Source organism: Trichomycterus rosablanca, chromosome 12 (assembly GCF_030014385.1).
Source record: "Trichomycterus rosablanca isolate fTriRos1 chromosome 12, fTriRos1.hap1, whole genome shotgun sequence".
Classification (NCBI taxonomy): domain Eukaryota; kingdom Metazoa; phylum Chordata; class Actinopteri; order Siluriformes; family Trichomycteridae; genus Trichomycterus; species Trichomycterus rosablanca.
The window spans coordinates 2,166,200-2,238,288 of record NC_085999.1 but is presented as its reverse complement, the minus strand read 5'-3'; the positions used below and the strand labels follow the sequence as shown (position 1 = coordinate 2,238,288).

Genomic DNA, 72,089 nt, shown 5'->3' with positions numbered 1-72,089 from the left:
TCAGGTGTATTTAAACAAGCTGGTACTACTCAAGGTCAGATGAGGAACAACATGCTGGAAAACAAAAACACTCTTTCCTGAAATATCTGGGAAGCAGATCACCAGAATCCAAAACGAGGACAGACTGATCAAGTACGGCGTTATCATTGCAGACATGTTGATGGATGACCAGCTGCTCTGGAGAACCATGTATGTAGCAGGCAGACTGCACAAACCTGTGTGGATTCTGGTGCAGAAGGAGAACGGGAAGCTAAGGGCCGCCCTGGTGTCAAATCTGAAGAGCGCCGTGACTGATACAGCAGGGTCAAGCACTGTTACCCCTTTTCCACCGACGTGGATCCGGCTCCGTTCCGGTTCCCGAACTTAATTTTGAACCAGTTCCGCGTGTTTACACTGAAAAAAAAGAGGTTCCAGGTTTTTCAGCGCGAACCGTGACGTAATCGGTGGGCGTGTCACTGTGTCGAGGTTTGGAGTGGACGTTTTCACATGAGACATTATAACATTTTATAGAATTTAAACTACTTTCATCTTTTAAAGTTCAACTAATTACATTTTGATCCAGTTTGCCCCTGATATTCGCTTATATTTTAAAAGCGATGAACTGTGTGATATGACGTGGTAAAAGTGACCCGGACAGAATAAACAATTAAAGCGTAACGTGGCTTTTTGTACTAAAACAATGAGCGATGAATTTGGGCAGCACAGAGCACTTATAACCAGTACAGAGCTCTTATAACCAGTACAGAGACACTTATAACCAGTAATAACAGAGAGAAATTTAGTTCCTGTGTGGTACTGTTAGTACATTCAGCCACGTTACTCTTTATTTAGTTGAAGCTTTTTGTGGGCAGTGATAGCTCAGTGGTTAAGGTACTGGACTAGTAAACAGAAGGTTGCCGGTTCAAGCCCTGCCACCACCAAGTTGCCACTGTTGGGTCCCTGAGCAAGGCCCTTAACCCTCAATTGCTCATCGTGTTCAGCTCATTGTGTAAGTCGCTTTGGATAAAAGCGTCTGCTAAATGCTGAAAATGTAAATGTAAATGTGGATTCAGAACCTGGAGCTACAGAACCAGCACACATGAAGTAAATCCAGTTAAACACAGATACATGTGGAGCTGTTAGACTGGGTTTGATGGTTATTTTACACTAATGTTTGTTCGTGTCATGGAACTTTAATGATGTTTTATCTCTCGAGTCAAGCGCTGAGCAAATCGGTTATTTGTGCCGAGAGTCGCGGTGAGAGTGAAGCACAAAACGCTTCTCACGTGATGAACTAAAGAAAACAACAACTGAGACAAACACGTCACGTCTTCTTATCACCAACAGCAGATCCATGTTTTTTACATAAAAACCAACATCTGTAACAGCAGCACAAATCCCCACAGATAATCTACACGCTCCGCCATCATGTTACTCTGTACATTCGTATTTAATGCCCACCGTTGATGACGCAGGCTTGGTTCGCAAAAACTGGTGGAAGCGCCGGTCGGTTCTCTACAAAACACCCGAACAGACCCGGTTCAAGAACCATGGTTCTTTTGGTGGAAAAGCGCTATGTATGGCACCCCGGAGTCGAGAGGGTTAAGGACCTTGCTGCATGGCACAAACTTCCGTTTGATAGCCCTAAGCTCTACCCACTAGGCTACCTCTGTCCACTGTATCTGTCCATCCATCCATCAATGACCCAAAGCATATAGCCAAAATAACACTAGAGCCAAGTACGCGGCAAGTAATGCCAGTAATTTATAGAACTGAGCTGTATTTACTTGGTGGTTAATTGGTGGCATACAGCGGACGTGTTTATTCAAAGCCACTTACAATTATAACTGAATACAATATGAGTACTTGAGTGTTAAAGGCTTTGCTCAGGAGCCCAACAGGGTAAACTTTGTGGCGGTGGGGCTTGAACCGGCAGCCTTCTGATTGCTAGACCAGTACCTAAACCACTGAGCTACCACTTCTTTGTATTTAGAAAAGCATTGTTTATAATATTTGATTTATTTACATTATTTTAACAGCTATGTTTTGCTTTATAAAATACCAATGCCAGTTGCATGACCGTCTTTCTGGAGAAGGTTTGGTGAACTGAGAAGGACACAGGAGACCCAAATCCAGCGTGTCGGTTCAGACACACATCCATGATGGAGGGTTCTGAACCAGAGAAGTGAACACATGAAAACAACGATGCATACAACCAAACCTACCTGATAGAACCCGATACTCCCTGAGCGGTCAGGACTGAATCAGACGTGCTCGTTCTGAGCTCCACTTCTCAGCCAAGCTTGTTTAGCAGCCCCTGATTTCCAAAAACTTCTGACGGCCCTCCGCCCTCCTTAAGCTTCCTGGAAAGATCACAAATTTCCTGTCTGGTTCTCTGTTTTTACACGGACATTAAGAGTGACAGGCAGGTACGAGTGTGATACTCCCAGCACTGCACTTTGCAGCCTGATGTTATTGTCAATATCAAAGAATTTAATTTCATATTATTATATTATTTTATTTGATTCAACATTAGAGCACAATAAAGTGAAACGAATTGAATCTCACTCTTACTAAAGGGTGCCTGAGGTCTGGGGTTTAAATCCTGATCTAGGCTCACAAATAAAAAATATAGTGCAGGTGGATTCGTGTGCGAGGCCGGTGTCGTGCACGGAGAGTCACGTGCTGATCTCGACGTTCCTTCACTTCTGTACAGGCGCCTTCCTGTTCCAGCATGACTGCGCAGCAGTGCACAAAGCAAGGTCCATAAAGACGTGGATGAGCAAGTTGACTGGCCTGCACAGAGTCCTGACCTCAACCCGATAGAACACCTTTGGGATGAATTAGAGCGAACCTCACGAATGCGCTTCTGGAAGAATGGTCAAAAATTCCCATAAACACACTCCTAAACTTTGTGGAAAGCCTTCCCAGAAGAGTTGAAGCTGTTATGGCTGCAAAGCGTGGGCCAACATCATATTAAACCCTATGGATTAAGAATGGGAGTCACTCAAGTTCATATGCGTGTGAAGGCAGACGAGCAAATACTTTTGGCAATATAGTGTATAAGAGACAGACAGATGGACACAAAACAAGAACAGGGAGAAAACTGGACAAGTTTTTGAATTCTACAGTAAGCTAAAGGTAGAGGAGCAGACAGATATAACATAACGTTATATAGATATAGCATAGATAGCATAACGTTCAAAGAGATAGAAAAGACGGAACAGAAGAAGGACAGATTATTTCTGAGCTTTTTGAGGTTTAACAAGACAAACAGAGCAGTAGGACTGATACAGTACAAACACAGAGACTCTGTAATAATACATTGTATTGATATCCTGTAATAATGACATTCAGAGCGCTGGACGCAGTAGGAGTGCAGGAATGCTTCGAGAGGATCTTTGGATCTCAGCAGCGTTGCGTGACAGTGGAGTGAGGATCCTCGTCCTCGGTGAATTCCATGCTGGAGTATATTGCTCTTGTGGTTTTCCTTTGTTTTTGAAGTTCTCAGAACAAGCTGTTGATTTATAATCTCTGATGGCAATTATTCACACTCGCTCCTCTGAGATAAACAGAGATCCCAGTCTTTTAAAATAGCATGCGGTACTTTAGTGGTTGAAGTTGTGGACTAGCGATTGAAAGACCTCACATATTAATTATTTTCTCCCAGTTTTAGCAGAGCCAATTAGTCTCCCACTGCTGGGGACCCCGAGGAAAGGAGGACACACTACCTGTGCCTGATAAATGGTCCACTGACCCCTTCTTATTTGCCCCGTACTTCGATGGATTGGCGCGTGTGGCCGGTCTCACGTGTGGATAGTCCTCCACTTTCTGTACAGGCTCCTCGGGTCTCTAGCCAGGGTCCCCCACTACGCTAGGGGGCGCCCAGCCAACCGGTAGCAGAGCTGAGATTCGAATTTGTTTACAGGGATAATGGCCTTCCTTGCTCAAGGGCCCAACCATGGCAACCTGGCAGTGGTGAGACTGGAACCCGTAACCTTCTGATTACTAGTCCAGTACCTTAACTTCTGAGTTACCACTGTCCACATATACTGTATGTAGTCTAGTGGTTAAGGTACTGGGCTAGTAATCAGAAGGTCAATGGTTTAAGCCCCACCACTGCCGGGTTGTTGCTGTACCTATCTGTCTGTCTGTATATCTATCTGTCTGTCTGTCTGTATATCTATCTGTCTGTCTGTCTTTTTACCTGTCTGTCTATAATCTATCTATCTGTCTGTCTGTCTGTCTTTTTACCTGTCTGTCTTTCTGTCTGTCTGTCTGTCTGTCTATCCGTCTATCTATCTATCTATCTGTCTGTCTGTCTGTCTGTGTCTGTCTGTCTGTCTACCTGTCTAAATATGAATATTACAGTTGGATCTCTGTAGAAAACCCACGCCATTTTAGTCTGTGCCTGCTAGGGGGCGCCCAGCCAACCGGTAGCAGAGCTGAGATTCGAACTCAAAAACTTAGTGTTTACAAGGATAAAGGCCTTTCTTGCTTAAAGGCTTGAACAGGTAACCTTCTGATTATTAGTCCAGTACCTTAACTTTTGAGCCACCACTACACACTACTGTGTACTGTATGTAGCCTAGTGGTTAAGCTACTGGGCTGGTGATCAGAAGGTCACTGGTTCAAGCCCCACCACTGCCAGGCTGAGCAACTGCTCAATTGCTCAGACTGTATATTGTAACTGTACTGTAAGTCACTTTGGATAAAAGTGTCTGCTGAATATTTGAGGATTTTAAAGCTCATAAGTTTTATAGTGTTTCCATTGACTAGAGAGTCGATCACGCCTGGCTGTCACTGCTGCGTTTGTTTTGCTGAACTTTTAGAGACCATTTTACCGTGACGACTTTACGACCAGGCCGCCGCTGCAAACCTCCACTATTTCATCCCTGATTTGTTCCCTCCCGCAGTTAGAAGTGCATCCACCCATTATCAGATCCGCTCCCTTTAATTTAGCCATCATGAAGGCAGGTTCTGCAGTTTACTGAGGTCGTCTCGCTTCTCATTTTCCTGCCCGCACACCGACAACACTGCGCCACATCCCTGCGCTTTAATTTAAATGATAATCACATAAAAAATAACCCACCGAGAGTTACTGAATGCCTGCGTACATAAAGAAACTGTTTATTAGAAAGTCCAAGTAAAACAAATACTTATAATGTTGCGATTTTCTATTCTCTATTTCCCATCAGGCGTAATTTTTATTTATAATTCTTATCCTTAAACTGTGTTTTGGTAAAACATCCTTTAAGTGGATGCATCGTTTTTAAAACTATGTTTATAAATGATCCTTTTTCATTTCTACAACGTCTCCATTCATATAAGCGTTCGTATGATTCGCTCAGCACTACCTGCTGTGTGCAGGACCTCAGTCGTATCTGGTCCAGTCACTGGTTGGCGGCATGAAGCGCCGTCTTAATAAACACCGTCTGCAGCCGTCAGAGGACGATTGTAGAGCTTTCAAAGAAAAGATCAAAGTTTTCCACGACCCAAATCATCCAAAGTTTGGTGATACTTAAAACTGGCACAAAACTAAAAGCTGGTTTGTTCACTGTGTAAAGCTTTGATGGTACCACAGCAGCACCAGCGCCATGTTGCACGTCTATATTGTTTCATTACGCTTCTTAATCGCGGAGATCTTGGAATAGCGTATTTCTTAGCGAGTTCAGTTAAACTGTGGAGGTTAGAATCTGGGCTCATTCTGTCGTTACTGTACGCTGGACTTAATGAGACGTGGCTACATCTAACTATTTTATTTCTGCTATAAGTTGAAGCACGTTGCTTTGTGTATGGAACGCCATAAGCACGTGCTGCACTCTGTTTAATACGGAGCACTCGGACATAAACCCTGTTTACATTTAGTTCTGTGTTATATTATTATACTGTACAGTTTTATTGTTAAAGTAAAAGAAGCTTAAATGAGATTCTGAATTACATTTTTTGGAGGAAAATTTATCGTAAAACAGTCTATAGATTAATCAATAGAAAAATAGTTGTTAGTGGCAGCTCTAATTGTATGCAAATTGTAGGATGGGTCTTTCTTGGAAGGTTGCATGTCTACCATCATTTCCACTTTAATAGAAAACAATGGGAAACTGATCTGCAGGCCAGTTTTTTGGGGGGGATTTGGATTTTTTGGGTTATATTGATGAGAACTGCATGGATCCCACAGTTATTTCACAATCATGAAGGAACTTGGCTGGAGGGCTTAACCTGGACCTTGTATTCTTACTCTAACTTGGCTTGGCCAACATTCGGATCAGCATGGTTATTTATTTCTACTCACACTACTTATTTATTCTTTTATTTATCTGAGCAGATACGTGTTTACTGGATATGTTAATTTAAACCAGGCACCGGTGTCGGCATGTTAACTTTTACTTCTTATTAAATAAATTATCAGCCATAACATTAAAACCACCTCCTTGTTTCTACACTCACTGTCCATTTTATCAGCTCCACTTACCATATAGAAGCACTTTGTAGTTCTACAATTACTGACTGTAGTCTATTTGTTTCTCTACATGCTTTGTTACCCCCCCTTTCACCCTGTTCTTCAATGGTCAGGACCACCAGAGAGCAGGTATTATTTAGGTGGTGGATGATTCTCAGCACTGCAGTGACACTGATGAGTGGATCAGACACAGCAGCGCTGCTGGAGTTTTTAAATACCGTGTCCACTCACTGTCCACTCTATTAGACACTCCTACCTAGTTGGTCCACCTTGTAGATGTAAAGTCGGAGACGATCGCTCATCTATTGCTGCTGTTTGAGTCGGTCATCTTCTAGACCTTCATAAGTGGTCACAGGACGCTGCCCACGGGGCGCTGTTGGCTGGATATTTTTGGTAGGTGGACTATTCTCAGTCCAGCAGTGACAGTGAGGTGTTTAAAAACTCCAGCAGCGCTGCTGTCTGATCCACTCATACCAGCACAACACACACTAACACACCACCACCATGTCAGTGTCACTGCAGTGCTGAGAATCATCCACCACCTAAATAATACCTGCTCTGTGGGGGTCCTGTGGGGGTCCTGACCATTGAAGAACAGGGTGAAAGGGGGTAACAAACCATGCAGAGAAACAGATGGACTACAGTCAGTAACTGTAGAACTACAAAGTGCTTCTATATGGTAAGTGGAGCTGATAAAATGGACAGTATAAGTTCACCCTATTAGTCCCAGTTTCTCATGTGGCCGGTTGTAAAATAGAATGATCCACCCCTGATCTAGTGTGTGTAGTAGAGGAAACGTATTACTCCTGACGAGCACGCTGATACTGCCGGTGCTGAATGAGGTATCGTGTACAATCATCCTCTCCATCATAAACACTCCATAGTTTAGTTTGGTTCGGACTCGCTCTGATAAACAGGAGGTCGAACCCTGCAGCATGCGTGTATGAGGGTGTTTATACGTGCCTGCGTATGGGTGACAGCACCAGTCCAGGCTTGGTAATTTCTTTTGTGTATTTTCTTCTGTCTGGCTGTGAGGAAGGGAATGAAGCGGGGCCCGGCCCAATTACGCTTCCCTAACGTGCTGCATAAACATTTCAACTTCTGGTGAGTTTGTATTTATCGCTGAGTACTTCCTACAGTAATGGTGGGCATATTTCTCAGATTAAACGGGGCTGGGCGGGGGAAGAGGAGGACGAGGACGCAGGGCGCGCTTTGCATGCGATGCGGCTCTACGCGCTGTTATTCTTCGCTCTGTGTTTGATGGGTGGGAGCTTTGCCAAAGGAGGTTGTGTGTGTTTATGGATTCAAATGCGTACCACATGTGGGCTCAGGTCTGCTCCTCGGCCCGCTTCCTCTTTCTCCTTCTTTTCCTCCTACACTCTCTCGTCGCCGGTCCTTCCATCCTAAACACTTCGTCCCGGCGTGCAGAAGTAATTAGGCCGTGCCCCCGTCACCCACGCCGGTGTTGTGCACCTGCTCTGAAGTGAAACGCTTTAACGTGGGATTGAATACGGTCCGAAATTTTGAGCAAACTCCAACATGAGATAAGATTCCTTTATTGATCCCTATGGAGGAAATTCAAGTGTTACAGCAGCTCCAAAATAGCCTCTCCTAACTGATTTGATATACCTGCTAGCAAAGGGTGTGGCTAAAGCACCCGGACTCAATATTTAGGAGCCACATGTGAGTAAAAATGACGTTCTTGAAGGTTCTCTGTACTTGGATCTGTATAGAAAACTCAGAACACACATACACTGGGTTTAGAAAGTATTTAAACCTCTTGACGTTTGAACTCTTCGACTGTAAAACTGAAGAATCTCGACACAACCCGAACCCTCCTGAAGGTATCCACGCAAGATAGATAGACAGATAGACAGACAGAGAAATAGATAGATAGACAGACAGACAGACAGATAGATAGACATACAGACAGAGAAATAGATAGATAGATAGATAGATAGATAGATAGATAGATAGATAGATAGATAGATAGATAGATAGATAGATAGATAGACAGACAGACAGACAGACAGACAGACAGACAGACAGACAGACAGACAGACAGATAATAGACAGGCAGACAGACAGACAGATAATAGACAGGCAGGCAGACAGACAGACAGACAGACAGACAGACAGACAGACAGACAGACAGACCAATAGATAGATAGATAGATAGATAGATAGATAGATAGATAGATAGATAGATAGATAGATAGATAGATAGATAGATAGACAGGCAGACAGACAGATAGATAGATAATAGACAGGCAGACAGACACACAGACAGACAGACAGAGATAGATAGATTGATAGATAGACAGATAGACAGACAGACAGACAGACAGATAGATAGATTGATAGATAGACAGACAGACAGACAGATAGATACTTTATTAACCCCGAAGGAAATTAAGGATATAAACTGTCATCATTTCTAAAGAGAACAAGCTCTTTCAAACAGAATCATCTCAGAAACCCACGTGCTCTATAATTCCTGAACGCTGCTCTATATCGACCGCTGACCCTGTTCCACCCTGAAGTTTGTGCCGTCACGTAAACAGCTTTGATTTATCCGCACGCTCGCAGACTTCATTACCTCATGTAGAAAGAGTTCTTATTTTTAAAATGTGAAGCTTCTCGTTGCAACTGCTAGATGAGACGGTACGTTGCCTCTTAGAGCTTGACAGAGTCGTAAAGTAAAGTAAAGTACAGTAATGAAAGCCGGCGAATGCAGCACGCTCTGATAAATACAAGCGCCAGCGTCTGAGAGATCCGACCGGCTGCTCTGCTGCCCCTCATTCACTCATTCATTCAAGGAGCTCTATCTGATATCTCAGATTTAATGGAAACAAAAGGAGAAACGAGGCCCGGTTTGATTTATCCCTCATAGGCGAGTAAATGTGCTCTCGGTATGATGGTGTCCACCGGCCAGCTGCCTGGATGAAGAGCCGAGCCTGGGACTGAAGGGCAGATGTTACGTCGAGCGTGTTTCCTCAGCGAGGTTTATTTATTCAGCCTATTTATACATACTTTGTTTATTTACTTCATTAGCCCGTGTAGTGTCCGTCAGCAGGTCAGCTCCATTGAGAAATTAGGAGTGTTTACAGTTTCCCTCTTGACTAAAGCCAGGCACGCAATCCCACTTCCTGAGATGAGGCCGAAATGTCACACAGTCTCTCTGAAGATGAGTGGCAGCGTGTAAATACGACTTCGCCTTCTAATCTGCAAACCATTAATAAACTGCTGCACTTCAAGTGTTTTTTACGCTTATTTAGATTCTCATTTAACACTCAAAATTTGCACCACTGAACATTAAAAGGCTTCACATTTCTGTCTGTGAATACATTTCTAATGTGAGCTGGATTCCTTTTTTTCTTTCTTTATGGATTTAAAGCCCCTTTTCAATTGTTGAATACTAGTTTATTAATTATACAAAATAATAATAATAATAATAAAATGACCAGCAGTCTTAGATAGTAGTGTTGCAACAAGCAGTTAGTGAATTAGTTAAAACTCCATTTATTAAAAGTGGGAGTTTTATAACTGTTTTTAAATTAAAGAGTTTTTTAAGTTGTTGAAGCAAAGAAGAACCTTAAATAGGGAACACACACACACACACACACACACATTTAGAAACCGGAGCACCCAGAGGAAACCCCCAGTGACACAGGAAGCCCAGTATTATTATTATTATTATTGTTATTTTTCTTACTATTTTTATTATTATTTTTACTATTATTATTATTATTATTTTATTATTATTACTGTTATTATTATTACTATTATTATTATTACTATTATTATTATTACTATTATTATTATAATTTTTGTTGTTATTATTATTATTGTTATTTTTCTTACTATTTTTATTATTTTTACTATTATTTTTATTATTACTATTATTTTTATTTTTATAACTATTAATATTATTATTATTTGTATTACTATTACTATTATTATTATTATCATTATAATACTAATTAATAATTATTTTTTATTATTATTATTAATTATTATTATTATTATTGTAAACATTATTTAACTATTTTTTAATTATTAATCTATTTGTTTTTTTTTATTCATTATTATTATTGTTATGATTATTACTATTATCGTTTGCTATTATTTATTATAATTTTAAAGTGTATTAATAATTTATCATTTCAATTAATTTATTAATTTATAATTTTATTAATTTGCATCATTATTACTATCACTGCTATTTTCCTTTTAATTAATATTATTGTTGTTATAAGATTATTATTATTATTGCAAATATTACTTATCATAATTTTGTGTTTAATTATTAATATTAAATTATTAATAATTAATTATTAGACCCATAGTTAATTATTAAAAATTTATTTTTTATATTTTAATTGATTTATGATTGTATTATTATTATTAAATATTAAAACATTTTATTTGAGTTTCATGTCATTATTATTTGTAATTTGAGGTCACATCTGTATGAAATATAGACTCTAAAGAATTAGTGTAGCTGATGTAAAGTCTTTGTAAAATAACCTGTCGTTCAGGTTCGAACTCCATTGCTCATTCAGCACTGATCATAAATCAATCTAAGCTTTAAACTCAGAGTTGTATTAATGTCTGTAACGACGGTGGACCACAGTGTCCACGGCTGATTCCAGCATCTTTGATCAGGTCTGTGGATCGAGTTGCATCTATTTAGATGTGGTTCCTGCAGCCAGATGTGTGTTCAGATGCAGCATCCTGCTGAATATTGAACGACGTTAATTGTTTACAACAGCTGGTCTGTCTGCAGAATTCAGACGGCGTGTCTTAATGGTTTCCTCTCTAGATCGAGACCCAATCACTGCCATCAGACTGAGCGGTTTAGAAACAGAGAAGAGGATTTTATTCCAACGGGAACAGAAATAAATATGCTTTACTAAAAACTACATCTATTTTTGCTGTTGATGGTGAAAAACGTACAGTAGATAATTTACCACCTCAGTGATAAACATCAAACGTTAAAACTCCAGTTTAGTACATTAACACTAATACAGACATATGTGGAATGATTCTAACTGTGGACCAGCATTTATTTTCTAAATAAAAACATTAAAAAATGCTCTTACATTCTTCCTAACACACACAAACACAAACATACATGACTGAATAATTTAATGCCACACTATATTTACACATCAGAAATAATACTGATAGTGTTTTTTTATATTACATGCATTTTAGTCAGGCAACTTTTGTGTGTGGCTTGATCTCAAATGCTATTCTACTGGACATCTAGTGAAGTGGATTAAATCTAGAGACTCATTTATATACACTGTGTGGCCAAAAATATGTGGACGCCCCTCTGAAATGGTGAGTTTGGGTGTTTCAGCCAAAGGTTTCATAAGTTTGGTGTAGAGGATGTTTTAACTGAATGGGTTCCTACAAACATATTCCAAACACACAAACACACACACTCGAGGCAGTTTAGTCCCTTAAATTGTCCTGTCAGAAACCGGAGCACCCAGAGGAAACCCACATTGACACAGGGAGAACATGCAAACTTCATACAGAAAGGACCCTGGCTGCCAGGCCAGAGAATCGAGCCCAGGCCCTTCTGGCTGTAAAGCGACAGCGCTACCTACTGAGTCACCGTGCTGCCTATTAATGAATTTACAATAATTATTATTCATTATTATTTTATAATTATTTATGAAATAATTTATGTATTATTTTATGTACTATTTTTATCATAATTGATTATTATTAGTATTGTTGTTGTTAGTAATAATAATATTAAAAATATTGATATTGTTGTTATTATTATTGTTCTTATGACTATTATTAATATTTGCTATTATTATTAATTATAATTTTTGCTAAGTTTTGTGGAAAGCCTTGCCAGAAGAGTGGAGACTGTTACAGCTGCACTACAAAGCCAACTTTATATTACTTGCCATGTCAGATAAGCTTATGTTCAAGTGTACACACACACACACACACACACACACACATGAACACACACGAACACACACGAACACACACACACACACACACACACACACACACACACACACACACACACACACACACACACACACACACACACAAACCCACAGGCAACAGCGCTACCCATTATTTAATTTATTATTATTAATATTATTATTATTATTATTATTATTATTATTGCTATTGTTTTTTCCTTCTTTTTATTATAATTGTAATAATAATTATTATTATTGCAATTATTATTCATTATATTTTTATAATTAATTATTAATGTATTATTTTATCATTAAGTATTATCATAATTATTATTGTTAATAATAATAAAATTATTGTAGTAAAAAATTATATTTATTATTATTTTTATTACAATTATTTGTATTACGAACAAAATTATTTAAAATATTATTATTAATAAAAATATAATTTAGTAATAAAAATGATTACTGTTATGATTATTATTAATATTTGCTGCTATGATTATTATTTTGCGCTTTTTTGCGGTGTGTGTTGCCAGAGGAGTTTACAGCTGTTACAGCTGCACTATAAAGCCGAGCTTATATTACTTGCCATGGCTATGAAATGCAATGTCGGGTGTCCACATACATTACCTGTAGTGTGAACAAGAACGCTGCCGTGAATAATTATTAACGATGCACGTTAATTAGTGCTGTATTCGTTGTATTTGTTGTATTGCAAAACCTTCTATTTGTATATCAATTAAACGCGACATATCAAAGACATTTAGACCAGAAAAGGAAATTCGAGTCTGCTGACTGTTTCAGCAGTTTGTCAGCGTTAGGCAGTTCTGGGTTGCACTCCGGCCCACCATGTCACCTCCTGAGGCGCGGAGGGAATGCCGTGTGCACCGTTTCTCCAGCCCCTAATTCAAAGCATCTTTGGCTGAGCGTGGCTCTGAAAAGGATGTGGCTAAAACAAATAAAAGAATCATAAAGAAGGGATCAAAGCGGCCCTGCAAATCCGTTCCTTCTGGGCCGAGAGACGTTCAAATAAAGGGAAAAAAAGAGGGTGAAATCCCACATCCCGAGCGTACGTCTCGGGCAGCAGGTCGATGGCGAGTGCGTGCCTACGATGACTTTGTGGAATGGATTGATTTCCAGCTTCTCCTTCTCAACACGTCGTTCTCTCAATCTCCCAGAGTGCGCATGAAGGTTTTGTCATGGTCTCTATGGTGCCCTATTGATCAAGCCTTCGGGATGGGTTTTTTTTTTTTGCTGTAGAGCTGTAGAGCTCTCGGATACAGATGTTGGCATGAAGATGTGATGATTATGAAGCCCAGGCCACTAGGAAGACTCATAGAGCCCGAGCAAAAACATTTGGTTTGCAGAGTCACAGTTGACTTTACTTTAGCTTTCCCAGTTTGCACAGAACCAGTGTAACCAGTTACACTGCATGCATTTTGTCCCTTGTTCTCCCGATTTCAGCGCGTCCAATTTGTACCTGATTGCATTACGCTTCCTCTCTACTGGTGCTGACCCCTGCCCCAATTGTGGAGAGCAAGACTGTCACACGCCCCCTCCGATACGTGTGCAGTAGCCGACTGCATCTTGTCACCTGCACGAGGTGAGTTCATATGCAGATCAGCATTATTCCCCGACTCCGTGCAGACGGCATCATCCAGCCAGCAGAGGTCGTAATTCGTTCAGTTATGAGCCTATCCGGCTGCCTCCCTGGATGAACAACAGCCAATCATTGTTGTTGGCGGAGCAGAGATTGGGGCAGGGGTAAATTCTCAACTAAATTGAGACGGCACCCAGGTGGTGCAGCGAGATATTCCGCTAGCACCCCAGCGCCGAGATTCGGAACTCCTCAGTTCGAAACTCTGCGTTGCCACCAGTCGACTGGGCACCATCTAGCGGGCATAATTTTCAGTGCCTGCAGCAGACACGTTTCTGTGACTATGTGGGTGGGGTCTTCAAACGCTGTGTAAGGACCCTGATTAGCAGATAGAGGCGCCTGTGCAGAGTGCATAGATAAAAAAGGAGGTGTGAGCAGCAATATACCCACCTCGACTGCAATCAGGGATCCACCAGCAGCGGAAGACAAACTGACTACACTAGATTGGGAGAAAATGGTAGAAAATGCTTAAATAAAATAAAAAATAAACAATTTACATCTAAAGGTTTAAAATTTTGGATCAATCCAGAACAACGTGGACCCTTTTTTTTTTGCACGTAATTTACACATGTGCTCGTTTCCGTCACATTCTGCCCTTCATACGAGCAAAATGTCCATTTCTGAAAGCCTTATTCAAGTTCAACAAAGTGCACGGGTGTTACTAAGCCGTATTAATTACTGGATTTATTTTCCTAAGGATTAAAGAATTTCCCTTTTCCGTCCGGGCCGCATTATGATCGTCGGCCAAAGTCTTTGTACGGCGGAGAGCAAATTTAGAAGAGGCTAGAAAGACATACTGCAGATTTAGAGCTAAATTCTCAGTTGGATTAAACCTTTGGCCTTTCCAGGAAAACAAGAGACACGCCGTATGAGCATTTCTGCATCAGAACAAGCCTTTGAAATTACCACAAAGAACATAGCAGTGGGGTAAAACAATGTCATCCAGCAAACAATCCCTAATGTTGGTAAACGATCCAAGCGGCTTTTTTTTTTTTTACTCTTCTGGTTTGTGGTCTGACTAAAAGCTGAAGCTGGACTTTTGACCTCCGTTTCATGACTATAAACAGAAACAAATACTGACAATTCAGCTCTACGGTCTCAGCGTAGGTCTCTCCAAGGACCAGTATGGCACTGACATTAATATTTATAGATGGCAGCTTTTAAATCTAACATGTTTCATCCCATCAGATTTAATCGAAGGTATCGTTAAAGGAAAATTCCACCCCGAGAACATTCGCATGTCTGGTGTTCATTTGTAGTTTGTTCCTGTTTTTTATTATTCCTGTGAGAAGTCGGTGGTTTTGTGGCATATAACACAAGAGGACAAAGCTAGCACTGCCGTCATGCTACAGGAGAAATTATTTTGACGTCTTTAACCTAAACGTACGTTACGACTGAAGGTCGGCCATCAAGTGTGAGCAAAGTCATACAGCATCTATCTGTCCAATTAGTTACATGATTTATGATGGGTAAAGCACTCCTAATTTACATAAAAATCAAAGATTTCACAGATTTATAAAGAAAAGAGCCACATTTCACATCAGTCATTAAATTAAACTCATAAATTGAATGATAGAATACATAGAAGCGACGATACACAGCACAGCCACCTTAATAGTTGAATGTAAACCTAGAACATCCAGCGACGGTCTCAAATACGAAAATTCTCCTCCATATTTTGACCCCCTGTCTGTCTGTCTATCTGTCTGTCTGTCTGTCCATCCGTCCGTTTTCCTATATATCTGTCTGTCCGTCCGTCCGCCCGTCCATCCATCCATCTATATGCCTGTCCGTCCATCTGCTTTTCTGTCTATCTATCTGTCTGTCTGTCTGTCTGTCTGTCTGTCTGTCTGTCAGTCCATCCGCATATCTATCTATTTGTCTGTCTATCTATCTATCTATCTATCTATCTATCTATCTATCTATCTATCTATCTATCTATCTATCTATCTAATCTATCCGTCTGTCTGTTTGTCTGTCTATCTATCTAAAAATGATCCTCAGGGGTGCATGTGTGTTTAAGCAGTCGGTTGGGTGTCTACATACAGAAGTGATTGGCTGTGTCTGAGGAGGGTAGATGGTCACGGACCTGCGATGGTTTGCCGTCCTGTTAGTAGCTCCAATTAACCTGACTGCATGGCTTTGGACTGTGGAAAGAAACCGGAGCACCTGGGGGAAAGCTTGTTTGGAAGATGGGGTCAGAGAGCAGGGCCCCTGGAGCAGACAGGGTTAAAAGCCTTGCTCAAGGGCCCAACAGTGGCTGCTAGCAGAGCCTGGATTTGAACCAACAATCTTCTGATTGATGGCCCACTAGGCTACCACTGTCCCTACCACTTAACAGTATTACAGGATCACGGCGAAGGCAGGAAACACCGCGGAGAGGAAACCCACACGGACACACGGGGAGAACATGAAGAAAAGACATGCAGGGAATCGAACCCAGGCCCTTCTTGCAGGATGCAACCATTCCTGAATAAGCCGTGTGGGTCTCGCTCCCAGCAATTAAAATACCTTAAAAAATATGGGATGCTTATCAAATAATAAGAACCACATCGGTCAGTTTCCTCGCCAGCCTGGCAGAGACTTGCTGGACAATATCTTCACCTTTCAAAGTTCCTTTGAAGTCTGCGATCTTTTTCTGGGATTTGTGTGTCTGGGAACGCAGCACGGCTCTGTAAGCACGAGGGTCAGGACCCCGACAGAGTCTGACCCAACACTTTTCCTCCGGCTTACTATTCTATCAGCACTTCTGAGATCCACCGGGCACTTGATCAGCTGTCAGCACGAGGGGAAAAACACAGATCCAGCCAGCTCCCCGAGGAGGCTCTGAAGATTTTCGGGCAGCAATGAGGAGCGTGTTTTAGTCATTCCCGTCTCCCTCCATTAAATCGAGCAGTTATCTGTTTGCTTTTCTGAGAATGAGGATTAACTACCCAGAGTTCACCTTGAGAAAGGCTGGTATAATGGCGTGGCATTTTTTCCACAGAGTTTTAGCACTACAAGGTCTGGCTCATTTAAATAAACTGAAGCAGATCTAATCCGTCAGAGCACGTTAGCGTCACGAGCGGCTGCAGCTCTGCTGGTAAAATGTTTACTAGGTGATAGAAACTTGTGGTGATCAGGGATGTTGGGTTGCTGTCGTTCTGCCTCTCCTGTCCGATCACTCAGGTTTGATGACGGTGGTGGAGGTGGGCGCTGATGTCCTGTGAAAGCCTTGATGACCTTATTACCTGCTCGCTCTCCATTTTAGTTATGCTGTAATAATTATTGGTGCCGGAGTCTAAAGCTACTCTCTGCAAAACTGACATTTAACTCTTAATGATTTCACATTTTAACTCCATTTTCTATTGTTTTACCCTGAGGTGGTTCTGATGGAAACCTGATATCCACCCGAGGTTGTCAAGACTGACGTGCTAACAATGCTGCTCCTGCTAGATGTGACGGAAACCTGGCGTGTTTGCACCAAAAATAAATAAATGTCAAGAACTCACTGCGCTTAACCGCTTATCCAGTCAGGGTCGTGGGGGGTGCTGGAGCCTATCCCAGCTTTTCAATGGGCGCAAGGCACACAGTAACACCCTGGACGGGGCACCAGTCCATCGCAGGGCAGACACACAAACACACACACTCATTCACCTATAGGGCAATTCAGTGTCTCCAATTAACCTGACTGCATGTTTTTGGACTGTGGGAGGAAACCGGAGCTCCCGGAGGAAACCCACGCAGACATGAGGAGAACATGCAAACTCCACACAGAAAGCACCCGGATCGACCCACCTGGGTATAGAACCCAGGACCTTCTTGCTGTGAGGCGACAGTGCTACTCACCAAGCCGCCCTTGGACAGAATAATTAACTCCAATTATTATTATTATTATTAATATTTATTGAATTGAACTGAATTTAATTTAATTTAATTTAATTTAATTTAATCTAATTGAATTTAATTGTGTGTGTATGATGTGTGGATTCAGCTCATTTTAATTATCCTCCAGGCCACCCAAGAAGGACGGGGGTCCCTGCTGAGACTTCTGAGGTTCCTCTCAAGGTTTCTTCCTGTAATTTTAAGGGGTTTTTTCCTGCCACTGTCGCCCTCGGCTTGCTCAACAGGGATTTTTGGTCTGTTGGTCCTGGTGTATGTAAAGTTGCTTTGAGACAAAGCGCTATATAAATAAAATTGACATGATACAGGGTCGGTCGGGTTAGGAATCAGGTACGGACTGTAAGCGCTGACACAAGTAAGAAGTAAGTGTGGTGAAGGTTTAGCAGCAGGGACAAATCTATTTCGCAGCGTCGGCGAGAAAGAAAAATACCTTCAAATGAAAACTGCAGGTGGATCTGCAGAGCTGTTATGCATGCGACCCTGCACTAGGGTTGGATTTATTCCTTCCTCACCCTTCCACAAATAATCAATCACTTATTTCATTTCATTTAGTTAACTCTTAATTCTAGGAGTTCTGATTTTATACACTTTCTCTTTACACACTTCGTTGCTTTGCTTCTGTTATTTTAGCCGCGTTATTCATTCTCATTGTCCTACAAGCCACAGTATAGTTCTACCTTGGTTAAGCATCCTGCAATTGGGTTCATTTTCACTTCTTACAGGTGTTGGACTCGGAACTGGAACTAGCACTTTTGGTGTCAGAGGCAAGTCTCACCAATCATTCGTCAATGAATATCAAATCTTTCAACCCATCCAGCCAGTACTAGACTAAAAAACTATAATAATATTAGCATTACAAAATGTGCTGGTCAAGAGCTCAGTGTAAAGCTTTCACTACACTGTGAATATACATAATTAGGGGTCAAAATTATCAAATTTATTATGTAAAAGTCATATTTGACTGTTTAAGACAGACAGAACAATAGATAAATAGATAGACAGACAGACAGATATATAGATAGAAATATATAGACAGATAGACAGAAAGATAGACATGTAGATAGATAGATAGACAGACAAAAAGACAGACAGACAGGTAGATAAATAAGTAGACAGACATATAAAGCTATAAAGTTTTAGACAGACAGACAGGTAGATAGATAGACAGACAGACATACAGATAGATAGACAGACAGACAGATAGAGACGGACGGACAGACAGACAGACAGACAGACAGATAGACAGACAGACAGACAGAGAAAGAGATAGAGACAGACACACAGACAGACAGATATTGTACATAGATAGATAGATAGATAGATAGATAGATAGATAGATAGATAGATAGATAGATAGATAGACAGACAGACATACTATAGATAGATAGATAGATAGACAGACAGACATACTATAGATAGATAGATAGATACACAATAATAAATAGTTTAATCATCTATCTAATTTCATTTACTAGATATAAAATAAGCCTATATAAAATGTATAACCCAAATATAGATAGATATAGACTAATAACAATAATTTAAACAAAACAATAATTACAAATAATAAAAAACTAATAAATTAGAAATTAGAAAATAAAAAATCATAATAATAATAATAATAAAAGATCATTTTTGTAATGGCAAAAATTGCTAAACCAGCTAACACGCTATCACATGTTGATTTTACAATGAAAGTTTAGAGTTTTACTCCCTAAACCGAGGAGAAATGATATCTTTATAGTAATGAGGGTCGAGTAAATACTAATGCGGTATGCGGATGTAAGAAGTGCTCGTCTGTCTTTGACATTTAAGTCGTTTATTCACAATTATGTACGCATTCCTGCTGCGTGCCTCATATTCTTTGCGTCCAGTCCAAAAGCGTTCCCTCGTGCAGCTTTTTCAGGAGGAAATTCTTTTTTATCGCCCCCGAATGAGTAGGCCATTGCCAAGCACTGCTGACCTGTTATTTCTCCTGGGTTGCCAAGTCTTCTTCAAATCCGGGTCCCGCAGGAGCAATCCGGCCCGTTTCTGGTCGTGCTCCAGCGTACTGATAGAGAGAAAAGGTACAGGAATAAGATCAGGGTCAGCGAGCTTTACCACACTTCAAAAAGCCTTAAATAAACTGGTTTTCTACCCACGAGCACCATATTTTACAATAAAAGTTACTTCCGTCTGTCTAAAATAGTTTTCACGCCCAGTCCATCCAGAATTCTACTGTCTGTGTAGTCTGTTACGTCTTCTGTACTGTGACTTTAAATAATTACCATTATAAGAGCCACATTATACCACATTTTTATACTCATGGTTGCTCTTTGAAGAGTTTGTTTACTCTCTTTTTATGTAGCCGAATTATTATGGCCTTCGTATAAATGTTGTAATTAAAGTAAATGTTAGGTTACCCACATACATTTCCTGCTGACCAGTCAGAGACTCTCATGCAGGGAAATCCTTAAAGTCCCTCATGTGTGGGGAAATCAATGCTGCTAGTCCTACAATAGGTCACGAATCCAGCCGGCACCTTTTAACGTGGGCATTATAGAATAGAATAGAATAGAATAGAATAGAATAGAATAGAATAGAATAGAATAGAATAGAATAGAATAGAATAGAATAGAATAGAATAGAATAGAATAGAATAGAATCTTTATTGTCACTATACACAAGTACAATGAAATTTCGAGTGGCATCTCTCCAATAGAGTAGCAGCAGTAGAAGAAAGAAAGACAGTAGTAGTATTAATACAAGTAATTAAAATTATTTACACAGAAAAAAAATTATTTACACTCTAAAAGATTAAAAATAAAAAATAAAATCTTTGCTCTCTTGTAACGTGAATTTACATTTTTGCTTTAAATATTAAATATTAACTGTGTGTGTGCAGATGCTGCATAGTTCGTGTGTGACCCGTAGTCCTGTGTTTGTGTGTGGTAGCTATTATGGTAGCTAGGTGGCGCCCTATATGGCCAACGGTCCTAAAAATCACAAGTCATCAAGCAAAAACATTTTAGGGTTGCGGCGGATCCTGTTTTCCCGGAAACACCACGCGTAAGGCAAGAATACCCTAGACGGGGAGCTAATCCATCCCAGGGCTTCGACCACGTCCCTTTCAGACACACAATCATGTCTGTGTTGACGCCTGGTCGGCTGATAGCACAGCTGAGATTCAAACCTGGAGCTGTTTAAACACAACATATAGCCAACCCGGGCACCTGATAGATAGATGGATGGATAGACATACAGACAGACAGACGGACGGACGGACAGACAGACGGATAAGATAGATAGACATACAGACAGATACTGTGGACGGACGGACGGACAGACGGACAGATAGACAGACAGACAGACACTGTAGATAGACAGATAGATAGACAGACTAGACAGATGAATAGATAGACAGACTATAGACAGACTATAGACAGACAGACAGACAGACAGACAAGACAGAGATAGATACATAGATAGACAGACAGACAGACAGACAGACAGACAGATACAACATTGCCTGGGGGTATATATGGAGGTGTTATTTTGGTATACATAGTAAAGCTGTAGCTATAGTAAATGTTTCTGGTTGAGCTCGTAGCCACTGATGCGCCGCTGCATTCACATCATCACCACATGAAAATCTTCTTCCCCCTAAAGCTTCTTTGAGCGTCCACAAAAGGTGGAAATAAGATGTAGCTAAATCCGGACTACGAGCGATTACTCCTCCTCCCACCCTCACCGCATTTTGAAGATCTGTCGTATGTAAGGAACTGACGTCTATAGGCATACGTTTGATGAGCCCTGAGACCTCGGAGTGTCAGTCTGACTGTTCAGATCTGACCTCTAACAAATCAACAAGTGCGGGGTTCAGGGCGCACTCACTACATAATTCAGATCTACAATTCGAAATTATTTCCATCGGCGTGCAGCAATCCAGGGAGGAGGCCTTGACGTGTCTGGTATTCGTCTGGCAAGCCTTTCGCGCTCACACCCGGTGTATGGTGAAACACGATGAGCCATTGATCCTGTGTTTTTCTCCGTGGAAGCACTTTTATCCTGTTTCCTGTTGCCGTGTTTCTCTGATTGGTGTTTATGTTTAGAAATCTGTTTCTCATAATCTCTCTGTTTTTACTGACTTTTTTCCTATTCTTCTGAAATAAAGGAATTTTATTTAGGAAATAATGGAGGATTAGGGGTCTGAGCACTTGGCGGGAGTTAAAACGCGACAGGAAGTGCAACACCTCTGGCGTACGCCACGAAACTCGACACAGGATGCTCTGGCAACGTAAAGCTCAGCATCACTCAGGACCAGATGAAGGCCAGAGCTTTAGGATTTTATTCATTAGTACTTTCTTTCATCTTCAATTAAGGGCTTATCCTGGTCAGGGTCATGATTGGTCCAGAGCTTATCTTCAGAAACGCCCTAGTCTAGTATCACAGGGCATCATGCGTTCATTCATGTACGTAAGCGTGAGCCATACACCAGGACTCTCCCATCCTGGAATGTTTTGGGAGACAAACTGAAAATTAGACACTGAAAGAATGATAAACTCCTCATAGACACTCACAGAGAGGTTCTGTTTTGCTTTCGCTCCGTTCTTTACGTTTTGATTCTTCAAATAAGAGAGTTTTAGCCTCGTGGCAATATCGTACTGCAGGGAGGCCGTCAGTCCGTATTTAAACTGAAATAAATCATTAAGAATTTCATTAAATTGCCTTAATTTATCAGAGATTGCACACGTAGACATACACACCCATATAACCAGACATATTGTTTGGTTATGAATGTAATTTAAGTATTTACACCGATCAGGCATACCATTATGACCACCTCCTTGCTTCTACACTCACTGTCCATTTTATCAGCTCCACTTACCATATAGAAGCATTTTGTAGTTCTACAATTACTGACTGTAGTCCACCCTGTTCTTCAATGGTCAGGACCCCCACAGGACCACCACAGAGCAGGTATTATTTAGGTGGTGGATCATTCTCAGCACTGCAGTGACACTGACATAGTGGTGATGTGTTAGTGTGTGTTGTGCTGGTATGAGTGGATCAGACACAGCAGCACTGCTGGAGTTTTTAAACACCTCACTGTCACTGCTGGACTGAGAATAGTCCACCAACCAAAAATATCCAGCCAACAGCGCCCCGTGGGCAGCGTCCTGTGACCACTGATGAAGGTCTGGAAGACGACCGACTTAAACAGCAGCAATAGATGAGCGATCGTCTCTGACTTTACAACTACAAGGTGGACCGACTTACTACAAGTAGGAGTGTCTAATAGAGTGGACAGTGAGTGGACACGGTAAAAAAGTCTGATCCACTCATACCAGCACAACACACACTGACACACCACCACCATGTCAGTGTCACTGCAGTGCTGAGAATGATCCACCACCTAAATAATACCTGCTCTGTGGTGGTCCTGTGGGGGTCCTGACCATTGAAGAACAGGGTTAAAAAAGGTATGTAGAGAAACAGATGGACTACAGTCAGTAATTGTGGAACTACAAAGTGCTTCTATATGTTAAGTGAAGCTAATAAAATGGACAGTAGTTTTAATGTTATGGCTGATTGGTGTATACTTCAGTTCATTGAGTTCTGTAGTTTAGATAGAAATCTAGCTTTAGGAACCAGCTCTGTTCATCATGATGTAAGTATGCACTTTCTTCTCGCAGTGTCTTCATGGGAAATTAAAGTGATACCACAACGACTGTGACCTTTCGCCAAGCCTCGAGGCTTTCTGCAATTAGCATCTGCGTTCACATGGCTTCTGTGGAGGCCCCCGCTTTGTTCCTATTTACCACCTAATTACCGGCCCGAACCCTGATAAGTCTGACGTTTACATTCCGGTTAAATCTCTGCTCTGAGCCGGACGGAATATGTGTCGGAAACGGTCAGATGCTCTGATGTTACGTGATCTGAACTCTACTCAGGTTGTAGTGATTTATATATACGTATATAGTATGTAGTGATAAATATATACTGTATATATATATATACAGTATATATATGTATATATATATATATATATATATATATAGTATATATATATATATTAGCTCTTCTCAGCGCATGCAGCTGAAGAAACTGCACGATTCCGTCCCCGGCATGCACATGCCTGCTCGTATCTTGTGCATGGAGAGGTGAACAGACTGGCACACTCCGAGAGGTGGGCTCTCAGGGGAAGTCACCCCTCAGCCGTGGCATTTCCCCCCCTCTTTACTAAATTGTCCTTTCCACGGAAACCATGCAGGCCCGCTAATTGTTTAAAGATGTGAGCTTTGGGCTGCAAAATGCAGAGCGGCTTCTCTCTCTGGAGGGCGGAATCAATTTATTGCCGTTTATTAAAGTGCCTTAAGAGTCACCCTGCTTTCGTGTGGGTGGCAGTTTCCCCTAAGCTTATTAAAGGAGGAATTTCTATAATGTGGGACGTTTTTATCAATTAATGGTCCGTGTTGTTTTGTTCTGCCGTACTTGCGCAATCGTCAGGTTCACCTGATTAATCAGGAAATTTCCACATTAAACAGGCTGCGTGCATGACGGCATACTCGACTCGACTCAGTTTGCACGAATCAAGACTGTAGACTGGAATTAAACACTGGGGGAGGGGGGCGAGGGGCGCAAATCTACCGGGAAGGGAAGGGGGTGTGGCGGGAAGGGGTTCATATCAAAAACTGATGGGAACAATGACGAATCCTAACATTAGTGGAACATGAGTGGAATGTGTTTATTTATTATAATAATTTAACATGAGTATATAGGGGCTTTTTGAGCATATCTAAATATTGGGAAGGGGGGGTCATAACATTACATATTCAACAGGCTTAGCTTACTTTAAATAAATCACCTAAAATGTAATCATGTAGTAGTGAAATCCCACTAGTTTTGACCAGATTCCTAAATCTGCTAATAATAAACAAAAGACTGTGTCCCAAATTGCACAGCCGTGTATTGTACGCACTGTTTAGTACAGCTGTATTATAGTGTAAAACATCTTAAAACTGCAAAAAAGTCCAAATAAAAATTGAGATTCAGGGCTAAAAATGCATTTCTATTTCCTGTGACGTATACAATGCTAATGCAATGCAATAATAAATGATAGCTGACGTGGGGGGGTGTTTCAAAAGTGCGTCCAAATTTAAAGCTCATGGTACTTAATAATGTCAGTGAGGTGTTTAAAAACTCCAGCAGCACTGCTGTGTCTGATCCACTCATACCAGCACAACACACACTAACACACCACCACCATGTCAGTGTCACTGCAGTGCTGAGAATCATCCACCACCTAAATAATACCTGCTCTGTGGTGGTCCTGAGGGGGTCCTGACCATTGAAGAACAGCATGAGAAGGGGGCTAAGAAACAAGGAGGTGGTTTTAATGTATTTTATATAAAACATTAAAACCACCTCCTTGTTTCTTAGCCCCCTTCTTCTATATATACAGTGTATCACAAAAGTGAGTACACCCATCACATTTCTGCAGATATTTAAGTATATCTTTTCATGGGACAACATTGACAAAATGACACTTTGACACAATGAAAAGTAGTTTGTGTGCAGCTTATATAACAGTGTAAATTTATTCTTCCCTCAAAATAACTCAATATACAGCCATTAATGTCTAAACCACCGGCAACAAAAGTGAGTACACCCCTTAGTGAAAGTTCCTGAAGTGTCAATATTTTGTGTGGCCACCATTATTTCCCAGAACTGCCTTAACTCTCCTGGGCATGGAGTTTACCAGAGCTTCACAGGTTGCCACTGGAATGCTTTTCCACTCCTCCATGACGACATCACGGAGCTGGCGGATATTCGAGACTTTGCGCTCCTCCACCTTCCGCTTGATGATGCCCCAAAGATGTTCTTTTGGGTTTAGGTCTGGAGACATGCTTGGCCAGTCCATCACCTTTACCCTCAGCCTCTTCAATAAAGCAGTGGTCGTCTTAGAGGTGTGTTTGGGGTCATTATCATGCTGGAACACTGCCCTGCGACCCAGTTTCCGGAGGGAGGGGATCATGCTCTGCTTCAGTATTTCACAGTACATATTGGAGTTCATGTGTCCCTCAATGAAATGTAACTCCCCAACACCTGCTGCACTCATGCAGCCCCAGACCATGGCATTCCCACCACCATGCTTGACTGTAGGCATGACACACTTATCTTTGTACTCCTCACCTGATTGCCGCCACACATGCTTGAGACCATCTGAACCAAACAAATTAATCTTGGTCTCATCAGACCATAGGACATGGTTCCAGTAATCCATGTCCTTTGTTGACATGTCTTCAGCAAACTGTTTGCGGGCTTTCTTGTGTAGAGACTTCAGAAGAAGCTTCCTTCTGGGGTGACAGCCATGCAGACCAATTTGATGTAGTGTGCGGCGTATGGTCTGAGCACTGACAGGCTGACCCCCCACCTTTTCAATCTCTGCAGCAATGCTGACAGCACTCCTGCGCCTATCTTTCAAAGACAGCAGTTGGATGTGACGCTGAGCACGTGCACTCAGCTTCTTTGGACGACCAACGCGAGGTCTGTTCTGAGTGGACCCTGCTCTTTTAAAACGCTGGATGATCTTGGCCACTGTGCTGCAGCTCAGTTTCAGGGTGTTGGCAATGTTCTTGTAGCCTTGGCCATCTTCATGTAGCGCAACAATTCGTCTTTTAAGATCCTCAGAGAGTTCTTTGCCATGAGGTGCCATGTTGGAACTTTCAGTGACCAGTATGAGAGAGTGTGAGAGCTGTACTACTAAATTGAACACACCTGCTCCCTATGCACACCTGAGACCTAGTAACACTAACAAATCACATGACATTTTGGAGGGAAAATGACAAGCAGTGCTCAATTTGGACATTTAGGGGTGTAGTCTCTTAGGGGTGTACTCACTTTTGTTGCCGGTGGTTTAGACATTAATGGCTGTATATTGAGTTATTTTGAGGGAAGAATAAATTTACACTGTTATATAAGCTGCACACAGACTACTTTTCATTGTGTCAAAGTGTCATTTTGTCAGTGTTGTCCCATGAAAAGATATACTTAAATATCTGCAGAAATGTGAGGGGTGTACTCACTTTTGTGATACACTGTATATATATTTATTTATTTATACCTTAAAATTCAACACCACTCCCAGAACCGACTGACCTTGAGTTTGAAGGTAGCGCTGTATATAAAAGCTCAGTGTGTGTTTGTGTGTGTGTTTCTGATCTCTGCTTCTTTATTTCTCTGCATGTTTGTGTAACTGCTCATTCACTCACATTCCAGGCTGCTGATGAACCAGGCTGCACCAGAGCCAGATTTCGGAGACCGTACCTGACAAGGTCGGAGCGAAACGGCCACATTTTACTGAATTTCACTGAATTTCTGCTGTTTTTGTGAAGCTGTTTCAGATCCTGAGTCAGAGTTCTCGTGTTTACAGAGAGTGACTCAGAAATCACTCACCAAGAGGAGAGAAACGTCTATGAATTTTTATTGATATTCAAGCCCTTGGTGCCATGTTTAAATGATTAATTGTTCAGCAACGTAAACGTAATATTTACTCTGCTGACACACCGGTCAGCTCAGGTCAGCAGTATCTGTTATACAATTCAGATACACGTCACATCTGTATAGCTACTATCCACCTCTTAACTCATGTATAATGCCATTAGATAGACAGATAGATAGATAGATAGATAGATAGATAGATAGATAGATAGATAGATAGATAGATAGATAGATAGATAGACAGACAGACAGACAGACAGACAGACAGACAGACAGACAGATAGATAATAGATGGATGGACGGACGGATAGACAGACAGACAGACAGACAGACAGACAGACAGACAGATAAATAAATATACCGACCGACCGACCGACCGACAGACTATATATAGATTATAGATATGGATGGATGGACGGATAGACAGATAGAGAGCTAGACAGATAAATAAATAGATAGATAGACAGACAGATAGATAGTTAGACAGATAAATAAATATACAGACTGACCGACCGACTGACAGACAGACAGACAGACAGACAGACAGACAGATAGATAGATAGACAGACAGACAGACAGTTAGACAGATAAATAAATATACAGACAGACTGACCGACCCACCGACTGACAGATAGATAGACAGACAGATATACAGACAGACAGACAGACAGACAGACAGACAGATAGATACATATACAGACAGACTGACTGACCGACCAACTGACAGACAGACAAACAGACAGACAGACAGACAGATAGTTAGGTAGATAGAACCCTTGGTTCTGTTTTTTCTTTGTCCATTTGATCAATATCGGACTCCAGACGAGGTTCACGGTGCCAGTTTTGTGCTTATGCTTTAGCATGTTGGTCCAACAAGGCGTGTACATGTTCATTTTTAAAGTGCCTGTTAAAATTCGTTCCTTTAATTATTATTATTTTTGTCTGTGACCCATATTCTTTGGCTCGCAACTCACCCAAGGGTCACGACCCGGAGTTTGAATAACCCTGGACTAACCTAACTTGGTATGAAACATCTATTCACACCACGAAGCTCTTGTCCGAACCAAAGAAACCATTTCATGCTGGTCCTTTTCACCCGAGAAAACAACAAAGCTCCAAGTCTGCTCACAAACAACAACAAAACCAGGGACGGTCATTAATGCAGCCGATGCATTCTTCACACGGTGACCCCCTCAGACCCGTTCACCAAACACCCTCGCCGCTGGCTGCACCTGTGCATAGAAGATCGAACCCATTGGTCTTTATCTCATTCAACGTTGAGCGAAACGTGCCCTAATCATTCACACATGGCCCGTCAGCAGGGTCTCTTTACCTCATGCAGCTCAGGGTGAAACGTCTCAGTTTCCTCCTCACCTCTTTCACTTTGCACATCCTCAGGAGCTGGAGAGCTTTGACCTCCTGAACCAGGGGCCATTCACCAGCTCTGTCATGAGCATTCGAAATCTGGAGGAACAATTAACACCCCCTCTGCAGCCTCGACCAGAGAGAATAAGAAAAAAGGAAGCGAGGACTCTTACTCATCAGGACGTATGTCAGCTCTGAAGACTGTGGCGTCTCTCGTGGCGTCCCTGCCCTGCCACGGACGCACTGTTTGTGCAAGAAGATTTTATGCACGTGATGCCTTTTCCAGACCGGCTGTCTGACAGAAGAGTGACCGGTGCTTTTAATGAGAGGAAGAGTATGTGGTTAAAAGTGTCACGGCTTTGTTCCCGAAGGAGCCATGGTGGACGGGCATGCTAGCAATAAGACACGACACGACAGCTCCGTCCACTCGTTTAAATTTACACTCAGTTCAATTAAAATAAATAAAAACAAATAAGTTTGACCATCCGAGCTGTTCAGAGCATGTAAAATAATCACGGGATGACCCTCCCTTGCTCAGCGGCCTGTTTTTTATATTCTCTTTGCATCCAACCGGTTTATTGTGCGCTCGCATTAAACTGAATTGCAATACTTCCAGCAAGCACTCAGGGAATTGACTTAGGGAACGTCCTGCATCTTCTTAACATATCAACAGATGAAAATAAAATGAAGCAAAGGAGATTGTTATCCAAATGGTAGAGAAATGGTTATCAAATCATGATCACTTACGGCATTTATCAGAAGCCTTTATCCAAAGCGAATTACAGTACAGTGACAGTATACAGTTTGAGCAATTGAGGGTTAAGGGCCTTGCTCAAGGGCCCAACAGCAGCAACCTGGCTGAGGTGGGGCTTGAACCAGCGACCTTCTGGTTACTAGTCCAGTACCTTAACTAGGCTACTGCTTGCCATGATCACTTCAGTTATTACGCTTTTTCAATGTAGAACATCTGATCTGAACTTTTTAATTACATTGGATGGATTAGGATAGATAGAAATGGCTCGATCCGGGTCCTGTCTGTGCAGAGTTTGCATGTTCTCCCCGTGTCTGTGTGGGTTTCCTCCGGGAGCTTCAAACAGTCCAAAGACGTGAAAGTGAGGTGAACTGGAGATACAAAATTGTCCATGACTGTGTTTGACATTAAACTTGTGAACTGATGAATCTTGTGTAATGAGTAGCTACCGTTTCTGTCATGAATGTAACCAAAGTGTAAAACATGACGTTAAAATCCTAAAATAAATAAATAAATAAAAGGTTACTAGCTTTATACCAACAATTTTGTCAGCCAATAGCTATCTATCCAGTCCTCCTAAAGCAAATAAATAAATAAAACAGGCAAAAATAAATGGCAAACAAGTTTAAAATGGACTAAAAATAACATTAATCAAGCATTTCAGGGACACACTCATGCCAGTGGGTGTACAGGGGGCGTGTGGGGGGTAAACAACAGAACTGCTGGGTGTCAGCTGCAGCAGACTCGGGGCTCTGTGTACAGCAGAAGGTTCTGACAATTCTCTTATTTCCACCCACTTCAGTTTTAAACACACCGACCTCTTTTATCCGCCAGCCATTTACAGACTGCCAAAACTGATCAATACAAACCCTATTTCCATTAAAGTTGGGACGTGTGTTAAATGCAATGAAGAGAAGAGTCTGTGATTTGTTGATTCTATTGAAGTGATTCTGAATGTGATCATGGACTGTTGAGCAGCTGAAGTCTTGATTTTGGACACTGAGTATGACGTCAATATCGTGCAATATACTTTCAATTTTATGTGCAATATTACTTTCTTATTAAAGTACAAAAATCTCTTTAATTACGTTTTAAACCACAACACAAGTGTTGACCGGATGCTACTAATTAAGGGCTTTATTAGTTTCATCAGGTCATATTGAGATAAAACACAAAAACAACTGGACTGGCTTGAAGTTTGTCGCTTTGTTGTTTGCTGTGAGATTTGATGTCATGTTAGAAATATTAAGAGAAGAAATAACAGCCCAGCACGAACAAAGGAAAATGACATGAAAAGATCACAGAGGCACTGAATGTTCCTAAAGATACAGCAGGATGCAAAGTTCACATGTTTAAAGTTGATGGAACCGTTCAGTTTCAGTTTGCACAGTAAGACACATGCTAAATGCTGAAAGTCTCCATGCCCATACGCCTCTACTGACCCCAAAGCGTAAGAAAAGTCGGCTCCAATATGCTCAAAAAAAGTTTCAGGCTTCTGTTCTGTCGAGCGATGAAACAAAACAGGAACTTTTCAGGCCTGTGGGTCAGCGGTATGTCTGGAGGAAGAAGAATGAAGCTGAAAAGATGCAGAAAAGAACTTCCTGCCTACAGTAAAGCATGGTGGTGGCTCGGTGATGTTTTGGGGCTGCTTTGCTTCCTCTGGCACTGCAAAACTGCAGCATGTGGAGCAATTTTATGTGCAATATTACTTTCTTATTAATGTACAAAAATCACTTTATTTACATTTCAAATCATAAATTCAGAGATATTAAGAGAATAAATAATTGCCCAACATAAACAAAGGAAAATGATACGAAAAGATCGCAGAGGCACTGAATGTTCCTAAAGATACAGCAGGATGCAAAGCTCACATGTTCAAAGTTAATGGAACCTAGATGTGCCAGAAAGAGGAAGTTTTAAATGCTAAATACTGAAAGTCTCCATGCCTATACACCTCTACTGACCCCAAAGCATAAGAAAAGTCGGCTCCAATATGCTTAAAAAAGTTGAAACAATAAAACAAAAGTAGAACTTTTCAGGCCTGTGGATCAGTGGTATGTCTGGAGCAGGAGGAATGAAGCTAAAAAGATGCAGAAAAGAACGTCCTGCCTACAGTAAAGCATGGTGGTGGCTCGGTGATGTTTTGGGGCTGCTTTGCTTCCTCTGGCACTGAAAAACTGCAGCATGTGGAGGTCAAGATGGATTCAATCAAATATCAGGAACTCCTAAGAGAAAACGTCACGCCTTCTGTGAGAAGGCTGAAGCTTGGGTGTCATTGGATCTTCCAACAGGACGGTGCTCCCAAGCATACCCACAAGTCCACCAAGACCCTCACAGTTTATTGATTTGAAACCTGTAGTAAATCATCTGTGGGATTTACAGAAAGCGGTTGCAGCACAGAAACCCAACATTATTAGTGATCTGGAGGCCTTTGCTCACGAGGAATGGGCTTTGATTCCTCAGGATTGCTGCCAGAAGTTGATGTCTGGCTGTGTGTCACATTTGCATCTGGTCTAAGACTAATTCTGAGACTGCAGTAGTCATTAAATGTGGCATTTTGGGTTCAATTTGGAGAAACCGCTTGTTTTGTGAATAGTGTTGAGTTATTTACATTGTTCTTGTTTTGAAAACTTTGATAATACACCTAATTTGCATTGTGGCTTGAATAATTTTGATTATTTATATTATATATTTATTTTTTTCAGCAGCTGGTCCAGTATTTAGGTGCAGAACTTCCACCTGGGGTCCATGTTTGCCCCGTCTCAAGAGTCTTTATGCAAAACTGTAGCACATGGGTTTTTTTTAATGATTGTAAATATTGGCACACTGTTAGGAAACGACTTAAGGAAACTTTCTAATTGTGCATGTGCTTTTCCTCAGTCTGTGTTTGCAAGATCAGCTGTTTTTAAATGGCAATGAGAACTCAATTAGTTTGAGACGCGTGTCCTAATGAGCTCTTTTTCAACCTGTTGAATGGACCTAAGCGTCCCGCTGTGAGTCCTGCAAGTCCTTGAGATGTTTAATCCCACTGGATGTGGATCAGCGCAAGTGTGCGCGGGTTTAGTGTCAGTTAAAGGAACGGTGCGCATTTACATGTCAGTGCCTGTTTTGAAGAGATCAGATTGTTCTATAAAAGCTGCAGGTTTTAGGAAAGCGCTCAGATTGGAACGATAAAGCAATGATGGAGGACATGCTGTTTGACTTGGACCAAGATGCGAGTACTGACTTTGCTTTCTGGGGGCAAATGGAACCCAACTTTCAGTTTCAGTCCCAACTCGACTCGCTCTTGTATGACTGCACGGCGGTGACAGGAGAACTTTCTCCCTGGTCCTCATTCGGGTGTCAGAACGTTTTCCCCGATGCGCAGCTCGCTTTCCCGGAGCTGGACTCTCGCTCCCCGGGTGCAGAAGCAGATAACGGGACCGCAGAGACAGAACATGATCAGAACGAACGAAGCAAAACCAGGCTGAGGCGCATCGCGTCCAGCAATCACATCCAGCAGCATCAGCACCAACATCAGCATCATCACCATCCGTACCGGGTACAGAGGCACGCCGCCAACATCCGAGAGCGCAAGCGCATGCTCAGCATCAACTCCGCGTTCGAGGAGCTGCGCTGCCACGTACCCATGTTCCCCTACGAGAAGCGCCTGTCCAAAATCGACACCCTCAGACTGGCCATCGCTTACATCGCCCTGCTCAGAGAGATCCTGGTGTCTGGCTGTGACCCCAAAGCCTACGTAGATGAGTGCATGAAGAGCGGCTACAAAAATCACACCAACGCCATTTGGAACACCAGCGGTGAGACACGATTGTACTAATGCGCTCAATTTATTCCAATTAAAGCCACTAAAACCTCCACAATTCTAAGAATTACAGATTTGATTAGATAACACAACCTTCATAAACAACCTTCAGGATTAACTTTTTGTATGTTTTTTATATATTTAATTTGATATAACGCAAATTATCTTACCCGACATTCAGGTTAAAACGAAGTAGCATAAATTCAAGAGTCAAATTTTATTTAAATATAGTATGTCGAATCTATTTCAACACAATTAAAAAGTATTAAATGGTTAATTTAATTGTTAATAGTCAGTTGTTTGCAGAAAAGGCACAATACTGCATGTAAGCCTACACATTTGCGTTTATAAAACCTTCTTGCGTATTTTCAACATTAACCATTTTAAACACATTATTTATTAAGTGATGTTTAGTAACCACGTTTACTCTTTTCCTAATTTCTAGTTTTATAATATGCTATTCTAAAATGCAAACAAAATTAAACCATTTTATAAGAAACGAACAGAAAACAGCTGATTAAAAAGAACGAATAAGTTGATGAGCGCTGCGATAAATGAGAAATATACAGGGATTTAATATTAGTGTGTAAAAAATAAAATCTCTTAATCCTGGTGCCTTCCTATAAGTATTAACCCTAATGTTGTTTTAAATGTGGTATTTAATAATAAAATAAACATTATATAATACCGAATTTATTATTTGAACATCAGATTTCAACTGGGAAGAAGAATGATTTTACTAACACTAATGTTTGTAATTCCAAACCAAACATATGTCCCATTACATTTTTAAGGCTTTATTTTTATTAGTACTTTATTGTGCATTTGATTAATATAAAACTCTGGGGGAAAAAATAAGTGACCACTGCAAAAAGATTAGTTTCACTGTTATTCTGTCTCATATTAATAGATATTAAGGTTATAATAGTTCTATAAACTATCGGCATTGTTTCTCTTATAAAAATACATTATAAATACATTATAAATACATTATTTAGAGTGTTGATTTGCAGAATTGGGTCCTGCTGGAAAACCAATCCTCAGAATTAGGGAGCACTGTCCAAGCAAAAGGAAAAAGTTTATTTTTGTAAATCACTTGATGTCGTCCTGCGGTTGTTGAGTGACATTCAAATAAGTTGCTGCCCATCCGAGCAGTGGAGACTCTGTAGCTTTGTTGTCCCCACTGTCTGAGGCTTGATCTTGGTCTTATTAAGCCATCTTAGAAATTTTAAGAGTGGACACAACCTAATGCTCACCGTATGCTTACCGTATCCCTCTGCAAGTAAAGCCAGAACCAAACCCTGCTTTTTCTCTGGTTCTAGATGGTCTTATTCAATAGTATACTTTTGAGCTACTACTATACAGTTTTGCCACCTAGCTGGTTCTATTTTAGAAGAATAGTAAAAACCACACCAGTGGGTTTAACACTTTCCCTTGTTAAATAAGTTTTGGTTCAGGAGATAATTTCATCACCTAATTGTTTGTTAGTTTGTTAGGATTTTAACTTCATGTTCTACACTCTCTGGTTACATTGATGACAGAAACGGTAGTTGGTCATTATACAAGGTTCATCAGTTCACCAGGTTATATCAAACACAGTCATGGACAATTTAGTGTCTCCAATTCACCTCACTTGCACGTCTTTGGACTGTGGGAGGAAACCGGAGCACCCGGAGGAAACCCACGCAAACTCCACACGGAAAGGACCCGGGCCACCCCACCTTGGGGTCGAACCCAGGACCTTCTTGTTGTCAGGCGACAGTGCTACCCACTTAGCCACCGTGCCGCCCCATCAGTACCTAATTAAGTAGAATGAGGTGTGTCTGATTTGGGAGTTCAGCAGAGACTGGGATGGAATGGTTGCCATACATGTAGAAATTATGCTTTATAAAGAAAAAACAGCTTTTAAATGCTTCTAATGTTTTGGAAAGTGCGTGAGACCAAATGGACTTCTTAATCTTTTATGACATCAGTGTATTCATAATTTAAATAAACTATAAACTGCTATGGTATAGCAGATGAGCCTGGTATATAAAATAGTGAACAAGCTTAATTAAATGAAGTACAAACCACACTGAATATAAAAAATTCTCTGCTTACCTTAGCAGTAGATGTCCATCTTAGCCAAACCATCTCATTAAATCGAATTACAGCTAAAATATTATTAAAGTAAATACAAAACACTTTAGGGAATCTGAATAACCAGGGTGACCAGTGTAAGATCTCGGATCTTGGTTTAATGAGCATTTTGTTAACAGGATGTATGTAAATAAACTGGAACTAATTTGACTTTAAATATGATTTTGTCACTTAACCACGCTGTTAAACAGCCCTGTTTTTATATTTACTGTAGAATTCCCATCTGCCCTAGGCTTTTGTGTTCAAAACACAAGTACTTTTGCTGGACTCAATAGGAGGCCCGTGTATTTAACTGCCCGTGCTGCGGTGCCCCTTCTCGCTGAGGGGGAACATCTTAAATGAACAAGGGTACTTCTTTTGTTAGCGCCGATTCTGTGAGTGTTTCATCGGTCATTAAAATGTAACTAAAGGCTCATGTTTGTCTTGCTTTTGTCTCCTTTACTTCTAGATCTGACAGCTCGGCTTTCCTGGATAAAGTGGGATTAAGCTGGCGGCTCGGACTCCGTTCACTCAGGGAAAGGATCCTGCCCCCTTCCTCAGTGGCAGCTTGGCACCGTGGTGCACAGACATCTGCACATTTCTCACCATGTCACAAGCTTGCGCTCACTGGATGCTTTTTATATTCTAATTGACAGCGGGCAGAGAATGAGACCCTGTTTTGCAGTGCCACTCCAGCCATGTGTCATTGGTAAATGAGGCCAGGTTAAACAGGGCGAAGACGTGCCAGTCGTCTGTGAGTGAAAGACGAGGGAACGAAGGACTTTTCGGCACCTGTTTAAGTGTTTTGTAGACGTTTCGTTATGGTTTAAGGTTGACTGATGGGAATTCGGAGCGTGCACATCAACCACATTAACATCACACTGTAGGATTGTTTTGCACTGTTTTATTTATTTGAATATTTATCTTCTCTTTTAATAACTTAAGTTTATTTATTTGCTGTAATTTGTCTACAAACTTATTTATATATTTTAAAAGTCTGATTTTGCCCAGAAATCTACATCCTACAGTCAACATTCTCTATGAAATACATTCTATTAAGTATAATAAAGTTTATAAACCTAAAAACTTGAATTTAAAAGCTTATTTTAATTACAATGTTTGATTTTGGATTAACCTTCCTTCCATTAAAAATAGAATAAGCTGTACTTTTAAGATGGTAAATATTCTGTAATTAAAAAAGACAGACTGAGGTCCCGAAATTTCTTTGGTAGACTATGTATTCACTCACCGGTCATGTTATTATGTTATGTTATCTTATTATCCAATTAGGTGATTAGAAAGAGATCAAGGACTAAAATCGTACAAATAGGCCATGAGCTTCGATTCATGTTTATATCAAGTTACACCAGAAAATGTGATCTGAGTAACTTTGACCATGTTGCCACACAGTCTCTGCTTTAAAAAACATCCAGTAAGCGGCAGTTCTGTAGATCAACAAGAGAGGTCAGAGGAGAAGAGCCAGACTGGTTCAAGCTTACAGGAAAGGCTACCTTAAGTGAAATGAAAACAAAAATTAAGATAACCGTTTCTTTACATTGTGGTGTCTAGATTAGCGTCTTAAAATTACTTAGATGACATTTTTCACATTCTGATGTTTGTTGTGGACTAACTGAAACCCGAGTTTATGATTTATGGCATTCATATTTCACAACAGATGAAAAAGTTGGGACAACATGAAAAATGCAAATAATAAAAACCCAGAGTTCCTTACATTGACTTTGACTTTTATTTGATGTCAGACAGGATATACCTGAGATATTTCATGTTTTATCTGCTCAACTTCATTTCATTTATTAATAAACATCCATTCCTGCATTTTAAGCTTGCAACACATTCCAAAAAGTTGGGACAGTAAAGCACTTTGTAATGTTGCCGTTCATTTTCACCACACTTAAGAGGTTTTGGCACCGAGGAGACCGAGTGATTTAGTGTTTCAGCTTTTATTTTGTCTGGTTCTTCCTGCAAACACGTCTTAAGATGTGCAGCAGTACGGGGTCGTCTTTGTCGCATTTTTCCTTTCTAAATTCTTTAAGTAATCCCTCACCCATGTGGTTATATCAGCTAGTGTTTAGTGGTGGATCTTGATGCCGTCTGAGGGATGGAAGATCACGGGCGTTTAGGTTAAGCTTGCACCCTTGGCCTTTATGCACTGAAATTCCTCCTGATTCCTTGAATGGTTTAATGATATTCTGCACTGTAGAGGGAGAAATATGCAAATCCCTTCCAATCTTTCTTTGAGGTTCATTGTTTTTAAACATTTAAATTGTTTTCTCACACATTTGTGGACAAACTGGATCCTCTGATCATCTTTACTCATCAGAGACTCTCAGCCTTTCCTGGAAGCTGCTTTTGTACCAAACCATGATTACAATCACCTGTTCACATTACCTGTCTGGAATCACATCATTATTTAGTTTTTTCACCTCATTACGAGCCCTAAATTGCCCCCGTCCCAACTTTTTTTGGAATGTGTTGCAGGCCTGAAATGCAGGAATGGATGTTTATTAATAAATGAAATGAAGTTGAGCAGATAAAAGATGAAGTCTGTGATAAAGTCTGTTATAAGATTTGGAAATTTTTGGTGCAAACATGCCAGGTTTCCGTCCCATCTAGTAGGAGCAGCATTGTTGACACTGCAGTCTCGACTTGCAGTCTGTACCCTCAAAGGGGTTTCCGTCAGAACCACCTCGGAGTAAAACAACAGAAGATGTAGCTACAATGTGAAATCGTTAAAGAATAAAATGTCAGTTCTGCAGAGAGTAGCTTTAGACTCCGGCACCCCGAATTATTACAGCATAACGAAGTTTGCTGTTTAGTTTGAAAAGACTTATCAAAAGTCTGAGTAAATAAATATGTTTTAAATGTAAACTTGAACATCGAGACGTGTTCGAGTCCCGGACAGAGGCAGGAAGATTATTCCAAAGTTGTGGAGCTTTGTAAGAAAATGCTCTTCCACCAGCCGTGATCTTTTTAACTCTAGGAACTATAAGTAACCCTGCACCTTGTGAACGAAGTGGACGTGCTGAGCTGTAGTGCTCAATAAGTTCACTCAGATACTGTGGAGCCAGACCATGTAGCGCTTTATATGTTTAGAAGTATTTCGTAATTATTGCAGAATTTAATAATATGCAGTATTTGTTCATGTTTGGCCGCTATTAAATAAATCACAAAGAATACGAGGATGTAAATCATGATTGAAATCAAATACAAAAATACCACCTATACATGTGATCTAAAAGCTATTAAAGGTTTGTTACCCAGCGTACTAGAATGAATGGAATCAATATCTATAAATATTCTATACATAAAGCATTTCTAGACATGCTATAAAAATCTACAAGATTTATAAATCAGGATAGATTACTTAACCAGTTAAAAACAAGTTCAGGAATACTCAGACATTAATTTATGTGCTTTGTCACTTCATGTGTTTTTAAATGAAACAGCCGACCACATTTTCATGTTAATATAACGTCCTTGTATGAACAAAGATTATTTTAAGCAGTTAAATGGTAAAAGTAAATGTACCACGGCGGTGAATGTGTATTACTACAGGTGCATGTGTTTGCATTGGCCCAGAATATCATTTCCACCGGTGACGTTGAATTCGCAGCTGTACCGTCCCAGTTCGATGCCCTTTGTGCACAGACGGCGCTTGTTTTAACAGTTTCCCTTTTACTACAGTAACTCAGGGGAGCTCTGAGTCTGCATTCAACCCATAACAAGAGTTTAAATAATAAAAAAAAGGAAGAATATGACTTGGTCTCCGAAGCACTTGCAGTGTGTTGGCAGAACACACCTGGTATTCAGGTAAAACGTGTCTCTTCTCCGATGTTAACGGCCCTCGGTGGATATAATTAAGAGAGGGGAAGAAACGTATGGAAAGTTCATTACAGGTGCAAACCTACAGCTTCCAATCTGGAGAAATTTTATGCTTCATCTTTGGGTTTCTCAGACTCCAAGAGGTGGCCACGTCCCGTCTCATGGGCTTGGCGCTGTTCAAATGTCACCTGCTGCGCCAATATTGTACTTCTGACCGCTTTTACTCGTGTTATTTTACGCAGCCTCTGCGCCCGTGCGAGACCATTAACTCCAAACTTTAGGTGGAATGTTCGTGCTCGAGTCTTTCAGGCGTCGTCTTTAGAGAGCGGTGCGTTTGGCCGACTCCCGACTTCATCAGGAGTGATGTGCAAAACAGGATCTCAGCAGCAGGTGTGAGGTGGTTTTCTCGGTCCAGCGAACTCATCAACGTATCGCTATTCCTGCAGCGCTATTACCATAGTAAGAACTGAGCGTCTCCACTTACATGTTGTGTGGCCCAGGAGAACTGTGCGTGTCAGTGTTACAGGCCATCGAAGTGATTTACGCTGCTGTCTCGGTAGAGTTGGAGCTCCAGCGCCTCACCAGGGACTCCTTCTGCTGTATGGATCAGGGTGAGGAATCAGTAATGACTGAATTGGATCACCAAATGGTCCAGGATCTGAAATCTTTAACAGGGCGGATTGGTGTAGCCCCACACCTGCAAGAGTTGAACGTAAACCCAAATTGCAGGATTCTTATCCAAGAAGAGGAATACTGTGGTAAAAAAAAACACTAACCAAAGCGGTAAAAGGAAAATAATAGCAGAAACAAGCTACTCAAAGCGCCTGTTAACAGCCCTGTTCTTAGTAAAACAGGTAAGAAAGGAAACACAGAACAAGCCAAATATGGCAATAAATAAGCGCCACCTGAACCCACCACCCCAGTGCCTCAACGCTGAAAACAAAAAACCAAGACAGGATTGAGCCTGGCATCACAGTTTCAAGAGTGATCAGGGTGCCAACAGTTGCCCGCCACTGAAGAAACAGTGATAAATTGAAACACATCCACCTGGAGCGCATTAACGCTCAACAATTCACAGGTGAGTTTCAGTTAAGAGGAACCAAACCAACATGAGCCACTCAGATGGCACAGCGGTAAAATACGCTAGCACACCAAAGCTGGGATTTTGAATACATCGTATTGAATCTCAGCTCTGCCATCTGGCTGGGCTTGGCGGCTATATGAACAACGTTCGGCTGTCGTTCATCCAGGGAGGGAGCCGGATAGGGACCTCATAACTGATGCAATTACGACCTCTGCTGGCTGGTTGATGGCATCTGCACAGAGTCGAGGAATAATGCGATCAGGGTGTGGCTCTCCGTGCACAAGGCTGATCCGCATATGAAAAAGGGAGAAAATGCATATAAAAAAGGAACCAATATGACATTGATCTGTACCTCCATGCCCCCTTTGTTGGCCATCAATAGCAAGGCAGAAGGACAGGATTCTGTAACCGTGCACCCACCACCCCCAATCCCTAAGGCAGATGGGCCCATTACAGAAATCCAAAAATCTGACAATTTAGAGACTATTTGTTTTGCATATTTGTTTTGCAGAAGGAAAATAATATGAATTAGGAATCACATTTACGAAATTCCAAACTACTTAGTCAACATTCAAATCTGTTGTTTTAAAAAGGTAAAAAACAATAATAACACCGGCAGCTCATTTTAGGTCTCACCACAGCACCTCTATAGGGTTCGAGTCAGGACTTTCTGTATGAAGTGAATATGTGTGTTATCGGTTCAGTAATGAGGGTAACAGCAGGAAGCTTTGTGTAAATACTGAGGCAGGTGTGTTTACTGGGTTCTATAGTAAACCTTTTTTAAATAAAGATGGAATCATCATTTGCAGGCTTACTTACCACGCCGGATGAGTGTTAGTGTCAATTTAGTTTGTGTACTTTATGTAAACACTAACACTATTTCAGGATATTTAGTCTTGTACCAGATTAAGGTTTAGGTGTTATTTAAATCAGCCAGTCTAAATCACACTGGGTAGAAGAAGTGATTAGGGATCTAGGGTTCGAATCAGGTTGGAATCGATACAGGCATGACTGGCAAAGTCTGAATAAGCGTTTTTGAAATATATTTCATTTTAATTAATGCGTTTTAAAATGTTTTTTGTTTTAGTTAATGCAGCGTTTTTGAAATATATTTAATTTTAATTAATGCATTTTAAAATGTTTTTTGTTTTAGTTAATGCAGCGTTTTTGAAATATATTTCATTTTAGTTAATGTTTTATAAATGCTGGATTTCAGGTGATCTCCCTTAATGCTGTCACATTCTCAGCTTTTGTTTGCTTGTGTTGTGATGTAGTTGTGATGCGACTCAATGGGCCACCGTAGGTTTGACACTCATTCATTCTCACCTATCAATTTTTATATTTATTTGTGATTTGGTGGACGTGTTTTTACCAGTGCTGTTAAATTCGGTGGAGTGAATTATAGACGTTTTACTGGTACACTGCACCACCAGTACGTAGCGTTTTCTTCCATTCGCTGTTAGATTTAATGGGAAACTCGACTTCCTCTTTGAAGCCTCGACTGGAGTCTGTGGTTAATTACCGCGGTAAACGTTCAGGTGGCTTTCTCTCTGCTCACACACCCCTTTCAGAACAGTGCGCTTTAATGGGACATGCACTTATGACCCTGGTGCCAACGTTGGCCTCAGGCTCACAGCAATGTGAGGCCAGGTGGCCAGGACTACCCCACTGGGTCTGGGCAAACACACCCTGTTTACCCTGCTGATTGGTCAGGCGCAGCTTAATAACAGGTCAGGACTGATGCAAACGTGGGACGTTAACGGTAAAGAAAGCAAAGTTTGACACCTTAGAAAAGACTACAGTGCACAATAATCTGCACTACTTCTTTTTTAGGTGTCATCTTTAATCCTTCAAGGGAGAAAAAACTGAGAATTTTATTAAATAAATAAACAAGTTGTATTTATTAAAGTAAATAAGCTTCAACCAGTCATTGTAATTAAACCTGCCAGAAAACAATTCAAACTCACGAATGCATCGTTTCTGTGGATCATTTAAAGTCTACACCAAAAAGTACGTCCTTCTGAATGCCAGTCAGAGCTGCCAGTCACATTTGTGTATGTATCTAGCCCCTCTTGAGGTGATTAGTAATGACTAAAACTAAAACAACATATATTTTTATAAATGTGTGGCGTACGTTATATTCGTGCATGACTTTCTCGTTTATCCATCCAGAAATAACAAAGCTAAAACAGCGTCCAGCACACGCGAAGTTCTGTTTAGATGAGTACCAATATCGTTCGTTTCAATAATGTCTGGGTCTTTATTTAAATGTTAAGGATTAACAAGCTAAGTTAGTGCACATCAGCTGTTGTTATAAGCTACTCTACCTGTGTTTATTACTTTTATTCATATTCATATTTGTAATAACGCTGTATTTGTCCATATCTATTAAACATAATTATTTGATTTGATTTGATTGAATAATAATTATTTAGTCATTTGGAGCCTGGATAGCTCAGTCAGGAGAGCATATATCTTTCTGTCTGTCTGTCTCTCTGTCTGTCTATCTGTCTATCTATCAATGTATCTATCTGTCTGTCTGTCTACCCATCCATATCCATAATCTATCTATCTGTCTGTCTGTCTATTTATTTATCTATGTCTTTTTATCTGTCCATCTGTCTGTCCATCCATTCATACACCCATATCCATAATCTGTCTGTCTCTCTGTCTGTCTATCTGTATATCTATCAATGTATCTATCTGTCTATCTGTCTACCCATCCATATCCATAATCTATCTATCTGTCTGTCTGTCTATTTATTTATCTATGTCTTTTTATCTGTCCATCTGTCTGTCCATCCATTCATACACCCATATCCATAATCTGTCTGTCTCTCTGTCTCTGTCTATCCATTTATCTGTTTGTCAGTCTGTCTATCTATCTGTCTGTCTGTAAGTCTGTCTGTCTGTTTAATCCCCTGTCCATCCATCCATCCATGTCTATCTATCTAACTGTCTGTCCATCCGTCTGTTTGCACAGCACCATCTGTCCTTTCATATGTCCGTCTGTCTGTCCATCCATCCATCCATACATTCATCCATATCCGTAATCCGTCTGAAATTAAATATTCATCTCATTAACTAAAATAAAATATATTTTAAAAACGCAGCATTAGCTAAAATGAAATATATATTTAAAAAACGCTGCATGAACTAAAATGAAATATAGTTAAAAAAACGCTGCATTAAATAAAATTAAATAGATTTCAAAAACACACAATTGCAGAGAATTAAGGGATTTCACCATCTACAGTGCATAATGTTATTAAAAGATTCAGTAATATAATATTATCCAGAAATGTCACCAACAAAAAGACAATCCCGACTGTTCCTAGCACAAAGTTTAAAAGCCAGTGTCTGTCATCAAGACAATGTCACATTCTGTACATTACAAGAGCAAGGTGCTAGTCTGGCCTGTCTGCAGTCCAAATATGTCTATGTGGAAAATGCATTATAAAGCACAATGACAACATTGAAAACCATGGAAAGTGTTTTATAAAGAAACAATGTGGGGGAACAAATCCAATTTACCAACTACACCAGTTTAACAGTGCCCAAACAATTACAAAATGTTAAACTAATAAACTATTAATCGTTCAGTTTGTTGTGACTATCTTAAAATAATGCTAATTATTAATTAGGCTTCTAACTGAACTTCTAACCCATTACTGCAGTGATTACGCCAAGCAGCTAATACATTTCCCATTAAATTTAAAAGCAAAAAAGAAATGAATACTATGCTGAATTGAAACATCACTAGTTACAGGGCTCATTTATGTAGTTAATTCCCAGCATGTGTATTCGTGGCAGAAGCAAATAATGAGAAGACTTATAAGAGACAGTAAATTATTAAGTCATACTATACACTCCAATGAGGCGTAAGGATAGATGGACATACAGCGTCCAACACAGATGTAGCTAATATATCTGACCTGCTAAATGAGTCCCGATGCATCAGTAAGTAGCACTTCCTTTAGGAAACCCAAATCTTTCATGGGGTTTCAAATATTTAATGTTTTTCTGTCATTTAGGTAATACATCTAACCCCTAACCCTGCTATAGAATTTCTGTATGTATCTGTAATTTTTTAAGCAGTGCAGGCTCGGTATGTCAGAGCCCGATCCTGAGTGTGTGATGGAAGCGTTCTGGCCCATTTGCTTCACCTCAGCTGAAATCAAAGCGAGCCACGGCAGCAATGTTCTGGGGCCCCTGGCAGCCTGGAGAGAAGCCACGCAAAGCCCCAGTGATCCAGGCCTGACAGCACACACAGAGGCTCAAGCCTGCATCGTATTAAAGCAAGCTAAACGCTTCAAGCTGTTACACACTACCTAATGCAACATTCATGAGGAGACGTTAATGCGGTTTTAAATGCACCTTGTCACAAAGGTTAAAATAAAAACAATGCATGCATGGAGAGACTAAACTACACAAGTTCACAGAAAAAATGCATGGGAATGTGATCTTTTTAAATCTAATCTGTGACAGCAAGTCGTTCTAGACAGGAGTTATGCAGTTCTATTAAAAATATGGAATGTTTTTAAAAATCTGACATGGTTAAGTGGTTAAGGTGCTGTGGTTAAGGTACTGGACTAGTAATCAAAAGGTCGCTGGTTCAAGCTCCACCACTGCCAGGTTGCCACTGTTGGACCCTTAAGCAAGGCCCTGTCACAGTACTGTAAGTCGCTTTGGATAAAAGTGTCTGCTAAATGCCAAAAAATTGATTGTTGACATTGGATTTTATCATCTGTTTGCCTAAATTGAGGGTAAACAGATGATAAATAGATTACTTTCATTTATGTTATTTTATATTCTTTTTGTGTGTATATTCACTTCAATTTAGACAGTGCATTTAATATTGCATCTAAGTATAATAATAGATGTCTTTTCAGAAGCATCAACAAATATGTACCAAAAATAGATAGAAAGACAGACAGACAGACAGATATGGACAGACAGACACAAAGACAGACAGACTAACTGCTGGATGAATGGACGGACATACAGAAGGACATACAAGAACGTAGACATTTACTTTGGCTATACAGCAGCTTTTAATAGCCAGCAGCTACTAGCTATTCTAGCTTATAGTAACTATAAAATGCCCCTAGTGGCCGGGAGCATTTCTTTTAATAATTAATTGGGTATAAAAGATGTAGAGAAGCCGTATATCAATATTATCCAGGAATGTCACTGACTTCTTTCCAAAGAACAAAAAGACAATCCCGACTGTTCCTAACACAAACATTCTGTACATTGACAGACAGACAGATATGGACAGACAGACACAAAGACAGACAGACTAACTGACAGACACAGATGGATGGATGGATGGATAGATGGATGGATGGACGGACATACAGAAGGACATACAAGAACGTAGACATTTACTTTATGACTCAATACAATTTGTTGATTGAAGGTTAAGGGCCTTGCTCAGGGGCCCAACAGTGACAACTTTGTGGTGGGGGGGCTTGATCCGGCTTGAACTTTTATGATTACTAGTGCCTTAACCGCTGAGCTACCAATGACCACTGGTAGACCAACAGTAAATTGATATAGGCAGACACAGACTGATGGACTGATGGACGGATGGACAGACACAGAGATACTGTAGATATATAGTGTAATAATAATTATAATAATATTTAATTCAACTGAAATAACACTATGCTCATGGTATATGCAATTTATGACGTTTAACGGTCAGAAAATTGTGATTTAAATTATGCTTTGTTTTAAAAAACATCCATCAAGAAACATATTAGGGTTTCGTACATTTTTCTTAGTCTAAATGAGCAAAAGAATGAGGATTCAGCCAAATCAACATCCAGGGAGCACAAAATTATAATCCTATTCAACTGGATCAACATACAGTTGATGCAGCGTCACACTTCTGTAATAAAAAAGTGACCCAAATCTAAATTAAAAAGGATTTTACTGTCATTTCACTGTCCGCACTTCAGTAAAAACGACTTTCTCCTCAGTGTTTTAAAGGGAAGCAATTTCCTTAAGTAAATCTCCCTGAGTGACAAAGTGTTACCAAATACCCTAATACCGCACCTCCGCCGAGGCTCCCCCCGGCCCCTGAGTGACGGGGCCGAGAGTGCAAATGAAGAGATTATGTATCCAAACAGCAGTGTGTATTTAAACATGTTTACACTGCTAGTTCACCCGAACGTGCCACATTCACACCACCTTTACTGACTGAGGTACAAAGTTGACGCTTACCTACTTGCAAGAAAGAGAGGAGTAGGGAGGACCCCACGAGACAACCGAACACGTGGCTATAGTACCACTACAAGTGCTCAGCTCCAGTGTTGGGTAGATCTCTGAGGGGTTTCATGCACTGTGATCTTTAGATTTTACACAAAAACAACAAAAAGATTGCCTGCTTGTGGTAATGCCTTGTTGATGAGATAGCTCCAAGGAAAATAGTGAGACTTGATTGAGCTGACAGAAAGGCTAAAGAAACTCACATAACCACTCTTTACAGCCTTGGTGATTAGATGAGTATTTCAGAAAGCATAACATATTAACATAACATCCACAGATGAGACAAAACATTAGGACAACCCACGTAATATGCTGTCAAAACCCGCTGAGACCACAAGACAGAGTTTTGTGGTACTTGGTACTAGGACGTTAGCAACTTCAATGCGCCCAACTATCCACATGCTCTGGAAGAATACAGGATCTGTCAGATGAGTGGACATGCTTCCATTGTTCCAAAGTCCAGTCCTGATGCCCTATATTGGTCTGTACCAAACATCATTGCCTTCATGTATTTTGGCATTACAGACAGACAGACAGATTTAGACAGATACAGTTGGATGGATGGATGGATGGATGGACATAGATGGAGATAGATCGATATAAACATTAGAACTTTAGGACAACATTAGGACAACTGGCATAATACACTGTCAAAACCCTCTGAGATGCTGTCTCCACAAGACATCTAAAGGAGTCCTGTGGTACTTGGTACTAGGACGTTACCAGCAGGTCCTTCAACTTGCCCAATTGCCCACATGCTCTTGAAGAGTACAGGATTTATCGGACCAGTGGACCGTCTTCCATCGTTCCAAAGTCCAGTTCTGATGCCCTATATTGGTCTGTACCAAACAGCATGGCCTTCATGTATTTTGGCATTACAGACAGATAGACAGAGATGGGCAGACATAGATGGATGCACAAAGACGGTCATACACAAATATAAACATTAGAACATTAGGACATTAAGACAACATTAGGACATTAAGAAAACTGGCATAATATGCTCTCAAAACCTGCTGAGACACTGTCTCCACAAGACATCTAAAGGAGTACAGGTACGTGGTGCTAGGACGTAACCAGCAGGTCCTTCAACGTGCCCAACTGTCCACATATATACTCTTGAAGAATAACAGAATGTCTTGGACCAGTGAACCTTCTTCCACTGTTTTGATGTCCAGTTCTGATGACCTATATTGGTCTGTACCGAACAGCATTGCCTTCATGTATTTTGGCATTACAGACAGACAGCCAGAGATGGACAGATAGACCGACAGACAGATTTAGACAGATACAGATAGATGGATGGATGCACATAGATGGTCATAGATGGATATGAACATTAGAACATTAGGACAACTGGCATAATATGCTGTCAAAACCCTCTGAGACATTGTCTCCACAAGACATCTATGTTCTGTGGTACGTGGTGCTAGGACGTAACCAGCAGGTCCTTTAACGTGCCCAACTGTCCACATACTCTTGAAGAATAACAGAATGTCTCGGACCAGTGGACCTTCTTGCATAGTTCCAATGCCCTCTCTTGGTCTGTACCAAACAACATTGCCTTCAAACTGTCTGTGGTTTGTGGTTTGTGGCTCGTCCTTCCTAGGACCATGGTCAAAGGGTCTGATGGTCCTGGATTCTGTAAAGCTGCTTTTAGACAATGTTTACTGTAAAAAAGTGCTATACAAATAAATCTAACTTGACATGTATTTACCGTGGCTGCCTGTGAGCACCCATTGTTGTTTCTAAGATACTTCAATCCAGTCGTCTGGCGAGCATTGTCTATTTATCTTGCAAGCATAAGCTAGTAAAGATGGACGTGCACATAAACAACAAATACTAGATGCCCCGATACACATTGTGTACATGTGTGTGTACATATGAGTACACTTGATCAGCCTGCCAAGATATTTTCAGGCAAATCTTTATATACTGCGCCAATCACAGAATGCATCTGGACTATAAAACCGCTGGTCATAAAGCACATTCAACAAAACATCTCCTCCATGCTTTACACTGGCTCTTCTGTCCTTAATGGCATTGATTATCATCATCAGTTCTGCTTATCTCCATTTTTCCAAATGAAGCCTTGATTTACGGAAACACCTGAGGTGTCAGCACCACACAAAGCCAGCCACTCATTTCCTCGGCATGCGTTTCCTTCTCCTTTCTATTTAGTGCAGCCTGAAATCAGCCGCCACTGCAACCCTTAGCCAACGCATATGTCAGGTCTGTACAGAAAGGATTTCTGCTTATTAAATTGTTCCAGGCCATGTGGAGCTGATTTGGAGGTGTCAAAGTGATGTAAACACGTCATCTTCACAGAGTGAAATATGGCATTACAGATCTTTGATCTGATGTGGGTCATCTCCAGATCCTGTCTGTCAGGCCAGCGGTATGAAGGGTGCCTAGCAGGATCTGTGGGGAAATGTGTACGGTATTATACCTGCCGTCACAAGCTCGTGTTCCAAAGGGGCCGCGCTCTACGGCAACAACCATATGGAGTCTATCTGAAGTTGTAAGGGTAATGAAAGAATGCAGGGGGAAGAAACGGGCCTGTGCCTCTTTCACCTTCACTTTCAAATAAAAAGGGTTACTAAACTGAGGTTCCCAGACTTGTCTCCAAGCCAGGAGTCTTTACTTGGAGAAGCAAGAATTTAACATACTTATATAACTTATATAAGGAACATAATCAACCCGTGAGCACCCTTAGGAGAACTTTAATACTTTGTTGATTTTTTTGCTCCCAATTTAGTTACCTCTCTGTCAAAGACTATCACACCTTCTCTGGCATGCAAGCAGTTTTTGTTAAAGGTTAATGCCAGAGGAGGTTTGGAACTCTGTAGTTACTGAGCCAGCAGTGTTGGTGACTTTTATGCACTAAGCACCTCATAATCCTGCAAACCTGAACCACAGTAGCTCTTCTTTTGGTTCATAACAGACGCCATAGCCTTTGTTGTCCTCTGGCTGCCCAACACCCTGTTGGCAGATTGTGGTTTGTCCCTCTTTGGACCCATTAGAAACATGTTACATCAATGCCAGGCCTCAGGAGCAGAGGACAGTAACACAAAGCATGGACAGACCAGAGCTGGTACCCCAGGACCACATATGGACTCAAAAGCTGATTTTAAGCACAGTTTGCTGTGTCTGAGTGAGATGTGGGTGAAATGGGTTCCATTGGTACTGTGCACTCGCGACCTCTGTATTTTACATGCAAAAAGTATTAAACCAAAAGTCTAATTCTGGCTTCTATACACTGTAAAGCCTAAATTAAGTAACTTGGGGTTTGCCCTGTCAACAAGATGTGTTAGCTGTTGTGCTTGAGGTTCTGTTTTTCTTGATTTATTCATGGATATTCATCTAGATTAAGGTCTTGACTAAACTTACAGAAGTTTCTCTTGAATTTGGGTTCATAAATACAGCCACACACAACTGTCAATAAAACCCATATGAATAGATGCATATTATGTCTATTCCAGAGCGGTAGAGAGAACAGAGTGGCGACACTCCCATAGGGAACCGTTGGAAAGGGGGCGGGACATATTTTCTGTGCAGCTTCCGGGTTGTGGAGCTCTGTATAGACCGTTTCAATGAGGGTAAACAATAACAACGCTACTGCGCATGTCTGTTCCTTTCGCCTTTCCGGTAGCGCCATTTTTAAACATCCATCCAGCTGTCAACATGACGAGCTCGTACTTTGCGAGTCTCCCGAACCCGAAACAAACGCGATATAAGCAGAAATGAATGATAGATCATCAAGTATCTTTACCAGCCCCTTTTGAGGAGAATTTAATAAGTCAGTGTTTTTCCGCTGACCTAAAACGTTTGCCTGAGGTAACAGACCCAGCCGTGTATCACTACCCTGTTGAAACGGAGTGTGTTTACACCAGAGGCAGTGAAAGCACACCGCAGTTTGGACGCATACAATTAATTATTAAAATCATTATTGTGTCATCTCCCCTTTTGTGTCTGTTGAGCTAAGAGCCATTATAATATGATAAAAATATGACAAACCACAGTGAATTACTTCTCATCTGAATTAGAACATATTAGCTAATGCTAAAACTATTTTTTATAGCCTAACTGGAAATACATGAAATATTTTACAGTAAGCACAACGTATTCATAAATAGTTTATTTACTTTTTGTATTACAAAAGTAGAACCATGTTTCTTTACATGTCATTTAATAATGAAGCTAAGCTAATTAAGCTGTTAATATAATTCCATATAGTGACATTTCCCCAAAATATAGTCCTATACAGTTATGGCTTTTACACAGTATTATAAGGGGAATGTGAACTTTTTAAGGCTTATGTTGGTTTATGTTTATTCTGTACTATTAATACAAATATTAAGCGCCTGCGTATTTTAATACACGTAAGCTAAACGTCAGGGACAAGACACCATGAGAACAGCGTTCAACTGAGTACATTTGTTCACAATATTTATTATGAAATAATATACAGTATATTACATTTATTATAAGAGTTGATGGTGGGTATCCAGCCGTCTCTATTTATAGCAGCAATCCAAGCGTTTCACTGTGCGTTCTTTTGGAAATCTGTTCACCTTTATTTCTGAAAGCAAGTTTGTACCCGGTCTGAGGGAACATCCGACAACCGAACAACACGGTCCTAACTTTAATTTAGACATACTGTCAATAAATCACACCTGAACTAACGCAAAGGAATTGAAGCAGTTGTACTCAATCGCTATTGTTCTGAGCGCTGTTTACCACCAAGCGGAAGCGTCTTAGGAACATCTACGTCACTTCCTGGACTCATGAATATTCATTTGAAACGGTCTATAGTTCCAAACATCCCATAGAGCCCCATTCATTTCCACTACTTATCAAGCATTTTTAGCTGTTTGTTGCTTTGTTTTAAAAAAAATAATGAATTTGATGTCATTAATATACGTAATACTGTTATTATTTAGCATTTGCTCAGCACTAAATGTTACATGTTTATCTTAATTAATAGGTATAACTGAATTTAGCTTAGTCAGCTAAGCTAAATTATTGACACTAGAGTCTTTTCACCTAAAATTGATTAATTAAAAGTTGATTAATCAAGAGTCTTGTTACAGAAATGATAATAAAACATCAGAGCCATAATAAATCATTATACTTTTACTTTCATTCTTAAGTACATTTGAAGGTAAATTTAGTTTAGTACTTTAGTGGAGGTAAAGAGTATTTTTACTTTTACTACTACTTTTACTGGAGTAATATGTTACCTTGGATATCTCTACTTCAACTCAACTACATGGTTTGTCTACCTTGTCCACCACTTACATTAGACAAAATGAACTAGTGCATATTAATTATGAATTAATTCATGTATTACATGTAGGAATAAATTATTACTTACTCATGAAATAAGACATGAATTAATGCTATTTCATGTACCTGCACTATAATGTTAAAGGTATTGGTACGGTAGTGTGTTTATGAATCTGTTCATTCAGTGCAGGTAAACCTTATGAATCCAGCCACATGGCTTAGTGTTTAACCAAAATGATTATTATTATGAATCCTCAGGAAAGTGAAGGGAGATTAGTTTATGTAAAAAACAAAACATAAAAAACTGTCTAATCTCTGTACTGTATATTGTCTCTACTACTTAATGATATCGCATTATGTAATGTATGCTAATATAATGTACTGTGTGTTAACAAGAACGACCTATTAAGTCATTATAAACATCAATCTTCCACTTCATATACCAAATTGATATTAAAGCAGATGCAGTAAATGTAAACGCAGTTGAAAATACCCAGAAATTGTACAAATGTTTATTATTTACTGTTTAATATGTCACTCACTGCTGCCGGTCCCATATGAGAACATGACAGCGCCGGGTTTGTTTGGAACTATTGGAGGGTTACATGAACCACGTGACCGCGTAGCGGCGAGATCAAGGAGTGTCGCAACTCTCTCTATCTACGGCTCTGGTCTATTCTAACCTTTCTGGAGTTTTACCACTGCTTATCATGATCTGTGTTTTGCAGTTGGACCACTGTGGTCTACTACATCACCAAAAGTCTTCAGACAACACCAACTACATGACCAAAAACATTCGGACAACACCAACTACATGACTAAAAGGATGTAAACACCAACTACATGATGAAAAATATATAGTTGCCACCAAGTACATCAACAAATGTGTTCAGACAACATCAACTACATGACCAAACATATACGGACACCACCAACTACATGACCAAACATATACGGACACCACCAACTACATGACCAAACATATACGGACACCACCAACTACATGACCAAACATATACGGACACCGCCAACTACATGACCAAACATATACGGACACCACCAACTACATGACCAAACATATACGGACACCACCAACTACATGACCAAACATATACGGACACCACCAACTACATGACCAAACATATACGGACACCACCAACTACATGACCAAACATATACGGACACCACCAACTACATGACCAAACATATACGGACACCACCAACTACATGACCAAACATATACGGACACCTCCAACTACATGACCAAACATATACGAACACCACCAACTACATGACCAAACATATACGGACACCACCAACTACATGACCAAACATATACGGACACCTCCAACTACATGACCAAACATATACGGACACCACCAACTACATGACCACCAACTACATGACCAAACATATACGAACACCGCCAACTACATGACCAAACATATACGGACACCACCAACTACATGACCAAACATATACGGACACCTCCAACTACATGACCAAACATATACGGACACCACCAACTACATGACCACCAACTACATGACCAAACATATACGGACACCGCCAACTACATGACCAAACATATACGAACACCGCCAACTACATGACCAAACATATACGGACACCACCAACTACATGACCAAACATATACGGACACCGCCAACTACATGACCAAACATATACGAACACCACCAACTACATGACCAAACATATACGGACACCACCAACTACATGACCAAAAATATACGAACACCACCAACTACATGACCAAACATATACGGACACCACCAACTACATGACCAAACATATACGAACACCACCAACTACATGACCAAACATATACGGACACCACCAACTACATGACCAAACATATACGGACACCGCCAACTACATGACCAAACATATACGGACACCACCAACTACATGACCAAACATATACGAACACCACCAACTACATGACCAAACATATACGAACACCGCCAACTACATGACCAAACATATACGGACACCACCAACTACATGACCAAACATATACGGACACCACCAACTACATGACCAAACATATACGAACACCGCCAACTACATGACCAAACATATACGGACACCACCAACTACATGACCAAACATATACGGACACCACCAACTACATGACCAAACATATACGGACACCGCCAACTACATGACCAAACATATACGAACACCACCAACTACATGACCAAACATATACGGACACCACCAACTACATGACCAAAAATATACGAACACCACCAACTACATGACCAAACATATACGGACACCACCAACTACATGACCAAACATATACGAACACCACCAACTACATGACCAAACATATACGGACACCACCAACTACATGACCAAACATATACGGACACCGCCAACTACATGACCAAACATATACGGACACCACCAACTACATGACCAAACATATACGAACACCACCAACTACATGACCAAACATATACGGACACCACCAACTACATGACCAAACATATACGAACACCACCAACTACATGACCAAACATATACGGACACCGCCAACTACATGACCAAACATATACGAACACCACCAACTACATGACCAAACATATACGAACACCACCAACTACATGACCAAACATATACGAACACCACCAACTACATGACCAAACATATACGGACACCGCCAACTACATGACCAAACATATACGAACACCACCAACTACATGACCAAACATATACGAACACCACCAACTACATGACCAAACATATACGGACACCTCCAACTACATGACCAAACATATACGGACACCACCAACTACATGACCAAACATATACGAACACCACCAACTACATGACCAAACATATACGGACACCACCAACTACATGACCAAAAATATACGAACACCACCAACTACATGACCAAACATATACGGACACCACCAACTACATGACCAAACATATACGGACACCACCAACTACATGACCAAACATATACGGACACCACCAACTACATGACCAAACATATACGGACACCACCAACTACATGACCAAACATATACGGACACCACCAACTACATGACCAAACATATACGGACACCACCAACTACATGACCAAACATATACGGACACCACCAACTACATGACCAAACATATACGGACACCACCAACTACATGACCAAACATATACGGACACCACCAACTACATGACCAAACATATACGGACACCGCCAACTACATGACCAAACATATACGGACACCACCAACTACATGACCAAACATATACGGACACCACCAACTACATGACCAAACATATACGGACACCGCCAACTACATGACCAAACATATACGGACACCACCAACTACATGACCAAACATATACGGACACCACCAACTACATGACCAAACATATACGGACACCACCAACTACATGACCAAACATATACGGACACCACCAACTACATGACCAAACATATACGGACACCGCCAACTACATGACTAAAAGTATTCAAACACCAACTACATGACCAAAAATATTCAGACACCACCAACTACATGACCAAACATATACGGACACCACCAACTACATGACTAAAAGCATTCAAACACCAACTACATGATCAAACATATATAGTTGCCACCAACTACATGACCAAAACTATGATGCAAAAATACCCTGGACATGGCTATTTCAGGGCATTAGACCGATTGACTCGCTCACAACTAGGGCAATTAGGAGCAGCCAATTAGGAGCAGCCAAGTAAAATGATTACCCTGGATCTGGGTGTCACCAACAGGACCCGCTGTGGCACCGTGATACCAACCTTGCAACAGTTCATGTTAAAAAACAAGAAACCTGGCAAAGTAGGTCATGCTACAAAAAGTGATTTTCACAAAAGATCACAGAAAGTACCGTAAAAAATCAAGTACGACTCGGTTAGACATTTTCCAGTGGTTAAAATTAACTTTCATAATCATAAAAATAGGTTTTGTATGTTTGCTGTGACCATTCTCACATGTGTATTGCATATGCATAATATGGGAGGGGGGATCAAAAGGAGATATGTTTCACAATTTAAAAGCTAACAAAACTGACCAAGTTTCACCAGTATATAAAACATCCAACAGTCTCTTCTAAGGACTGGACTCTGGTAAAAGAAATCTGACATGCATTATTATTGTCTTATTCAAAGAGACAGACCAGACTCGGCATTCGAGCGAGAGAGCCTGTGAGGCTTTGCCAAAGATTTAGCACAACAGGCCGTCTTGGACATGTGGCTGGAGTATTGTGAAAGCCTGGACTTTTTTTTCTGGAAAACAACAGGCAGAAGATTTTCATTGTAGTTTAAAAAAAAAAAAAGGGAAAAAACGATTCAGAGAAACACGTCACAAAGCACACTTCAAATAACTGTAGGCTTAAGGTTCTTCAGATGAATCAGAAATAAAAAATTTTATAATACAGCAATTCTAAAATAAGTGCGACATTTATTTACAACATTTATTTGTTTGCAAATGTATAACAATCGTCGCATATGAGCCAGAAATGCAAGTAAACAACAATGTTGAAATATGAAAACTAAGTGGAGATTAGAAGATTTAAGAACTAAGGACATATACAGTACATTAACCTTTATTTCCCCACTTATTCCTAATTTTTCTTTCATTTTTATAATACAACATATAACATAACTGTGTAATGTTATTAACAGAAGGCTTTAGTCAGAATGTCCGGCCCATAAATTAAAATTGTACCATCCATAAATATCATTAACATCAATAACATTTCTACTTCTACTATTGGATAGACTTAATATAATTCTAACACTTAATACATTACCAAGCTAGAAAGTAGATCTAAAAAATAGAACTGATTTCTCTACTTGAGTCAGACAATCTTTAAAAAGTACATCCGTTATACCCCGACGAGGCATAACATTATGACCACTGACAGGTGAAGTGAATAACACTGATTATCTCTTCATCATGGCACCTGTTAGTGGGGGGGATATATTAGGCAGCGAGTGAACATTGTATCCTCAAAGTTGATGTTAGAAGCAGGAAAAATGGGCGAGCGTGAGGATCTGAGCGAGTTTGACGAAGGCCAAATTGTAATGGTTAGACAACTTGGTCAGAGCATCAAGAGCAACAGCAGCTCTTAAGATGCACGTGGGGAGTGAAGGCTGGCCCGTGTGGTCCGATCCAACAGACGAGCTACTGTAGCTCAAACTGCTGAAGAAGTTCATGCTGGTTCTGATAGAAAGGTGTCATCTCAGTTTGTTGGGTATGGGGCAGCAAAAGGGGGACCAACACAATATTAGGAATGTGGTCATAATGTTATGCCTTATCGGTGTAGATTAACCTTTATTTCCCCCCACGTATTCCTAATTTGTCCTCATATTTTATGATGTAACATATAACATAACTGTGTAATGTTATTAACAGAAGGCTTTACTCAGAATGTCCGGTCCATAAAGTAAAATTGTACCATCTATAAATATCATTAACATCAATAACATTTCTACTTCTACTATTGGATAGACTTAATATAATTCTAACACTTAATACATTACCAAACTAGAAGATAGATCATCCTTTATAGTTGTACATTTACATTTGCCCATAGATCAGATCATGCTGTAAACAAGACTAAACTATTCCTGAGGTTAAAAGTCAGAAGTTTCCTATCAGTCACTGATTTCTTTAAAATCATGACATATTTTTACACCAACTGTACATCTTACACATGCTTTTATTTCTATAGATGTTATAGATGTATGTATGTATGTATACTGTATATATATATATATATATATATATATATATATATATATACAGTGTATCACAAAAGTGAGTACACCCCTCACATTTCTGCAGATATTTAAGTATATCTTTTCATGGGACAACACTGACAAAATGACACTTTGACACAATGAAAAGTAGTCTGTGTGCAGCTTATATAACAGTGTAAATTTATTCTTCCCTCAAAATAACTCAATATACAGCCATTAATGTCTAAACCACCGGCAACAAAAGTGAGTACACCCCTTAGTGAAAGTTCCTGAAGTGTCAATATTTTGTGTGGCTACCATTATTTCCCAGAACTGCCTTAACTCTCCTGGGCATGGAGTTTACCAGAGCTTCACAGGTTGCCACTGGAATGCTTTTCCACTCCTCCATGACGACATCACAGAGCTGGCGGATATTCGAGACTTTGCGCTCCTCCACCTTCCGCTTGAGGATGCCCCAAAGATGTTCTATTGGGTTTAGGTCTGGAGACATGCTTGGCCAGTCCATCACCTTTACCCTCAGCCTCTTCAATAAAGCAGTGGTCATCTTAGAGGTGTGTTTGGGGTCATTATCATGCTGGAACACTGCCCTGCGACCCAGTTTCCGGAGGGAGGGGATCATGCTCTGCTCAGTATTTCACAGTACATATTGGAGTTCATGTGTCCCTCAATGAAATGTAACTCCCCAACACCTGCTGCACTCATGCAGCCCCAGACCATGGCATTCCCACCACCATGCTTGACTGTAGGCATGACACACTTATCTTTGTACTCCTCACCTGATTGCCGCCACACATGCTTGAGACCATCTGAACCAAACAAATTAATCTTGGTCTCATCAGACCATAGGACATGGTTCCAGTAATCCATGTCCTTTGTTGACATGTCTTCAGCAAACTGTTTGCGGGCTTTCTTGTGTAGAGACTTCAGAAGAGGCTTCCTTCTGGAGTGACAGCCATGCAGACCAATTTGATGTAGTGTGCGGCGTATGGTCTGAGCACTGACAGGCTGACCCCCCACCTTTTCAATCTCTGCAGCAATGCTGAAAGCACTCCTGCGCCTATCTTTCAAAGACAGCAGTTGGATGTGACGCTGAGCACGTGCACTCAGCTTCTTTGGACGACCAACGCGAGGTCTGTTCTGAGTGGACCCTGCTCTTTTAAAACGCTGGATGATCTTGGCCACTGTGCTGCAGCTCAGTTTCAGGGTGTTGGCAATCTTCTTGTAGCCTTGGCCATCTTCATGTAGCGCAACAATTCGTCTTTTAAGATCCTCAGAGAGTTCTTTGCCATGAGGTGCCATGTTGGAACTTTCAGTGACCATTATGAGAGAGTGTGAGAGCTGTACTACTAAATTGAACACACCTGCTCCCTATGCACACCTGAGACCTAGTAACACTAACAAATCACATGACATTTTGGAGGGAAAATGACAAGCAGTGCTCAATTTGGACATTTATGGGTGTAGTCTCTTAGCGGTGTACTCACTTTTGTTGCCGGTGGTTTAGACATTAATGGCTGTATATTGAGTTATTTTGAGGGAAGAATAAATTTACACTGTTATATAAGCTGCACACAGACTACTTTTCATTGTGTCAAAGTGTCATTTTGTCAGTGTTGTCCCATGAAAAGATATACTTAAATATCTGCAGAAATGTGAGGGGTGTACTCACTTTTGTGATACACTGTATATATATATATATAGAGAGAGAGAGAGAGAGAGAGAGAGAGAGAGAGAGAGAGAGAGAGAGAGAGTGTCAGGTGTTCCTTACTTAACACTAAATGTAAGAGACCACCTTGCCCTGTGCAGCCCAGTTTATACATTACAATTTAATATTTGACTAATTTAAACTATATTTAAAATATATTTATTTCTACTTATTTAATTATAATTATTTTAGGGTATTCGTTACACAAATGCCAATATATAAATATATAGGACTATTGTTTGTTTTTAACTATTTATGTATTTTTTCATGTGTACATATGGCTTACTTTGCTGTGTGTAAAATGTAATAGCTAGTAAACACACACATATACTCACTCACACGCAGAAACTGCAGACAATCCACCTTCTGCACGTATTTTGGAGATGGAAAGAGACCGGAACACTCTAAGGCCAAAAGAATCTGGACACCTCATCATGAGCTTGTCAGTCCTGTTTCAAAAACGAACGTTGTTAAAATAGAGCAACATCTGTGTGATCTCTTCAGCTAGAACAACAAAAGGAAGGCTTCTCACAAGACTTTTAAGTATGTCTGTGGGTATTTGTGCCTGTTCGGTCCAGAGATGACAGCATTTGTATGGCTGGGGACTGATATACAGTATATACAGAGAGAGAGAGAGAGAGAGAGTTTCAAGTGTGTCCTTATTTACTCCGCACATTTGTCTGCATTTATTCGTCTGGAGTTTTTCGTATGGTACAAAATATTATTTCAGTAAACAGATAAATATAAGGTCCATTGTAAGATGAAGGGACACAAAAAAGAAAGAAAAAGGCAAACCAGACATTCACCGATTCCCGAAGAGTGGACGTGTACATATGGATGACATTTTCTTATAATAAAAAAATATATATATATTTATGTTGTGCAGAGCAAATTTGACAGTTTGTAGTTTTGTAGCTTAAACTACAAAAATATGTCTGTTTAGATGTTTATTTCCATTTAGGCTGCATTTAGTGGGTGCTGAATATGGCATTAAAAAAATAAGTGTGCATTACAGCCATTATATTCATAACTTTTTCATAACACAATAAATGTGTCTGCATTCTTTCTAAACGGTAAAGATCCTATAGTGGGTAGACTTAATATAATTCTAACACTAAATGCATTAGCAAACTAGAAGGCAGATCTAAAACAAATACAGCTGATTTATCTACTTGAGTCAAACAATGTTTTAAAATCTACAGCCTTAATAGTGTGCATTTACAATAGTCCATAGGTTAGAATTATTGGTAAAGGTCCTTTAGCACATATTATTTTGATCGAACATACATCGGTACATCACATCCATTATATTCATATATTGTAATAAATGTGACTGAATTCTTTCTAAAAGGTAAAGATCTGTGATTAAATATAACCAGAATCTTAATATCTGAGATACACAGTTTAATCTGCAGTATATAAAAGTACAAATGGGTAGATATCTGGGTAGATAAAGGGGAAAACTGTATACACTGCAAAGCAATATCTAATCTCTTGTGTTTAGTGTGTTTAGTGTGTTTAGTGTGTTTAGTGTGTTTAGTGTGTTTAGTGTGTTTAGTGTGAGTGTGTGTGTGTGTGTGTGTGTGTGTGTGTGTGTGTGTGTGTGTGTGTAAGTCTGAAGTGGAAGCCAATAAAATAGCATTACGAATAGTAATAAACTATTATTCACTTAAAGTGAATAGGAATATGTTGGCTAAATTTAGATCACTTTGCTCTATTAAGCCCAGACAACACAACCATGTCATATTTGAATAAAATAAACTATATTTCTAATAGTCTTTATTTCTAATTATTGTTGTAGTTGTCTATAAAGATTTTAGGGATTTTCATCACACAAATGCCAATATATTTATATTTTTAGCAAGTATTCTTTTGATCTAATAGATGAAGTCTTTTATAATGAATCACTGGTGAGACTTTTAGTATCCGAACAATGATTTCTTTAAAATCATGTCATACTTCCATAACAACTGTAAATATTATACATGCTTTTATATCTATATCTATATATCATGTTTCAAGAGTTCCTTACATACTCACCAAGGTTCATTGTACGATTCGTTGCTTCTAAAGTGTGCAATATTTTCAGTGCAATATCTAATCTACTCAGGGCATGTGCAATATCCCACTACCTCACTGCAGTTCTTCAACCATTGTCTATTGTTTTTTTTTACAATGATAGTTTTTAGCCTTTATTCCTTATATTTAAGATTTTTAGGCATACATACACGTATTGTGTATATGTATATATTTCTTGCTTTTGTTACTTATTGTATGTAAAAGAGCCGCTGGGTTGCTACTTAATTTCGTTGTACACTCTGCAATGACAATAAAGATGATCTTATCTTATCTTGATTAAAGGTATAAGATTATATATACAGGCCTATTGTTTGTTTACATTAACACCCGCTAATTAGCATCCAGCTGCTGTGTTTGGTTCACTCACTGTGAATTAAACGGTTTTACTCGGTTTATTCTTTATTCTGTGACTTTAAATGCTTAAATATACAGATATATGAAGGAATATATGTGCTTTATTCAGGAATAACTCACTTTATTGAAGAGGAGTTTGTGGATTTAGCCTCGGTCGCACTTAAAGCGAAGGCTAATGAGGGTCACGTGCACGGCGCGAGCTCCACAATACATTACGTCATGAATAAAGATCAAACGGTGCGCACGTGTCCTCGCGCAGCTGAGATCAATTACAGGCTCCGCCCCTGTCTACAGTAACAGGTTCATGTGTTCATCTAAATACAGAGTGATGTTCATGTGTTCATCTAAATACAGAATAATGTTCATGTGTTCATCTAAATACAGAATAATGTTCATGTGTTCATCTAAATACAGAATAATGTTCATGTGTTCATCTAATTACAGAGTGATGTTCATGTGTTCATCTAAATACAGAATAATGTTCATGTGTTCATCTAAATACAGAATAATGTTCATGTGTTTATCTAATTACAGAGTGATGTTCATGTGTTCATCTAAATACAGAGTGATGTTCATGTGTTCATCTAAATACAGAATAATGTTCATGTGTTCATCTAAATACAGAGTGATGTTCATGTGTTCATCTAAATACAGAATAATGTTCATGTGTTCATCTAAATACAGAATAATGTTCATGTGTTCATCTAAATACAGAATAATGTTCATGTGTTCATCTAAATACAGAATAATGTTCATGTGTTCATCTAATTACAGAGTGATGTTCATGTGTTCATCTAAATACAGAATAATGTTCATGTGTTCATCTAATTACAGAGTGATGTTCATGTGTTCATCTAAATACAGAGTGATGTTCATGTGTTCATCTAAATACAGTGATGTTCATGTGTTCATTTAAATACAGAGTGATGTTCATGTGTTCATCTAAATACAGAGTGATGTTCATGTGTTCATCTAATTACAGAGTGATGTTCATGTGTTCATCTAAATACAGAATAATGTTCATGTGTTCATCTAAATACAGAATAATGTTCATGTGTTCATCTAATTACAGAGTGATGTTCATGTGTTCATCTAATTACAGAGTGATGTTCATGTGTTCATCTAAATACAGAGTGATGTTCATGTGTTCATCTAAATACAGAGTGATGTTCATGTGTTCATCTAAATACAGAATAATGTTCATGTGTTCATCTAAATACAGAATAATGTTCATGTGTTCATCTAAATACAGAGTGATGTTCACGTGTTCATCTAAAGCACAGAGACACTATACAGGATACAGAATAACGTTCATGTGTTCATCTAAATACAGAGTGATGTTCATGTGTTCATCTAAAGCACAGAGACACTATACAGGATACAGAATAACGTTCATGTGTTCATCTAAAGCACAGAGACACTATACAGGATACAGAATGACGTTCATGTGTTCATCTAAATACAGAATAATGTTCAGGTGTTCATCTAAATACAGAGTTATGTTCATGTGTTCATCTAAATACAGAATGATGTTCACGTGTTCATCTAAAGCACAGAGACACTATACAGGATACAGAATAACGTTCATGTGTTCATCTAAATACAGAGTGATGTTCTGTGTTCATCTAATTACAGAATAATGTTCATGTGTTCATCTAAATACAGAATAATGTTCATGTGTTCATCTAAAGCTCAGAGACATTATACAGGACACAGAATGATGTTCATGTGTTCATCTAAATAAAGAATAATGTTCATGTGTTCATCTAAATACAGAATAATGTTCATGTGTTCATCTAAAGCTCAGATACACTATACATGATACCGAGTCATGATAATGTGATGCATTTAAACCATCTGATTAAACCACACCACAGACACATTCAGCCTTTCACACATTCCCATCAACTTATTTTATTACTAAAATCTTACATCATATTTCTCCCTTATTAACCAAATTCTGTTTATTTTTGGAAAGTAAAACATAAGGCTACATAAACCAATGGATAAGAAACAGACTTTAATAATAATAATAATAATATGCAGCAGGTGGAGAGGATGCCGCACAGCAACATGACCAGGATGACTAGGTTTGTAAAAATGATTAAACTACAATCATGATTAACAGATAAATAAACTACTTAATTAGAAGGCTAATTATAATAACATTGTTAAGATAATAATAACAACTGTAATAATAATAATTATTATTATTGTTAGTAGTAGTAGTACTCTAAGGGAACATATATAAACTATATAAAACGTTTATATATTAAAATATATAATTTAGAAATAAATATTATTATTATTAGATTATGATTCAGGCCTAATGTGTTTTGTTATATAATTTTATTAATGTCACTTTTTTGTTATATGATGTTATTGTTATAATGTAAAAATAATAAGAACCAGGTAAGCCTCTAATCAGCCTCGTAAAGCCATAACTAACAACAATCATATTTTCAAATTACATTTATATTATTTATCAATTATTTACCTGCTTCATTTCGAATCGAATTTGATTCACTCCTGGGGAGAAAATCGTATTAAAATTATTTTTATAGTAAATAGGAAAATAAAATTTAAATGTCGGGTCCTGGTAAAGGTTTTGCTTTATTTTTGGGGGCAGGTGCTCAAGCCAAAAAAAAGGCACCCATCACCAAAATTATTAATAAAATAATAATAATTAAAAAACCACAGTAGGATATTTAACTTATATATTTATTTTGATAACACAATCAATACACATCTAATCAAATAAATTATCAAATTGCATAAATAAATGAAAAACAGGCAAAACAAGGCCATATTGTGCACGCTTTTTAATAACCAAACATCTGATACATCTGCCTCATTTGCTTTACTGGTAGATGGCCTAATCCAGGATAAAAGAGAGCTGCTACCCTGTAGTTCCTTTTCTTTCTGCTTTTGTAACCTTTCTTTTCTTGGCATTATGCTGCAAAATTTGTAAATGAGATAAATCAATGTTGTGCAATAATAATTTCTGACAGAGTTGAAGCATTACACTAATAATATACCATTACTAGTATCAATTTACCTCACCAGACTGTCATGTAGCTCAACTTAAGACCTACCTTTGATTTCAAATCAGAAACCCACTTTGGGTAGTTAATGTTAACAGTGGGCTTATTTTTATGCCAATCAAAACAAATAGACAGCTAAATAAAATTTTCCTATTTATTCATCATTTTTGCATGCTGTTCTACAGTATATCATAGAGCATTATGTTTAGCCTTCTACATATATTAGTAGAGGAGGAGGGAGGGGCAAGGCGGATCAGGTCGGGGCAGAATTCTCTCAAGAACTCAAATAACTGCCCGTCAGATATCAAAACACTTTTGGGGGTAATTGATGACAGAGAGGGTAATTTTTATTTTTAAATAATGATGAATGTAGAAACAAATTGGGCTCCAGCAGAAAGGGCACTTTTCTCATCCAGGGCAGAAGGGCAGGTGCTTGAGCACCCCTAGGGGTCTATCTGTGCACGTGCCTGCTTGTTAATGTCAGAGTGAGAAATTTGTCACTTGACTTTATTTATTTATTGTTTAGGTGTCACATTTATGTGTATTGTGAAAAACTCACTTAAAAACACGCAAAACCAGGAGCCACGGTGCGATACCCAAACTTCTGCCCCACTGTGTTTTTTGTTATAAACAAACAAACAAACAATAAATAAATAAAACGTTGTTCAAATACTGTATTTTAATTGACATATAACCTTAATATTAAAACTCTTTCCATTCTTTAACTGATACAACAGATGATGCCAGGCGAATATTTTACCACAGCTCAGGTACCAAAGTTGCCGAAAATTGGCTACTCTGAAATATCTACTGATATGAATGAATAAGAAAGTAAATGGAATAGTGGGCGGTGCCCTGCCATGGATTGGCACCCTGTCCAGGAGGTATTCCTGCACTGGGCCGTGTTTCAGGGTGACTCCAGAACAACAGCGACCCTGGTCAGAAAGCAAACATTATAATATTATAATAATATATAACATATTTAGCACGTCTATAAAAAGTTAACATTCCTTGAAATTGCGCCATTAAAAAATCTACCATTCTTTGGAAAGTGAATTGTGAAGATTTTGAAAGTATAATTATTTAATATTACATTATATTATATTCATTTTTAATAAACGTTTCATCCTGGTTAGGTTCGCGGTGAGTCCAGCGGTACCAGAATACACTGGGCGCAATGCGTGCGGAAACACCCAGGTGCAAATGAATGGAGAGAAAACACCTACCCTTACTCACACTTATTCACATCCTGAGTAATTTGCAATTTGGCGCAGCCAATCCATCTTCTGCATGTAAGAAGTGGGGAAAAATCGAAAATCCAAATGAGACTGACGCGGACAAGGGGAGAACATGCGAAACTCCAAGTGACCAGGACCCATGTCGTTCTATGGCAAGGAACTCTAAATTGTATGAAAAGTATTTTTATTAGCAGGATATTATTAATAGTATTGCTTTGTTATTATTATTATTATTAATATTGTTTATATTATTATTATTATTATTATTATTATTATTATTATTATTATTATTATTATTATTATTATTATTATTTATGTTGTTTATATTATTATTATTAATATTGTTTATATTATTATTATTATTATTATTATTGATGTTGTTTATATTATTATTATTATTAATGTTTTTATTATTATTATTAATAATGTTGTTTATATTACTATTATTATTAATATTGTTTATATTATTATACATTTTATTATAAAGTTTATATTGTTAATATTATTATTATTAATGTTGTTTATATTATTATTATAAATGTTGTTTATATTATTATTAATTTTGTTTATACTGTTAATATTATTATTATTAATGTTGTTTATATTATTATTATTAATGTTGTTTATATAATGTTGTTTATATTATTATTAATAATAATGTTGTTTACATTATTATTATTAATTATGTTGTTTAGATTATTATTATTAATCATTTTGTTTATATTATTATTATTAATGTTGTTTATATTGTTATTATTAATGTTGTTTAGATTATTATTATTATTATTATTATTATTATTAACGTTGTTTAGATTATTTTTTTAAATGTTGTTTATATTAATATTATTATTCATGTTGTTGTTTATAAAAGAAATAAAATAATCCCCCTGATGAAGCACTGGATCACTTTTTCTAAGCCTCAACAAAGTCAGCGTAACTTAAACCTTGTCCCACCCCTTTCTTGGTCAGCCAGCCAATAGGATCACGGTGCGACCTCCCTGTTCATCTATTTAGGATCAGAGAGGGGGATAAAGTTTCCAAAATCACTAGGAGAAAAGTTCCTGCGGGACTAGAAGTGGTGCAGAGCTTCAGTGTGGAGGTTTGAGAGCACTTCAGACTAGACTTGAGGAGTTTAGAAGCACACACGCACTTTGAAGAGGACGCCTGATCTTTACCATCAACCCTTGAACACATTCATGCTCCTGTAGTCAGTTTGGACGGATTTACTCTTCCAAGACGGATTCGAAGACGGAGAGCGCGTTTCTTCCTTTGCTTTTCTTTAAGCGAGAAATGGAGGAGAGTTCGAGCTGCCCGGTGTCTCCGGTGGACAGTCTGAGCGACGAGGAGCTGGACCGACACCAGCACCACCAGCAACCGCAGAAGCGCCTGGGCAGAAAGAGGAGACCCAGCAAGAAGTGGAGTGAGGAGGAAAGTGGCAGTAGAAGTGGCAGTGCCAGTCCCGCCTCGGTGAAACGAAACAAGAAGACCAGTCCGAACCGGGCTCAGTCCTACGAGGAGCTGCAGAACCAGCGGGTACTGGCCAACGTGCGGGAGCGCCAGAGGACTCAGTCTCTCAACGATGCTTTCGCCTCCCTGCGCAAGATCATCCCCACCCTGCCCTCGGACAAGCTGAGCAAGATCCAGACTCTTAAACTGGCATCCCGATATATCGATTTCCTCTATCAGGTGCTGCAGAGCGACGAAATGGACAACAAGATGTCCAGCTGCAGCTACGTGGCCCATGAGAGACTCAGTTATGCCTTCTCGGTGTGGAGGATGGAGGGAGCATGGTCCATGTCCACCTCGCACTAGCGATGGGCACGTTTGCCAGCTATACACCAATGCCACACGGGTGGGTATATGCACTAGAAAACAAAGGTTTTTGTCATTTAGTTTATTCATTTAGTCTCACAACCTGCTTCAGTTTTTATGAACTCTTGGCAGTGGTAGCTCAGCGGTTAAGATTCAGGACTAGTAGTTGGAAGGTTGCCGGTTCAAGCTGCCAGGTTGCCACCTTGAGCCCTTGAGAAAGGCCCTCAATTGCTTGCAATGTATGTGGTCACAATTTTAAGTCGCTTTGGTTAGTGGATTTTGCACCACTAACGTTTTAGAATTCCTCTACTAACATGACAGGCTGAACCAGCTCTTTTTAGATACTGTTTTTGTCTATTTCCTCTTGTATAGCCAAAATCACAGGTTTTATTTTCAGTTTTTATATCGACACCCTTTCCTTTGGAAAATAACATAAGACAAGGTAAATAACGTGCAAATAGCTGCTATTTTATAGCCAAATGTATGGTTAAAATAGTTTCAGAAATAAAAATATGAGATAAAACAGCCCAATAAATATTCTTCTAAATAAAGCATTGAATTTTCTTGGATTCTAAATAAAAAAGCAACAAATAAAAGCTGTTTAACAAAACAACAGTTACGGTACAAATAATAAAATGCCCTGAGATGAATTGGCGCACTGTCCAGATTTGATTTCTGGGTAGCTCAGAACCCACTGCGACCCTCCCCAGAATAAAGCTGTTACTTAAATTAGCAAATCCATGATTTATTTATTAAAAAAAAAAAAAAAAGTTACGTGTAATTTTCCATACACTTTATACCATTATTAATATAACGCATTTTTACTTGTTTCTGTGTTCAGCTAAAACTGGTCTGTCAGGAAAAAGTAAATAATAAATTATTAAACAATCAAACAAACTTTAAATATTAGCCTAACAAGGTGAAGTTTAATTTAATTTGTGTATATCAAATGTTTTACGTTTTACATTAAAATTGTGCTTTTTACTTTAACATTTTATTATACTTAAATATTTGCGTAACAGCCATGCGTAAACTAGTCAGTCAAACATAAATAATAAACTGCTGTAGGTTTATATTTTATATTCTTAATTTGGCACGTTTAAAAAGTGCAGAACTAAATACTAAACACTTCAGTCTGAAACAGAATGTATGTACTATGATGTAGACCTAAAAAGAAATCGCAACCCAAGTGCATAAACAATCAATCAGAGTACAGCCAATTTTTACATTTTTTGTTAAATAAGTAAAATGTGTGGGGGTTTTGTTGGTATTTTGTTAATGCAGGTAAAAACGAAAGATAAATCTTAATTTACTTGGCAATAAAAAAGCAAGGTGATAAAAATGTGCAAGTGATTTTACATTGTCGGAAAAAACTCCGCAATAATAACAGTAATAATAAAAGTAATAATAATAATACAGTTTTATAATTGTTGAGCTAGATTGTTAGATTACAATCGATTATAACTGCTTACAGTACTAGGATTACAGTGCAGTGATCTATATGTCTGTTTTGGTTCATGTCTATTTCATAAATAGCTTCACAAACACATTATTTGTTTGTAATCGTGATAAAAGAAAATCACTGGCTGTTTGTTCCTCCTTAAAGCAAGAAAATATATTAATATAAAATGACAAAGGAAATCGGTTTAATTTACACTGCATCACATTAGTGAATATAACTCCTACATGAAACAATGCTGTTATTTTATTCGTAATGTAAATATGAAATAATTAAATACAATAATAACTTACATGTAGATGCGGAAAGATGAAGATGCTTCTGCAAACTCTCTTCAACAGCGCCTTGCAAAGTCAAGCCACAACAACACGAATAATAATAATAATAATAATAATAATACAGTGTGTTTGTTACTCCTAAACTCAATAAGCAATAAGCACATTCTCCTTGTGTCCGTGTGGGTTTCGTGCAGGTACTTCAGTTAACTGCTACCACTCAAAAGCATGCAGAAGGTAGATCGGCTGCTCTAAATTGTCCCTTGTATGTACAGTAAGTGGCTCTTGACGCCAATTGATTAAATGAATGAGTGATGTTATGCTTATAGCTTTGATGATTGAACATTAAGCACTGTACATTTCCATCTATACATCTATTTAATGTAGATAGATAGATAGATAGATAGATAGATAGATAGATAGATAGATAGATAGATAGATAGATAGATAGATAGATAGATAGATCACTTTATTAATCCCGAATGGAAAGTCAAGCATTACAGCAGCAACAGTAGATAATAAATATAATGCAGTGCAGTAAATATGCACAGATGTGCAATGTAGGTTCAGATCATGCTTCATGAGTGTGTCCTGATAGTTATTTTATATAACATGCAGGTATAAATAAACAGATATAGTTCTGACATAAATAAAGCAGAAACATGCATGAATGAGCTGAATTTTATCCTGATGTATGGGTGATAATGATTAGCTCATGGAGATGTTGTGTATGTTGTGTATGCTGCATGTGTATGTTATGTTATATGTTATATCTCTAAATTCATGGCTCGGAAGAGGGAACAGGTGTACAGGTTAAATTTTCCAAACCAAAATGATTGCATATTCCACCAGGATGTTATTTTGGAGTGATGTAATGTTATGGCATGGTTCGAGCAGCTTATGTGGAGTGTACAGAAGTTTTTCCTGTTCACCATGTGCTCCCACTTACAGTCAGTTCACTCATTAATGACTTCCCATCCGACACGGTCCACTATGACTGTGCTGACTAGTCTGTAATAAATCACGGTTTAGTTTTCTAGTACTGGTGATAATAAAGGGTGGTGCAACAGTCTGTTATGTTAGACCAACGCTGATGAGATCTGGGTTCGAATCTCAGCGGTGCTATCGGCCGGACCAGCGTCTACACATACTAGATGGGATGGTGATCGAAGCCCTATGATAAATTGAAACCCTGTCCAAGATGTTCCTGCATTGTTTTAGAATTTCTCAGTGGAACCAAACCCGAAAATAAATAAATAAATAAATAAGCATAATTTAGGCTGCAGTACTTGCAACTAACTAAACCTTCTAAAGAGAGGCTTTATTTTCTCTTGCTTTAAGCACTGACCAAAGTTGTATTTTACTATTTAATATAGTAAATATATAAAATATAAAAGAATATATTTTATAATCTCTCTAAAGCTGATTTGTTAAACATTTCTATTATAAAACGAATTCATTGGACGTTGTGGTTTGTTAGTAACCGTATTTTCTCTTCATTTCTCTTTTCCAGACTGTTTACTTCCACTAATTTTGAAGATACCAGAGGATTTATTGAAGAACAGTGAAGTTTAAAGCCATGGTTTAAAAAAACTCCATGTGTGTTACACATGCACGGACTGGAAGTGCTAATGAAGCCCAGAGCAACCAGAAAACCAGTGAAACCAGAGCAACTTTCCTTCACGATCTGATGGGAGAATAAAACAGAGACGCACATTTGACATTTAACCATTTCCACATTTCTACAACAGGCTTTACGTCCTGATTTTGATCATAATAGAACTATATTTCTTTTTTTAAACCTTGAAATAGAAGAGTTTATATATAGATGTATATTGAAATCTCGATCATGTAAATAATGCAACCTGTGAGTCTGGTCAGATCTTAAGGAGACCAAAGCGATCATTTCCTGCATGGATTTTTTCTTTTTCATTTTAATTTTCTACCAGCCTTTTAGTTTCTGGTTTTTTTTTTACTTGTTTAATTTTTTTCAACAGAACAGTTTGTGATCTATGCAACAAAACTCATTTCCCGTCCATTATATTGTGCTTATTTATTAAAACGTATTTTTGAACAACACAGTTGATCTGTGGACTGTATTAGAACTATACACGTTAGTTTAGAGTTCATTCATGTTTTGTGTCTTTTATGTGTTTAATTGTGGGTTTAAGTGCATTTATAGTTGAAATATTTCGTGTTAGGATTTATGTTTATGCACAGAATATGTAAAATAAAATGCACATCAGTTTAGAAAAACGACGCAGTTTCTGCAAAACAGAAAATCGTGCAACAGTAACGAGTGTAAAACTTTATATCCTCTTTTATAAGTGCTTATTTTTAATCTACCCGAAGCGGACACACAAGAATTTACGATCA

At 39.2% G+C, this 72,089-nt stretch overlaps 1 protein-coding gene and 1 long non-coding RNA gene across 2 annotated transcripts; one reads left to right on the top strand and one right to left on the bottom strand.

Annotated features, from left to right (window-relative positions):
* Positions 1-19,741: 19,741 nt before the first annotated feature.
* Positions 19,742-62,089, bottom strand: LOC134324675 (uncharacterized). Its single transcript, XR_010014213.1, has 3 exons — positions 62,006-62,089; positions 59,788-59,901; positions 19,742-19,991 (listed from the first exon to the last, which is right to left on the bottom strand). It is a non-coding gene; the product is annotated as an uncharacterized LOC134324675 (long non-coding RNA).
* A 5,195-nt stretch (positions 62,090-67,284) lies between these two features.
* Positions 67,285-71,756, top strand: twist2. The gene is made up of 2 exons (XM_063005987.1): positions 67,285-68,019; positions 71,227-71,756. The coding sequence occupies exon 1, from the start codon at positions 67,458-67,460 to the stop codon at positions 67,977-67,979; it is 522 nt and encodes a 173-aa protein (XP_062862057.1). The 5' UTR covers positions 67,285-67,457; the 3' UTR covers positions 67,980-68,019; positions 71,227-71,756.
* Positions 71,757-72,089: the final 333 nt, after the last annotated feature.

Coding starts and splice junctions, on each gene's coding strand:
- twist2 (XM_063005987.1), top strand. CDS start 67,458: ATGGAGGAGAGTTCGAGCTGCCCGGTGTCTCCGGTGGACAGTCTGAGC.